Source organism: Perissodus microlepis, chromosome 12, assembly GCF_051167445.1.
Source record: "Perissodus microlepis isolate ML-2025 ecotype Zambia chromosome 12, ASM5116744v1, whole genome shotgun sequence".
NCBI lineage: Eukaryota > Metazoa > Chordata > Actinopteri > Cichliformes > Cichlidae > Perissodus > Perissodus microlepis.
The window spans coordinates 28,345,273-28,410,559 of NC_140472.1; the positions used below are offsets into that span (position 1 = coordinate 28,345,273).

The 65,287-nt window shown below is 39.5% G+C and overlaps 2 protein-coding genes and 1 long non-coding RNA gene across 4 annotated transcripts in view; all 3 read left to right on the forward strand.

Moving 5' to 3' along the window:
* Positions 1-10,079: 10,079 nt before the first annotated feature.
* jak2b (Janus kinase 2b) lies at positions 10,080-44,156 on the forward strand. The gene is made up of 24 exons (XM_084945566.1): positions 10,080-10,619; positions 13,393-13,629; positions 14,126-14,249; positions 14,357-14,474; positions 17,101-17,246; positions 18,330-18,621; positions 19,172-19,291; positions 19,454-19,611; positions 23,274-23,385; positions 23,734-23,920; positions 27,624-27,748; positions 27,957-28,088; positions 28,806-28,893; positions 29,859-29,986; positions 30,206-30,344; positions 30,542-30,693; positions 30,910-31,060; positions 31,601-31,737; positions 31,862-32,051; positions 32,303-32,427; positions 32,530-32,702; positions 32,822-32,939; positions 34,875-34,988; positions 42,153-44,156. Exons 2-24 carry the CDS (start codon positions 13,398-13,400, stop codon positions 42,258-42,260), a joined length of 3,369 nt encoding a protein of 1,122 aa, XP_084801692.1. The 5' UTR covers positions 10,080-10,619; positions 13,393-13,397; the 3' UTR covers positions 42,261-44,156.
* Positions 44,157-53,488: 9,332 nt separating this feature from the next.
* LOC146376505 (uncharacterized) lies at positions 53,489-60,313 on the forward strand. Its single transcript, XR_014801823.1, has 5 exons — positions 53,489-55,964; positions 56,866-56,971; positions 59,075-59,180; positions 59,336-59,391; positions 59,639-60,313. It is a non-coding gene; the product is annotated as an uncharacterized LOC146376505 (long non-coding RNA).
* A 2,454-nt stretch (positions 60,314-62,767) lies between these two features.
* LOC146376506 (monocarboxylate transporter 13) overlaps positions 62,768-65,287 on the forward strand; it is a 5,832-nt gene continuing 3,312 nt past the window's right edge. The window contains exons 1-3 of one of the 2 annotated variants that reach the window (XM_084946544.1): positions 62,768-62,876; positions 64,847-65,077; positions 65,153-65,287. The exon at positions 65,153-65,287 is cut by the window's right edge and continues 9 nt beyond it. In XM_084946544.1, the coding sequence (XP_084802670.1) occupies positions 64,876-65,077; positions 65,153-65,287 (337 nt within the window). In that variant the 5' untranslated portion in view covers positions 62,768-62,876; positions 64,847-64,875. The remainder of the gene's footprint in view (positions 62,877-64,846; positions 65,078-65,152) is intronic. The other variant, XM_084946545.1, reaches the window with a different exon arrangement.

Sequence of the window (65,287 nt, forward strand, 5' to 3'; positions counted from 1 at the left end):
ATTTACCGGTCGATCTACGTCCCTACCCTCACCTATGGCCACGAGCTGTGGGTAGTGGCCGAAAGAACAAGATCGCAGATACAAGCGGCGGAAATGAGCTTCCTCCGAAGGGTGGCTGGCCTCTCCCTTAGAGATAGGGTGAGAAGTTCAGCCATCCGGGAGGGGCTCAGAGTAGAGCTGCTGCTCCACATCGAAAGGAGCCAGCTGAGGTGGTTCGGGCATCTGACAAGGATGCCTCCTGGGCGCCTCCTGGGGTTGGTGTTCCGGGCATGTCCCACTGGGAGGAGGCCCCGGGGCAGATTATATCTCTCGGCTGGCCTGGGAACGCCTTGGTGTTCCCCTGGATAAGCTGGAGGAGGTGGCTGGGGAGAGGGAGGTCTGGGCTTCTCTGCTTAGGCTGCTGCCCCCGTGACCCGGCCCCAGATTAAGCAGATGAAGATGGATGGATGGATGGATGGTTGAGATCTATTTTTAGGTAAATCTCTTCATCAGTTTGGACTAAAAAGGTAAAAGTGCATGTTTCTTTTTTGGAAAAAAGACAGAAAAGGTAGAAGAAAGATGAGCAGAAAATGACTGCAGGCCTCTGCATTACCCTTATGCAGAGGCTCACTCAACCCAGTGAGTTAAACCAGCACCCTAAGTACATGTATTTTAAGCTCCTCGCTATTAATAAAGTACAATGAATGAATGACATAGGCAAGGCACAGTTACTATAAGAAAACAAGTTAACTGCAAACGTTGTCCAGAAATACATGGAGCTTTATGTCTGTACTGAATTTTGTCCTTCTGTGGGTCAGTTTCCTGAATAAGATGTCTGTTTTTTCATTCTTTAAAGGTCAAATTAGTATGCAGAGAAAAGGTAACATGTGTTACTGAGAACATTAAGGTCAGTTTCTCCAACTTTTTGTCGTCTGTGAAGTCCAATTGTCCCTTTCTCTTACAGTGATTTCTAATTTGTCTCAAAAAAGCTGAAAAGATATTAGTTGGTACTGAAGGAACATGTAGTTCCCTTACCTTATTTGCTAAATTGAGTGATGAATTGCAGTTAATAAGCTTTCCAATTGTAGCTGTGACTGTATGACAGGACATTTCTAGCAAAAACAACTGTTGCTTATCTCTCGGCAGAATTAGACTTCTCGAAGTGTCAGTTTTCATCTTTAGTTTAACAGATGTTTGGGGGGAGCTTTTGCACACTAGAGCTGAAAATGCTTGAAACTGCAAAGTTCAATCTGTTCAATAAAGCATCAACGTTAGTGAAAAATAAACAACAGACAAAATGGAAATGTAAGTACTACTTTGAGTAATTAGAAACTAAGAAGCTGACAGAATGTAGGAACAGGACCAGTTTATTTTTATGTGGGAAAGCGTCTGACTGTCTGGCTTGATGCTGTTCTCAAGTCTCCAACAACTCAATTTATTTTAGAGGACTTGGAAAAGAAAATGGCAGTGTGTGTGTGTGTGTGTGTGTGTGTGTGTGTGTGTGTGTGTGTGTGTGTGTGTGTGTGTTTGGCTGAGGGAAAAAGAGACGCAGGTGGTGGGTTACAGGCATGGGAGGCCTTTGGAGGCTCTGTGAAAACCACCGGGGACTGAGAGAAGAACATTTTTACCTCTGTTCTTTCAATTTTTCTGTCTTGTCATTGGGCTTCTCTGCTTTTTTTTCAGTTTCATATTCACTCTTTTGTATGTGCGTGTGTGTGAGTGTGAGTGTGTGTGTATGTGTGTGTGTGTGTGTAGGTGTGTGCATTCCTCAGTCTTCCACTCCATACAAGTTGTGTGTATTTATCCCCATCTAGTGGTAAGGCCTATTAAAAGCAACTTTCAATCATCTTGATGTCTGCAAAACAAATGTCCTAAAATCATTTAATTAATGTGACACATAGTCAGTTTTGACCTTATGTGGAAAAAAACTGCAAGATTTTTTTTAAAACTGAAACAATCAAGAAGTACACATCTGAGTTACTTGATACATCATCCAATAACACAGGGGTGTCCAACTCCAGTCCTCTAGAGCTACTGTCCTGCAGCTTTTAGATGCATCCCTACTCCAACACAGCTGAATCGAATGATTAGATTACCTCTTCAGCATGCCATCAAGTTTGGCAAAGGCCTGATAACAAGCCATTCATTTGATTAAGGTGTGTCTGAACGAGGGTGCATCTAAATGCTGTAGGACAGTAGCGCTCGAGGGCTGGAGTTGAACACCCCTGCATTAACAAATGTTGAGCAACCTGACAGTGAAGAAATGCTATTGAAACATGGCTCTGCTGTCATTGCAGACTGGCACACTACTGACATGTCAGAGAAATGCGTCAACACATACCACACCCTGCCAGCATAACATGGAAAACATTGGGTAATGTCTTTGACATTAAGAAAGCTGTAAATCTGATGATTCAGATCTCTGGCTTGAATGAAATGAAAAGGTCAGAGATCCACTTTCATTGTCTGATTAGCTTTTTCTAACTTAGTCCAGCCGCAAAATGCAAAAGTCAAAATTGTATGCCCTCTTTTATTTTATCCTTTTTCACTTTAAAAGTTTTAAACTGATATTTTTGTTATTACTTCAGATGAGAAAACATATTGATAACATTAAGGAAACTTGCATTTGCACTGATTGTGTGTCTAAAGTAAGAGGTCATTTGGCAACCTCTACCATTATATATTTGTGTGGATTAATCATTTTTATGCCAAGGTAGAGCTACGCCATTTGCTTTCTCACTCGGAGTAAAATTACAACGAAAATACAACTAATGCTTATTGAGAGACTGAAAATGAGAAATTCTATTAGTACTTTTTTATTCCTGATTGCACAAATGCACACAGTTTTTTATTGTTATTTTTTTATACAAATGATATTGAATATTCTAAATACAGCTGAATAATTTGTGATTATCATTTTTATTTTATTTTGTTTTGTTTTGTTTTGCTTTTAACCACTTTTTTTTTTTTTAAGAAAAATCCGACAAAGCAAAGAAAAGGGTGGTCAGGGGAAAACTCTAGTGCTTTAACATGGTAACCTGGTGGAGGTAGTACCAGCAGGAATTCAGGAAAGGAATGATTCAAGTCAGCTAATTTGGTTCTGTTCATGTCAGCCAAAAAATTCCAAGCAGCTTGAGGTGTAGGCTTCCAGCAAATTGCTAGTGAAACACGAAGGAAACGGTGCAAAAGTTGTCCTGTAGGTATATTTAGTACCTGAAGCTAACTTCGCATGTGATAATCATTACAATAACATTACAATGTGTGTTTTTACACTTAACACATAGTATAATAATATAGTGCTTATGTTATTAGGATGATAGGACACAACTGTGTCTTTAAACAACTTTATTCCACGTGTTTATTTCAGAGGAACACCAAAATTATGATATTTCCAACATGGTCAAGCAGTTATCTTTGGATCATGATTGCCCATTCATCATTCAACACAGCTACTGTGTTATATATTGTGTTTTTAAGCAGAAATTGTGTTATAATCTATTGTAAGAACTAAAAATGTATGATTGAGAATAAATATCAGAATTTCTATGAAGAAATGTTATTATTGGAGTGTAAATTAAATTGGAAGTATTTTTTTAAACTTCAAATGGCTGAGAATAGTGACTCTATAGTGTATTGGTTTACACAAGCAAAAGATCACTGGTTTATTTCTGGGAGGAGACACACTTCCCTCAGGTGTTGCGTCAGGAATGGCATCTGGTGTAAAACCTGCCAAACATGAGGAGCTACCAACATTGTGTAGATGTATCTATCAGGTGTGCTGTGCTGTTGTCCTGTATCATTTTACCTTTTATATCCCAACTCTTTTTCTGTGCATTAAGCTTTAACTAAAAACCAGGACTACAAAGCCGAAAGAGTAAAACTACAATGGGTAAAACTGTTTAGTATTTTGACCCCAGGTATTTAAAATTCTCTGCTTTCAGTATCTATTTCACTATTTCTTGCATGGTCACCTTCCCCCTGTCTCCCTGTCTCCCATTCACACATATGTATTCTGTCTTCCTTCTATTAACTTTAATTCCTCTTCTCTCCAGAGTATACCTCCACCTCTCCAGGCTCTCTTCCACCTGCTCCCCAATCTCACTACACGTGACAATATAGTCTGCAAACACCACAGTCCACGGAAACTCCTGCCTGACCTCATCTGTCGATTACGATCGGTCAGCTTTGGATGGTTGACCTCAGTATTGATGGTATAAGCGGGGCTGTTTAGTGACAGTAAGCTGATGATTTATCAGTCTTGTTATTGGAAAAATAATTTATTAGGTTATCTGGATATAATATAGACAGCTAATTAAAAAAAAAAAAGATCCAATGCACTGCAAAAAAAAAGAACAATGATACTGAAGCCTTTGCTGCTTTCATTAAATCTTCCTCTCTTTCCTCTCTTCCAAACTTCCCTTTCTTCCACTACTCCACCCTTGTTTTCTCTTGTCTTTCTCTCAGTTCCTCCACTTTGTCCTCCTTCCTCTTTATGCCTCTGGTGTTCTCATTTCCCCATGTCTCCTGCTCTCCCATTCTCTCATTTGTTTCCTCCCTCCACCTCGTCTCTCTCTGCCGAGGGCAAACCGGCTGTGATGCTGTTTTAGATCCACTGGTGTGTTGGAGCAAAACACACTCCTTTGTTCCGTGTGTGTGTGTGTGTGTGTGTGTGTGTGTGCGTGCGTGCGTGTGTGTGTACGTGCGTGAATATGTGTTTACCCAAACACCTGATATTTTTTGTGTGTGTGTATGTGTGTCAACTGATTGCCCCGGGACTGTCTTAATCCTTTCAATTCACTCAAGTGTGTATGGGTGTGTGTGTGTCAGGTGCAAACCTATGGGTTTTTATTAAGGGACATAAATGTCTGCCTCCCATAGATGTACGTATGTATATATGTCTGTCTGTCTCTCTGTCCTTATTTTAACTGTAAAACTACAAACCTGTTTCCGTACCCCTTTATCTAGCTGTCCCTTAGAATCACACAATAGGCCTATCCACTTTTTTACAAGCCTTCTCAACTCCATTAGCTTCACCATTCCAGCTGCATGGACAGCAAAGCTGTTTGTCAGGAAGTCCAGACTGAAATATCTGCTTGCCCGTAATTTTGTGCAGACCTTTGTGGTGCCCAGAGGACAAAGGTTAGTGCCATGACTTGATGAAGTGAGATGTTATTTTTGTACAGACATTTTGTAGATGAATCATAAAGTTTATGATTCACTGGCATGTCTTCCATAAAAAATCTTAAATAGAATGTTGTCATGCCATTTTAAGATTAAGATTTGTCACTGTAGAAAGACACAACAAACTTTTGTGTGGTGACTCAAACAAACATCAGTCAACGGCAAGGGATACAAGCAGCTTTTTAAAAAAGACACAACAATAGTAATCATTTATATATAATATATCTCCTTTGAGCCTGACAGAGTAAGTTTCGAACAAGAAAATCAATGATAATGATTTCTGTAAACCTTTAGACCTTTAGTTTACAGTGAAATAGTTTGAAAGTTAATTACATTTTTCAGCCTCAATGATACTATGCTTGGTTCTCATTAGCACATGTTTGCACATTAATTATTACAGCATAGTAAATTTGTCAACAATTCTTAAGAAAAAAGCCTTTCTGCAGATTGCTTCTGCAACCCCCTTTTATGGTCTTGAACAGTAGATCGTTAACCACACTTTTAGACAATGGTCTATTTACAACTTTGTGCCAGCAGTTTTTGGGAAGGGCCATTTTCCTGTCCCAGCAAAACAATGCACTTGTGCTGTAAATACGGAGTTTCCCTGCTGGGTGTGGATGATGTGGCTGGCTTGCAAGGAGCTCTGAGTTTAACGCCCTGCAACACCTTTAAGATCCAGTGAACTCACCAACCTTGCTAAAGTGACTGAACTACCAAGTGAGTACAGGTCCCATTTACATGTGGAACGTATCTTTTATGATTCTACTTTTTCACTACACAGTAATAGCACTACTGCTATCATCATTATTATTAGTAGTAGTAGTATCTTAACTAAGTTACAAAGTGTTTGACAGAAAGAAATGTATAATAAGGCTTAATACAAAACTTGTTACAGGTTAGTCTGCTTCATTGTTGTTAATCACACATGTGTACATGGAACGGCACATCCTATAGGTAGCCTAGATATGCTTATTTCAGTTAATTGGCATTTGTTCAAAAGCTATTGACTCATACATTTTATATAATGTAATCAGTGCAGCTACAGGTCCATTCTACTTTTGGTGTGTGGGTTATGTAGTTTTTCACCATGAGGGCTCATTCAGTTTGAAGATGCTGCCTTTCTGGGCTTCTGGAAATCTTGATGTTCACATTTCATCCAATAGAAACTGTCGAAACTGTGTGATACCAATTAAATCAATCATAGATGTATATAAATACCTTTAGAACATCAACAATTAGGGCTTCATTTTGCTTTAAAAAAAATAATTTCACTGATATTCACTTCATGAAAGATTTTAAGCCCTATTTTTCTTACTGGTCTCAACTAAACAATATTACATGTGCATGAATTGTAAAACTCCAATGAGTATTACAACCTGAAAAACAATAGTACATTCGTAATAACATTCAATAAAACAATGGTATTAATGATTGTATCAACATTCAGCATTTCAGAATAAACATAGTCAGTTAGCAATATGATTACTGGATTAACTCCAGCAATCTCTCCCAGATCAGTATACTGGACAATTAGCAAAAGCGCTCCATAAGGATTTGGTTTTGTGGTTTATATTCAGCCTTAAATGGCACCAGCAATTTGTATGACACTCATGTGAGCAGCTTCTTCCGCAGATAGAAAGTACTAGGTCTAGACAGTTTCCCCCTGCTGTCTTAAAGGGTGTGCTGACCAGCTGGCTCCTATCTTCACTTAGATCTTCAATACATCCCTCGAGCTATGCCAGCTACCATCCTGCTTTAAATATTTCACCATCATTCCAGTCCCCTTAATAAGTCCCCATCACAGGACTGAATGGCTACAGGCGTGTTGCTCTGATGTATGTGGTCATGAAGACCTTTGAACATCTGATGTTGAGATTATTAAGACCATTACATGATAACTGCTGGTTACCCTGTTATTTACTTACTGGGCAAATAGGTCTGTGTTGGTGTGATGATGCAATCATTATGGGAAGATAATACATCCTAGAACACCTTTAAGGACTTGTGCAAGGATCCTGTTTATAGATTTCAGCTTGGCATTCAAAGTGATGATGAAAATTATCCACCAAATGATCCAAACTCTCCCAGTTCAGTGCATCCCCTCTCCTCTGCCAGTGAGGCAACAGCTTCTTGTCCAACAGGAAAGAGCAGGTGAAGATGAAGAAAGTCACCTTTGCAGTTTGGACATTTAGAGCACATGCTCTTTTTCCTCTACACTAATGACTGCCCTGTACCAAAGACGCCACGTCCCAGTGGCCCCCAGGATTACAGGCCCGTGGCACTGACCTCCCACATCATGAAGACCCTGGAAAGGCTCATCCTGGACCAGCTGCGACCCATAGTAAGACCACACCTGGATCCCCTTCAGTTCGCTTATCAGCCTCGTCTTGGAACTGAGGACGCCATCATCTACCTGCTCAATCGTGTCTACACCCATCTGGACCAGCCGGCGAGCACTGTGAGGGTCATGTTTTTTGACTTTTCTAGTGCTTTCAATACCATCAGGCCGACCCTCCTGGGTGATAAGTTAGCAGCGATGCAGGTGGATGCTTCTCTGGTGTCCTGGATTGTTGATTACCTGACAGGAAGACCACAATATGTACGTCTCCCACAGTGTGTGTCTGACAAGGTGATCAGCAACACAGGGGCACCACAGGGGACTGTCCTCTCCCCCTTCCTCTTCACCCTCTACACCACAGACTTCAGCCACTGCACAGAGACCTGCCATCTTCAGAAGTTTTCTGATGACTCCGCGGTGGTTGGATGCATCAGCAGGGATGATGAGACAGAGTACCGGGCTGTGGTCGACTCCTTTGTCACGTGGTGTGAGCAGAATCATCTGCAGCTCAACGTGGCAAAGACCAAGGAACTGATCGTGGACTTCAGGAAGACCAGGAAACACTTGACCCCTGTTTCAATCCAGGGGGTCAGTGTTGACATTGTGGAGGACTATAAATACCTTGGAGTACACATTGACAATAAACTGGACTGGGCTAAAAACACCACAGCACTTTACAGGAAGGGCCAGAGTCGTCTCTATTTTTTGAGGCGACTGAGGTCCTTCAACATCTGCCAGAAAATGCTCAGGATTTTCTATGAGTCTGTTGTGGCCAGTGCGATCCTCTATGCTGTTGCATGCTGGGGGAGTAGGCTGAGGGTCGCAGATGCCAACAGACTTAATAAACTAATCCGTAAGGCCAGTAATGTTGTGGGGATGGAGCTGGACTCCCTCAAGGTGGTGTCGGAGAGGCGGATGCTGTCCAAGATAAAGACAATGTTGGATAACACCTCCCACCCACTCCATGACATGCTGGTCAGTCACAGGAGCACGTTCAGTGAGAGACTGAGATTACCGAAAAGCACCACTGAACGACACAGGAAATCTTTCCTGCCTGTGGCCATCTCCCTGTACAACGCATCCACTTAACACACTGGTTACTGCTACAACTACACATGTTTCTTTTCCAGCTATTTATTTATGAGTGACTTATGTATGTATATATATGTATATATTGTACTATTCTTAGTTAGCGTATTGTCTGTCTTGTCTTAATGTTGGTTTATAATGGAGCACTGTAACAAAAAATAATTTCCCCCAGGGATTAATAAAGTATTCTGATTCTGATTCTGATTCTATTATTTAGAGATATCTAAATCTACAAAGACAAAGTCAAACTCTTTCTGATCTTTTCTATATTACTCCAGCATCAACACTTTCTAAGCAGAGATTGCATCTGTATTGCTCTTACTCAGAATAATCCTGCTGCTTGCTGATTGTCATCTGTCTTCTCAGTCTACCTTCAAATACTCTGTCCTATAGTTTCATAGTGTGGCTCATCAAATTCATTCCTCTGTAGTCACTGCAGTGCTGGAGATCACCCTTGTTCTTGAAAATCAATACCATACTCAGAATTCCTCTCACTCTTCAAGATTGTGTTATACAATATGGTTAAAAAGTCTGCTGGCCTCTCATAGAGGTCTGGATACTTCCACAGGTATGTCATCATCAGCACCAGCTGTCTTTCTACTCTTTTCTACTGAATTGTCGACTGCCTGTCCTGTTCATAGATGCCGTTACTTTCTCATTCCTAATCCTCTGCATTCCCGGATTAACAATCATTTCTCCATTCATCCTCCTCTCTCTTACATTTTCTTTATTCATTAGCTCCTCTAATTACTCCTTTCATCTTCCCAGCACACTCTCATCACTTGTGACTATATTTCCATCTCTTTCCTTCAATCATCTTGAACTACTGAAAATCCTTTCCAGCTTGATCTTGATACAAGTCATTGTCTCATTCCTTAGTCTCCAGCCTCATATACAATTTACTACCAGCCTTTTCTTTGGCCACCTCTCTCTTTGCTGTACACCAATCCTCCCATTACTCCTGTCTACAGTCCTCATCTTCTCCTTTCCTGTTGTGCACATTTGGGTGAGTGTTGAATATGCCACACTAGTAGCGTTCAGAAATTGCTGCAGTATTATGTAATACTTATGAAAATCTGGGGAATTTGGGAGTCTCGAGGAAACAATTACCCCAGAGCTGCACATCCTTTCCAACTCGATCTTTACCTAACATATAAATACAAGTCCTTTTCTACTTCCTTAGTGTCCAGCCTCAGTTACAACTGACTACAAGCCTTGTCCATTGCCACCTCTCTCTCTTTGCTGTACACCAATCTTCCCAGTACTCCTGTTACATTACTCATCTCCTCCTTTCTTGTCGTGCAGATGTTTAGTAAGTATGGTAAATAAGTTAATGTTAAGCATAGCAAAGAGTTGTACATTTTAATTTTCAAGCCACTGCTTAATAAGTTTCGAATGTTACGCTGATGGTTCTCGTGTATGTTGTTACGTGTGACATTTTGAATTATGAATAACCACATACAAGTGGTAATTCGTTTCCGACAGTCCCTAAATGCAGCATTGGTATGATGGGAAAGGCTGGTTTGTTGACTCGCCCTGAGCTTTGGTTTCGCTGTAGCTACGGCTGGGAAAGTGGCTAGCAACCTTGTCAGTCGTTCACTAGTTAATGTCAATAATGTAGCCCTCGTCAAATGTTCTCGTACAAGGAGATGACGGTCTTTAAATGAATTTCGTGCTGTCGGGCAAGTCATACGCACGCGCGACGTTGTTTGAGTTAGCACTGGCTGAAGTTAGAAGATTGTGAAGATAACGACTGAAGTTCCTCCGGAGTGATATGAGTAGCGCTGGGCTGACCAGAGGTAGCCTAGCTTATGTGGCGAGTTAGCCAGCCGAGTGCGACGTGGAAAAAACAATATTTCCAAGTGGCTTTAGGCCATAAATGAATTATTATTTATTCGGACAGCTATCAAGAACCGGTCTTACAAAAACCGAAGCAGAAGTGTCTGGCAGTAGCTTTCCCATCCTGGCTGCACTGCTGGCCTAGGTAACTAGGAGAAAGCTACCTAGCTGCACGTCTGGCCCCTCAACCAAAGTAAGTGTTTACACTCGTAAATTGTTCATTGACATGGTTGTACGGTCCACTTTTAAATACTGGGGTTGCTAAATGCATTTATATACTTTATTTACATGATATCTAAGCTAATATGGGTGCGTGTCTTGGCTGTTAGCGCCAGCTTAATTAAACTAATGAAGCTATAGCTAACGGTAGCACACAAGATCATGGCCTTGGTGACTTTGTTCTGAAGCCAAGTTTATAAAATATCACTGGATATGCCCAGTCGCACTATCGATTTGTGACTTTGCTACCTGTCACATTTGGGTTAATGTACTACGCGTCCAGAAATTCTGTAGTATCATGTAATCCTAATAAAAGTTAGAGAAATTTAGGTGTCTTGAGGAAACAATTATTGCAGAACCTTGTCTTAAATTATAGGAGATGGTATATGTAGCCAAACCCCCTTTTGCTCAGTGTATCTGCACATCAGAATTTATTAAAGCTAATGTCATGGGTTTCCTCTTTCTCTCTGGGAAGTATCAAACTGCATTCAAAGTATTTTTCTTTTGCTTACAAACCAGTGTAGTTTTAAATTAAACATGTAAGTGGGGAAAAAAATAATTTATGCAGAAAAATGCTGCGCTTTCACTTTTTCTAGTTCCTTTTAATTTGAGCTTTTGTTTTAGGTTAGCTGTTGCAGTTTCTGTAAATGAAACTTTAACAAGCATGTATTGCTTTTTTTTTTTCTTGATGTTTTCTGAAATAAATCGTTAGTAGGTAGGTCTAACTGTAGTCAGCCTTGTTTTCCAGTTGCTCTTAAGCAAATTTTTTTAGTGTCAACAATAATGAAAATTACAGAATCAATGTCAAAACAAATAAGAATCTATAAATTCTTCCAAAAGAAAAAGTTAAACAGAATTTGTGTATAAAGTAGTGTCCACAATTTCAGCAATATGAACCTGAACTTAAGAGTTACTCCTGCTGTTTTTTTCCCCTGTTGTTCAGTTTAATTGCATCCGCTTTGATTCAGTGATGTCAAAAAGTGACGACAAAGGAAAGGGAGTTATTTATACTCCAGCATAGTTCCACTTATTTTGTTATAGCACTAGTCACTTGAGCAGAGCTAATTTCTGTCATTTCTTTGCTGTTAGACATTTATTAACAAATTTTATTTTAAATTGAAGCTGTTTAGTGTTTTCGTTGTCCAGTAAAATAAGGACAGGGCTGTGTTAATGGCCTATTTATATATCCTATTTAACCCACAATCAGAAGCTATTTATAGTAGGTTTTAATTTTGTAAGAAGTACCATAACACTCATAATTCAGCTCTCAATTTGATTAGGACAAGAGCAGTAGGGGTTTGCGGATTAGCAGCTGTTTGAAAGACGATTTCCTTATGTTGCTTTGTTGTGGCAAAGTGCAAATTGTACTCATTTTAGAGCTTTAATATCTACAGTCTTTACTATTTAAGTGTAAGTAATTGACAAAAAAATGACTTCTACGTGTAAAGGCAGCCATTTGTTGAATTAGATATACAGCTTTTATAATCTTTCTGCCCTGACAATGGTTCCTCTGTACTTCAGCTTTATGCAACACGTTTGATAACAGTTTATGTAAAAGTTCATTCCATGTACCCTAATCAGAATATTGAATTTATCACAGAGTGCTTTAAAAAGGAGACGAAAAAGAAGAACTCTGTATCATTCTGTATGCTGACATGTCGCATTAAACTGATTCTGATTCTGTCTGATATCTTTTTTTCCAAGCGAAGAGCCAAAAGAGGTCGTGTCAGTATGCTTATGCTCGTTTAATGAGAAAACAGGACAAAAATTTTCATCAGTGCTTCCAGCCACCATTGGTATTCCTCCCGATTCCTGACTTTGACCTCCTTTGTGTGACTGTCTTTTTAAGCCTTTAAGTTTTAGTAAGATTACCATGTTTAGTGAAAAATGTTGTTTAGTGATAAAATTAATGACATAAAATCCAAAAATAGTATCTCCTGATTCTTATAATGATGTCCCCTACATCAGCCATAACATTTTATCATAGTTTATGCCAGTCACTGTGAAACATTATTTCAGAATATCTTTGAAAATTTTCAGGTTTTAGTCAGCGTCACAGATGTCGCATTACTGTTTTTATTAGATTATCAAGTAATATTTTAAAAACTGCTGATACTGGTCAGTGTTCTCCTTTTGTGCTACTTTTGTGCATCATTTGTTACAGTAGACTATAAAACTTTCCTGCGCCACTGGGTTGGTATGTCTGGGAAAGCTCAGTTGTTGGTTTACGTCATATCTGACCAATTTAAAAACAACAACAACAACAACATTGGTTTCACTGGTAGTTCTCCTTTCTTAAATGTGAAGTCCCTCAGAGGTTTGTACTGGGTTCGTTTTTTTGTTTTGCTACCTGTAGGTCACATTAGTCAAATAGCATTTAGTTTTGCTACCATGCTGATGACAGACAGCTCTTTCTCCCAGTAAAATCCACTGATCCAACTATCCTCTCTAACCTTATTTTCTGTCAAATGTTAACAGACTTTTTTTTTTCATTTTATTCTTTTAATGTCTAGATTTTTATGTCAATTTTAAGTTATTTATTACAATGGAATCACACTATCCTAGTAATTCTTTTACGTACACTTGTGTTTGCTTTGTCAGTTTTAATTTATGGTTAAATGGTTTTTATATGCATCTTTTATATATATCTTTTTTTTATGTTTCTGGGAAACATTTTGTAATGCTGGTTTTGATGGGTTCTATACTAATCAACTTTACTACTATTATTATTTTTATTATTACTGAAGGTTGTATGTTGTTGATGGCCTCCCTGCCAGCCATGGACACTGTGACAGACACATGTCCAGTGGCGCACCAAAATGGGACTGCCCATCGGGAATCCGCAGACACAAGACCAGCTGCTGTTGTTCTAAGGCTTCATTTATATCACACCAACCAGGGAGTGGCCAACGGCAGCTTTCTAAGCTACCCACCTGGGGACTATGTAGCTGAAGAGCTGTGCATAGATGCGGCAAAGGCATGCAGTGAGTACTCACGCTGTGCAAGTCTCCATAAAGAACCCCCATTCATGTTTTTTTCTGTAACTTGGAGCATAGATCCCAAGATAAGGTTATCAAGAGGCCACAGTAAAACATAATAACAGAAAAATTGGTAGTTTGTTCGCTCATTTCCATGCTGTGTTTAAACTTTGCCTTTACTGTCTTTAATGATAAGAAAAAATAAAGTTGCTTAGCTTTGTACTGTGTTCTTTTTCCTTTTTAAGAGGTAAAATTCATCAACAGTATGGCTTTGCAGAGTGGGACTACACTCACCTGCGCATTGTGCATCTGATGATAAAACAAACACAAATGACATTTTAGACAATCTTATTGACCTTTTTCACTTTCTACTCTATGTATCCTGAGGCATAGTCCTCAGAGCTCCCTCTAAATAAAGCATTCAGTTGTTGTTAGTTACCTAATTGAATATAATCCAAGCTTACAGAACATAATGTGCCCTCTCATTCTTTCGTCACTGTAGGTATATCACCACTTTATTGCAGCCTTTTTGGTCTTTTCCGAGAGCAGGATCACTTGTGGTTTTCACCCAACCACATCTTCCAGCTTGATGAGACTGCATCTGAAGATGTGTTTTTCAGAATACGGTAGCATACCTTATTTTGCCTCTGCAATTTCTCTTGTGTCTTTTTGAGATTTAAAATGAAAACGTCTTAATGACTCTCTACATTTTCTTTCTAACCTGTTTCCACAGGTACTACTTCCCTGGTTGGTATAGTGGTGGGGCATCCAGGGCTTATCGATACGGAGTCACAAAAGGGTCAGAAAGCCCCGTCATTGATGACTTTGTAATGTCGTACCTCTTCTTTCAGGTAAATGCTCTCACCTAAACCCCAAATAGGTTAGAAGTTGATTGTTTTTATACAGGTTAATTTAACAAAAATATTCAAGAGCAGCATTTATTACCAGAAATGTAGAGAAAGTGTTAAAAAATAGCAGCTTTTATCCTTGAAGTGCAGAACTATGAGTTTGGTAGGTCAACATAGGTCACATGTTTAAATGATTTTTTTTTTCCTCATTACTCAGGGATACATATAAAGATATGAATAAGAAACTAAGATATTGGTATATTTTATTCTATTCTCTCTGATCTGGCAACTTCAGTGTATCTCATTATCTCCCTCACACGAAAGAGAGAGATGTGACTGTAGTATTAGCATTTGTATACAGTAATTTACCCCTCTGCATCTATGAAACCTAACGTGAAAGCAAGTTCCTTACTTGCATTACACAGATATTTCTCTTCTGTCACTGTCCAGAAATGTAACTGGCATTTAAGGCCTATTAATTAAGTCAGTAATACAAAGAAAAATCCTCTTATTGAAAGGTACAGTTAGGCTACCAGTAAGGATCAATAACAAAACCAGTACCTGCTACTGTATGTTTTTGCTGGAAATTCACAGGTTTATTTAAATATTACTCTGCATTGGATACTTGCATTTGTTTTGCTTTGCTTAAAATGAAATTGTGTTATATACAGTTCATTTTTTTTAACATTACACAAATGAAAAATATCTATTTAGGAAAGAAAGTGACAAGTGCAGTAAACTTTATCAGAAGAGTCCTCGACACTGTACAGCCAGTTAAAACAATTTTTTAAAAAAATGTAATGTATAGTGACCACAATGTAATAGAAATATTTCCAGGGTAGGTGAATGGTTATAGTTTAAGCCTACAATGTGGCTGAAGTTGAACTCTGCATGAATTTAGGATTATGTGGAATTATGGCGATGGAAGTCTGTCGTGGTGGCCCGGCAAAACCCTAAGAGGGAGAGATGAAGTACCACCCAAGAGGTCATTTAAATATGTTAGTGTGTTTGCAGCCGTTAAAGCTATTCTATATGCTTGCATTCATTTATAGGATATGTTAAACTCTTTGTGGTCTAGTCAGCTTACAGTCTGTGCTTCTGACAAGAAAGTTGATAATTTGTAAAAGGGCAAGACCAAAATGAGGGGGCATTGTTGAATTTTAGAATTTGCTGTCATTTTAATAAACCCTTTTTTCAGTGTTGGGTGTAATAACAAAAACATTTTTCCAGTTTTATTGAAGACACAATAACAATAGCTTGTAATTGGTGCCCAATGCCATATGTTAAAAAAAGGGTTGAACGTAGTTTTGCTCTTGTTTAGTGTTCACACTGGCTTCTTATTGCAGTCAAAACAAGAGCTGCAAATATGATGCCAGAGGGCCTCACGGGAAGCTCATTCATTGGTCAGTTGTGGTAAAGAGCCACCCTGCATAATCAGTGTTTGATCCAGTCACTGCAAGCAACCTATGTTGTACCTAACTTTTCTCTAAACTGTTAGGGTCAGAAGGTGACAGAGAAATATTTGTACATAGGGAAAAAAAAACAAGGCAAAGAGAATGGGAGGAAGAACCTTGACATGAGGCTGTGATCAATAAAAATATAAATTTGAATTAATTTTAAATTTATTGTTGCACATTACTGAACACTGATAGCACTGCCTGCTTTGGATTAACACCATAACTGAGCTTACAAAAAATGAGGCAATTGTTTGTAAGCCTGGTTGTGATTGTATGGTCCATACCCATTTTTAAATATCAGTCTTTTGTGTGCTTTGATAGGAGCATATCCTGAGATTGTTGGTTTAATTAAAAACTGTCACACTTGCTTAGAGCTGTGCGATATGACCAAAATCTCATATCCCGATATAAGACATCTAGCATCCGATAACGATATAAATCACAAAAATGTAACATTTTCTGTAAATTCTGTGAATCTCGGGCAGCTCGACTTGCATGAATTGTTTCCAGCTGGGCGTCGTGGACCTGGAGTCGAGTGTTTTAACATGCATGAAACGATACATTTTTAGACATAAGTTGTAACGGCCGCCGTTTTCTTTGTGAGTATTTATTACACGTGTGCTGCAGGGAAAAGCCTGTTCTAACGTTTGAGTCTAAGCTTTATTTTTTTAGCACCTGACGGCTCTTTTTTGCTTTTCATCTGTAAATAATCTGCATACTCTTTCACGTGATTCAGTTTATTTTGAAAAGTCTCAACAGGATCTTGAGCTTTATTGTGAAAGGTTTATGTAGAAAATAAACAAGCAGACACGCGATGGTTTTACCGTCGTTAAGAAAACAGGCGCTTGTCTGTCCATCGTGTGGTTATATTAAATATAAGAGAGAGAGAGAGAGAACTTTAAGAAATTAATATAGCCACTACAGTGACCATCAAAACGATGAAACAAATATTGCCGTAAACAGTTTATTTTGCGACACCACGAAACAAACGATAGCGTAAAATGAAACGATAGACGTTTTTATATTGTTCTATCGAACAGCCCTACACTTGGTATACAGAAATTACTTAAGTTGAGTTACGGTAGACTTGAAAATATGGACAGACAGCAGTACACTCACCTGAACGTTAGCAGATACAACTAACAATGATTGGTATTTTTCTCTCATCGCAGTGGAGGAATGACTATCTGAATGGCTTGGTGAAGTTTTCCAACTCCCATGAGACACAAGAAGAGTGCCTTGGTTTGGCTGTACTTGACATGACAAGATCAGCCAAAGAAAAGCAGCTGTCGCCTCTTGATATATATCACTCTATAAGGTACTTAGAGTTGCTTTTATGGGTTTTATCTGTTTCACTGCTACTAATTGATTTCACTCATGTTGTGCATCAATAATGCTGACTTGCCTTAACAAAAACAGCTGTGAAAGAAATTTGGCAAATTTGCACCAGGTGAACATAATTACTGAGGCACCTATAGACTTAACCTCCTAGGACCTGGTGTTCACATATGTGGACCACACATTTTGGGTTATTTAGACCAAAATACTCAATTTTGCTCTACAAGGGCCTGATATTCACTTACGAGGACATTATACTGCTACTGTTCTATCGAAATTTTAAACGAATATCCTCATATGTGGCTCTTATTTTTCTTAAAAACAAAAATAAGGTAAAAAAAAAAAAACAACAACTGGTAATTCTTTGTTTTTACATTCATCGGGCCCCAATATGCCCAAATATCAAAGAGAAATTAAAAATGCATGTCATGGAAGACTTCAGGTCTTAGGAGGTTAAACATACAGGAGCTACTCAGCTATGAAAGTCCATACCATGAAGCTCCTGGCGCAGAGTTTTTGCTGAGGTTTGGAACTCTGCATTTATGGAGTCAGCAGAGCATCTGTGACTTTTACAGCACCTCAGCACTCACTGACCTCACTCTATAGCTTTACGCTGTCTGCCACATTGTGACTGAGTTGTCATGATTTCTGAATGCTTCCACTTTGCAATAATTTTACATAAGGTTGATTATGGAATGTTTAAGAACTGACTTATTGCGATGGTGACATCCTAGTAAAGTACCAAATGGGAAATCAGCGAACTCTTTAGAACCATCTATTTGTTTACAAATGTTTGTAAAGCCAGACTGAATGGCTAGATGCTTGATCAAGTGAATATTTTGTGGTCATAATATTATGTGGTGTTGGCCAAAACCTTTGTCCATTTAGTGTATTTGAACTTGAAACATCAAAGAACAACTCTTTAAATTTGTGTTGCTATCTTTTATTTTATAATTTTGTACAAAATATGTGGAAGTGCAGAGCTTTTTTTTGTGAGACATTTAAAGGATTCATAATACTTGGCATATCACGCTGACATGAGAATTTACCGAATCTCTTTTAGCTACAAGTCCTTCTTGCCAAAGGACATGCGAGCTCAGATCCAGGACTGCAACTTCTTGACACGTAAACGCATCCGCTTCCGCTTCAAGCGCTTCATCCAGCAGTTCAGCCAGTGTCGGACTACAGTTCGTGACCTTAAGCTTAAATACCTCATCAGCATGGAGTCTCTGGAGAAGTCCTTCTATACAGAGACCTTCCAGGTCAAGGAGCCATCAGGCGTCCAGCGCATCATCCTGGTGGCGGCAGATACTGGCATACAGTGGTGTCGGGAGTTGAGTAAGGACTCGGAACAGGTTGGTACAATGAGTACTGTGTTACAGTGTATATTTTGGAAGATAAAGAAACTGACGTTTCACTGGAACACCTTTTGATAGTCTTTGACGTAACAAAAAAGTGTTTAGATCCTTAGAAAACCGATTTAAACTATCAAACCCCCCCACCACCACCACCACCACCACCACCTTTTGCGTGACTGATAGAAACGAAGCTTATAGCTGTGCTAATTTTGACCACACAATAAACTAAAACTTGAGTTCAACAAGCTTTATGACACAACTACGTGCATAAGGACCTCAGGAGGAGAGCAGTATTATGGTAGGTATAGTGCGAAAGCTTTCTTTTGTATAAGAAAGGCACGTTTTGAAATCACAGGAACCATGTGCATCCATTCCGCGTAGAGTGGGCATACATTCAGACTGCAGCAATTTTTGGACCTTTCACTCCACCTAGGTATCAGTCAGTGCAGCACATGCTGCTTTCTTTGTAAAAGGGCCTTAATGCAGCATTGAATTGTTATTGTAGTAATTGTTTCTTTTAAGTTCCTATGTTACACTGTTTTGCCAGGAGCTACAGACCTTGTGTGATTTCCCTGATGTCACCAACATCAGCATCAAACAGGCCAACAAAGACGGCACTGCAGAGAGTCGGGTGGTTACCATTAACAAGCAAGATGGCAAGAATCTGGTAATTTCATCTTATAAATCTATTTCTTTGTAGACTCTCACCACAGCCATCACCTAAGTGTCTACTCATGCCTTTTAATATACCGATAAATTCACATTTCTTTGTTGGTTTGTGTGACACAATCAACGGATGTGGTCTGTTACATTTTTCTTGATATTTTAGGAACTGGAATTCCCCAGCCTGCTTGACGCCCTCTCTTTTGTGTCCCTCGTTGATGGCTACTATCGACTGACCACAGATGCACATCATTACCTTTGTAAAGAAGTGGCTCCCCCTAGGCTGGTTGAGGCCATATCTTCTCATTGCCACGGTCCAATCACGTATGTAAAATATTATATAGTAACATCGACATGTGTAAGAACTTCCCCCTTAAAAAAATCCAGCTTGAATGATGTAAAACATGATGTATTTGATGTTTTATTCATTTATATAGGTGAATAAAATTTCCCACTCGCCTTGTGGGCGGTCTTTATCCTTCAAGCTTGGGTCCTCTACTAGAGGCCTTGGAGCTTGAAGGTCCTGTGCAGTGTCTTTGTTGTTCCTAGGATCGCGCTCTTCTGGACAGAGATCTCTGAAGTTTTCCTGGGATCTAGATGTAGGGATATAGCTACATCTATCACTATGGCCTTGTTCCTCTGCTTGTCCAGTTGGTTAGTCATCACCAGTTTGTCTGTCTCTATCTGGAATTCCCACAGGATCTTAGTTCGGTTATTCTCAACCACCCTATTTTGACGTTGGGACTTCCAGGCCATACTCTGCTCCGATTTTCCTGTATACTATGCCAGCCACTTGGTTATGGCGTTCCATGTATGCCCTGCCTGCTAGCATCTTGCAACTTGGTGCAGCAGACTATGGATCTTGTGATCAGGTCTAATTCCTGTGCTGCCACGATTAGTGCCTTTATGTAGTCTTTCAGTCAGCTTTGTCCATCCATTAGTAGATATCAGCTTCCACTTCCATCTGGCGGTGATACATGCTGTGTAGGGTTCTCTCTTTCCATGATGTTTTCTGTTCTTGCTTGGGTTTCTGCTGCCTGAGGTATTCACTAAGCATGTGAGCAGTTGTAGCCATCTTCCAGATGAACTCATGGATGCTATTTCATGCTTGATCGTGGTTCTGACACTCACTGGTCCTCGGCCACCTTCCCTCCATGCATGAAACCTTCCATGAATAGTAACAAGCTTTCTTGTCTTGATGTCAGTGGCTTCCATCTCCTACTTTGCCCAGCTTATTATCCAAGCAGGGTATCTGATCACCAGCTGGGCGTAGGTATTGATTGCCTAGATCTTGTTCTTCCTGTTCATCCTCAAGACTTGCTTTAAACCTTTGCACATATTTGGCGATTGATGCGACTACACTTCTTCAGCCTGAATGGCATTCAAATGTTGCTGTAGATCCTAGTGGTGTTGATCAGTGAATTGATGTCTTGTTTGCTCTTGGCATACAGCTTGATGTCATCCATGCAGAGGAGGTGGCTGACATTTAAACCATTTCATAGATTATAGCCTGAGTGAGTTAATGTGAATGATCTCACTGAGGACTTTTAGGGCTATGCAGCAGTGGGGACTGTGTGTGTGTATTTAATAAGATTATTTCTTTATGTTTAAGTCAAGGCTGTAAGACCTCAAAATTCTTGAAAGCAAAGTTTTGAAGTTCTTCAAAAGTTTTAATGATACACTGCACACTAGGGCTGGGCGATATATCGAGTTTTTCAAAAATATCGATATATTTTTATACGAGATATAAGATGTGACAATATCCTTTATATCGATATATACGTTATAATTATAGTTGTGGAGCCATAAGTTTGCCTCTCTTTTGTCCACTTTTGTCTGTACGCAACGTTACTCCGCCTCGCCTCTCCTTCACGGAACACAACTCCCCCTCCTCCCCTATAGCTTCACCTGCAGGCAGCGACAAGATGAACACAGCAAATCTCCGTTAACGAGTTACTGTGCATCGCTCCGTGCGTGGGGCTGGACGGCGTCAACGTGCTAACGAGCTAACCACGCTAACGCCATGCAGCCCACAGGGGCTGCACAGCCTAAAATCCTTTCATTTTCTCAAAAGTTGACAGCGCGCCTTTTGTATGAATTCTGGTTGTGCTTGATGACCGCGAACCGATTTTATGTGGAACACAGCGCTAAGCAATCTGTCAAAAAATGTTTTAGTACAACTTTGGTAAGCTACGGAGCTGCACCGCTTGATGGATTGTCGGAGCATTACGGCTACCGAGGAGCCTCGCGGAGTGATATGCACTGTGCTTCAACGTAATATTACCGTATTGTGTGTGTATAAGGACCATAAATGGCACCTGAAACGGATTTCAAACTCCAGGCTGTCAGTCACGCAGTAGAAGTTGGGAACAGAGCAGCTGTGAAATCTTTGTTATTATGCTCAGCGTCTGTTAGTTTACATTTTGACTGCACAATTGTGAGCTTTTTGTTATGGACAAAAACAACATAGTTTTCTTTTATTTATGGAGCATTATTATTTAATAAATGCTCATAATTTATTTTTGAGTAGTTTTTTTCATGTACATCTATGCTGTATGTTAATAAAAGTGCCTGTGTGACATCTGGGACACAGCTTTGACTAAGAACTCTCTTTTTGTTCTTACTTTATGGCTTTAAAAAAATATCGAGATATATATCTTATATCGCCATCCAGCTAAAAAATATCGAGATATGAATTTTGGGTCATATCGCCCAGCCCTGCTGCACACCACAGGCTGCTCGAAAGAAAGTGCCTAATGATTCAATTAAAAAGTGGTTCTTTTCTGAGTTGTCTGTTATGTGTGAACAGAATAGTAGTTTACCCCTTGTGTTACTGGCCTTTATGTTTGAGTGATTCATAGGTCAGTGTTAAGTGGCCTAACAAACAAAAAAAACATTCCTCTGAAATTGTTAGATACAAAGACAACACTGTCAATGAGTGAAAAAGCAGCCAATGTTCAAAGAAATCTTTAAAACACTTTCAGAATCTTTGAGACCACTTCTGGCTCCTTAGAAACACAATATTCAGAAATAAGGGGTGGCTGCAAGATTTTTGCACAGTACTGTATTTTGTAGATATGGGTGATCAAAGAAGTAAAACCACTTAATATCATCTTATGGGGAACTGTCCTTGTCAGTTTATTTTTTAAATCAGACTGACAGAACAGCCAGTCTAAAACAAAAAGACAAACCTATATATTATTCTTTGTTTCTACCAAAACTGCTCCTCTCCTTTCAGCTCAACAAGTGTTTTCTCAGTTAATTCTTTACATGTATAATCTTTAAACATTACCACTTTCACCAGTCTACAATGTTTCAGAGTCGGTCATCAAACTCAGAGCATATGCTACCCTGAGCATGTGTAAGTTAAACACTTGCACATTAGCAAAGCTGTTTCCCAGTCTAGATTTACATTATGCTGTTAGTGAGAAAGGCAAACAAGTGTGTGTGTGTGTGTGTGTGTGTGTGTGTGTGTGTGTGTGTGAGTGTGTGTTTGACTATAACAGATGGATGGATAATTTCATGAATATTGATATTTTTGTCATCTTTTTTTTTAATTTTCTGACACCGCAGGTTTTTGGCTGATGCTAAATTGTCAGTTTAAGAGCAAATGGTAATAGCTGTATATTTGCATGTGTGTGAAAGAGAGTGTGAGATAATGCCTAGATGTTTAAATATGATTATTTCTGCAATTTGAGCCTGCATTGTGCTTTTATTGGAAGTGTGTTTGTTTTAGGTTAAACTAAACTAAAACAAACACTTAGGTGTTTTAGACTCATAAATAAATATGGGTATTTAAAATGTTTATACTATTGTGTTCCTATTTAATGTTTAGTAATGTGGCCAAAATGTATACAGATTCCCTTGGCAGTTGGTGTTTATATATCCCACTTGTACTGTATCCCAAATATGATGTCAATAAAGGCTTTCTAACTGGTAATACTGCATTTTCCTCCATCAATTTTATTTTGTTGTTTTTCTTGTAGAATGGAGTTTGCAGTTAACTGGCTTCAGAAGTCTGGAAACAAACGGGGACTGTACATTTTGAGATGTAGCCCGAAAGATTTCAACAAATACTTTTTGACTTTCCCCGTTGAGGTAGGTGACACTCAGTTGTGGTCTTTCATTTAATTTTTTTGTTTTTGTTTGTGTGTATTGCCCAAATGTGACATAAGAGTCCATGAGTGGGTTTGGTCTGGCAAGTTGGCTGGCTAGATTTTTAGTTTCTAGGTAAGTAACTTTCATACATTCTATATTTATCTTTTAGATTAACTTTTGTCATGTTATCACATTTGTTGTTGAAATGCACCAGTATGTGTTTATTAATACCTACTAATTCTTTCTGGTATTGTATTATTGTGATGTCTTTCATGATTAAAGGATTCTCAGTTTACATTAAATTCATCATTAAAATAGTTAATTTGGTGTCCTCTTTGCGTTTGCCAGGTGTATGATGCTATAGAACACAAGCACTGCCAGATCACCAGGTCTGCAAGTGGAGAGTTCAACCTCAGTGGAACCAAAAGAAACTTCAGCAGTCTGCAAGATCTGCTCAGCTGCTACCAGAAGGAAACAGTGCGCTCAGACAGCATCATTTTCCAATTCAGCAAGTGCTGCCCTCCTAAATCCAAAGGTAAAACTAACAGAATCTGGATTTGTCCAATTTAGGTGCATGTTAGCAGAGCACAGATGGTAGATATTACATCAGAAGGATTTTGTGCAGTCTGTAAACTCCACAAATTTTGATGAATGGAAAATGTACTGTATCCTGACAGGATAATGACTCTATCTCTTCGCATTTGTTTATAAGTTAACACGCTAGTTCTTTCTAACCAATGGAAATTTAAATAAATTTAACAAATGTATTGGGCAGGGATGGTCAGGCTGGTGCCTGTGGTCATTGATGACATTTGTTTTGTTTTGTTTTTTTCAATTCAGTACACAACTAGCCTTGGTAGTGTGTGTGAAACTGTATAGTTTGTCATTAGTAGATTCTATTTTGTGACTTGGTGGAGTGTTTCTCCCATTTAAAATGCAACTTTCAGATGAACAGAATCAACGTTCTGGGATTTATTTAGCTGGCCGGTTGAGCATGAATCAAGACATTATATTGGCTTGTTACAAGTTAGTTAAGACAAAGGATTCAAAAGAAACATTCAAGTGTTATGTCTGTGAAGGTTCTCAGTCATCCAGGTCATCGTAGTCAAAGGAGCTTGCAAAGAAAAGTGTCTGGACTTCTTTAAGTTACTTGAAGACGTTTCACCTCTCATCCGAGAAGCTTCTTCAGTTCTAAGGTCAAATGGTGGAGAGTCCCAGATATAAACCTAGTGGGAGTATCCCCCCACAGAGGGACAAAAGGACCCCCTGATGATCCTCTAATCGCCTGAGCCAAGGTGTGAAACTGGGTGTGGGTCCCAATCAGCCAGAGTTTCGGGTGTGTTCATTGTGAAACCTGGCCCCACCTTATCATGCGAATTCCTGAGGTCAGATGGCCCAGGATGTGAGTGGGCGTTAAGGCGTCTGGGAAGGGATCTCAAAACTGGATTATAGATGGCAGAGAGTTGGTGTCGTAAACCCCCGCCTCTGTTCAAAGATGGTCGCTCACAGTGGACATAGATGGCTTCTTTCACTCCTCTTTCAAACCATCTGTCCTCTCTGTCCAAAATGTGAACATTGGCATCCTCGAAAGAGTGTCCTTTATCCTTAAGATGCAGATGGACTGCTGAGTCTTGTCCTGTGGAGGTGGCTCTTCTGTGTTGTGCCATGCGCTTGTGAAGTGGCTGTTTGGTCTCTCCAATGTAGAGGTCTGGGCATTCCTCGCTGCACTGTACCGCATACACCACATTGTTAAGTCTGTGTTTTGGCGTTTTGTCTTTCGGGTGAACCAGTTTTTGTCTGAGCGTGTTGCTGGGTCTGAAATGCACCGGGATGTCATGCTTGGAGAAAACTCTCCTAAGTTTTTCTGATACACCGGCTACATAGGGGATGACAATGTGGAAAGGAAGGCTCTTGGCTCTTTCAAAGGAAGAGTACCCAGCCACTGGTACAGGTACAGGTAGACCCAGCCACTGGTACAGGTAGACCTCTACATTGGAGAGACCAAACAGCCACTTCACAAGCGCATGGCACAACACAGAAGAGCCACCTCCACAGGACAAGACTCAGCAGTCCATCTGCATCTTAAGGATAAAGGACACTCTTTCGAGGATGCCAATGTTCACATTTTGGACAGAGAGGACAGATGGTTTGAAAGAGGAGTGAAAGAAGCCATCTATGTCCACTGTGAGCGACCATCTTTGAACAGAGGCGGGGGTTTACGACACCAACTCTCTGCCATCTATAATCCAGTTTTGAGATCCCTTCCCAGACGCCTTAACGCCCACTCACATCCTGGGCCATCTGACCTCAGGAATTCGCATGATAAGGTGGGGCCAGGTTTCACAATGAACACACCCGAAACTCTGGCTGATTGGGACCCACACCCAGTTTCACACCTTGGCTCAGGCGATTAGAGGATCATCAGGGGGTCCTTTTGTCCCTCTGTGGGGGGATACTCCCACTAGGTTTATATCTGGGACTCTCCACCATTTGACCTTAGAACTGAAGAAGCTTCTCGGATGAGAGGTGAAACGTCTTCAAGTAACTTAAAGAAGTCCAGACGCTTTTCTTTGCAAGCTCCTTTGACCATTCAAGTGTTATACACCTTTTTAAGTATGTATACTTAAGATGTTTACATAAAAAAAAAAAGTATGTAAAGAAAACAATCTTTGGCTCGTCTGTGTTACACATCAGTAGCATACACTATATTGTGTATTCGGTAAAAAGTAAAAGCTGCACTGTTTGAGGTGTGCTCGTTGCAGCACAGGTACAACATTAACTATCAAAGGTGACTGTTTTTGTTTCTTGTTTTTCATTTCCAGTTTATGTTGCACTGCTTGTGTTTTTAGTACTGTTCGGAGTTTAAATGGCAGGTGTTTGCAGAGATGTCACAGTCCACACAAACTAGAGGTGATCATGGGAATCTGCTGGCAACCAAAGCAAGCACAATGAGGTTTTTGATGCAGCACCCACTTTCTGACTGACTTCACCGCCACTTGTAAACTGGTTGGGGAGGACACTTTTTTTTTTCCTAGTGACTACAAGTTTCCACGAGGTTGCTGGTGTCTAGGCCGTAAATCTTGATTTCATAGTCTTAGCTTTTGCTTCTGTATTTGTCATTAGTTGTGTGTGAAAACCCAAAACTTTATATTTAATGTAGAGCAGTTGAAAACAACTGCCCCATGTAAACTATTCTGTTGTATGTTTTTGTGGAGTACCAAATGAAATGTCCATGTCCCTTTGCCATGCATTTTGAAAAGCTGTAAATGAGGTTTTGTGTGTTCTTTATTCTGTAAAGGTCACAAAAGTACTAAATTTGATTTTCTAGCAATCACTAATACTACAGAAGAAAAATGCACGAAACACAAACTACCAGGCAGGATGACTCAAAGGTGCCTCGGTCTTTGTCTGCTTTCATAATTCTACCACAAGTCTTTTTCCCAGAAACTGATGAAGAAACACATAGCATGGAACTTCTCGAGTCTTTGTCATCAGTTCCCGTGCTTCTCTCTCAGTTGGATTGTTACATTTTATTGCAGGATACTTAGTAAATAGTTTCTTAATAATAATACATTTTATTTGAGGGTGCCTTTCTAAAACCCAAGGTCACCTTACAAATAGAAAAAGACGTCAATAAAACAGTAGATTAAAATAGATTCTAATAAATTAAAATACAAAAAAAGCAAAATACAACCACAAACAAAATTAAAAAAACAAAAAAAAACAAACACGATTTGACAGCAAGTAAAATCTGTATTAAAGCGAGTAAACCAGTTTAAACAAGTAGGTTTTGAGTTGTGACTTGACTAAGGAAAGGGAATCTATATTTCTTAAGGCTGAAGGAGGTGAGTTTCACAGCCGAGGAGCAGAGTGACTGAAAGCTCTGTGCCCCATAGAGATAAGGTGAGCAGAAGGAACAACAAGTTGAGTGGCAGATGAAGATCTGAGAGAGCGGGAAACAGTGGTAATATGAAGCAGATCATAAAGATAAGGAGGGGCAAGGTTATGAATACACCTAAAACGTAAGTGAAAGTATGCAGACCGGGTTATGTAATTAATGTGAGACTGAAATGAGAGAGTACTGTCAAGTATAACACCCAAACTCTTTACCTGCGTGGAAGGAAGGATGGGGGAATTTTCAATATTAATGGAGAAACTGTGAGATTTGGTTAAGGTAGAGGCTGTGCCAACGAGTAAAACTTGAAAGTACGATTGTTTTCTTTTCTTTCCAATAACAGAAAAGTCGTGCCTCGTCGTGTGCAGGAGCAACAAAGGTTCAGAAGTGCCACTGTCCCCATCACTACATCGACACAACATCAGTCAAATGGTGTTTCACAAGATCAGGAAAGAAGATCTGGAATTTGTAAGCTTGGTTTACATGTTCAGAGCTTTAATATGTCTGTATGCCCTCATTTATCCAGTCATTCTTTACATGAATGTTTCTAATGTTCAGCATTATTATGTTATAGTATTGAATTGCTATACCTTTATAGGATACCCTCCATATTTTCACCGATAAGTTAAATGTGCTGGTGTTATGAGTTTTTATACAATGATGATCTTTCTCTTAGATGGAGAGTCTCGGTCAAGGGACTTTTACGAAGATCTTTAAAGGGGTTCGAAAGGAGCTGAGAGACTATGGAGAGCACCAAACAGAAGTAGTCATGAAAGTGCTGGACCAGGCCCACAGGAACTTCTCTGAGGTCTGTGGCTTTTTGTGCATGTTTTACTTGCAGAGGCGTTGATTTTTGTAAATTTGTGTGATTGCCCAGATTTTCTATTATATTTACGTCAGGGGGCATAACAAAGGCTTTGACACTAGTACTGGTAGTTAGTTGAATTCATTTTGTGGTGTGCTTTAGATCATCAGCCTAAACACTGGAACTTTACACCACCGCTCTTGAGTCCCTTTACTGGCATATTTGAATGAATTCTTTAACAGTGGAAATTTCAAGCAGGAGCCATGTGACTTCTTTTCATAAGCTCTTCCTGCCTTATAAAAGCATCATTTGGCTCTATTTTTGTGACTGTTTGCTGGGGAGGGTATCCATTTTTAATTTTTTTTATTTTGTTGCCTTGAGTCACTTGTTTTTGGGGGGGGGGGGGGTTTAGAAAGGGGCAGAAGTGCATTATTGTAAAGGAAAGACAAAAAAACAAGATCACCATTGCATAACAGGATCCGCAAAAATGAATTTTATCTCAATCATCCTGGTTTCATAATCATTGGAAGCCCTAAATTTAATTTGATTATTCATTGCACAGCCTTAGAGTAGGAGGTATTCTTGGACTAATATTGGAGCTGATCTTAGGTTTTGTCAGACAAATATAGCTAAAACACTGACGTAATATAGTTTTGTTTGGGGGTATTTTTTCCGTCAGTAAACAAATATGTATTTTCTTTTTTTTTTCTTGTCCTGCAGTCGTTCTTTGAAGCCGCCAGCATGATGAGCCAGTTGTCTCACGTACACCTTATTCTAAACTACGGCGTTTGTGTCTGTGGAGAAGAGAGTAAGTTGTCTCAGTACCTATTTATTTGGCAAACAATTGAGCCATGTCATTAAGCCTAATGTGCCAACTATGCACCATGCTTTACCACAATCTTGACCGGCTGAACTTGGCTGTTCATACATCCTTGAGAAAGGTAGTCCCAGAAATCCATATGCAACGGGGTCAGTTGCCAAAATTCCCACATCTTACACATGATCTTGTCGCTCGACTTTAACGTTAATACTAATTAGTACTTACAACCAAGTACTGATTAGTAGTACTAGTAATACTAACACAGAACTTTTTAACGCCAAAACCCAGTTTTTGCTGAGCTAAGAAATCAGTAAATATTTCAATGTAAACTAAGGTTTTGTTGGTTGTGTAAATCTTCAAGAGTCAACATGTTTATTTAACAGCCAGAAGTCCACTGTGAAGGTTTTAAGTGAAAGTGGTTGTGGAGATGGGGAGTACATTTGGACCTGGTTGGACTTTGGCCTAAAGGAAAGCTACCCTCATAGCTTTCATAAGCTATGACGTCAATAAACACTTGACCAGTGGCTTTGTGGTGTCAATCGCCAGCTGTTTCTGAGTACAGCATGATGGTCATTTTCTAAATGATGGTCGTTTAGAAAATGTTAACAAGCCGCTGCCGTATGACTGCAATGTCGCTGAGTTTTTAAACCAGATCTGTTTACTTGTTATGTTAAGATGACAACTGGAAAAAAGATTGAGGCTTTAAGACGAGGACACACTGACTGATAAATGACAGCCACTCTTTATATATACTCAGTGGGTATATATTAAAAACATGTATCTAAACTGATTGTAATGTAAAACCGAGCTGTAGCCCATCTGAGATTCTGTTAGAAACATTCAGTTCCTGAATTTGGTTTTTGTAATAAATCTATAAATTGCTGTACTGTACAAACCATAATTTCCACATCTTTAAGTCATTGTATTTATTTTTTTTAAAAACTTCTCTCCAGACATCATGGTTCAGGAGTATGTGAAATTCGGCTCACTGGACACCTACTTGAAGAAAAACAAGAACTCGATTAACCTTCTGTGGAAGCTTGAAGTGGCGAAGCAGCTGGCCTGGGCCATGAACTTCCTGGTATGAAAATATGTGCCGCTTCATTTTAGGTCATGTCATTGCTAAAATATTGATAAATATAGATTTCTTTGTTGCTTACAGCTGTTTAGTACTGAAAACATTTTTTTTAAAAAGAAGTGAAACTTTAAAACTAAAGTACATTATAAAAATAAATGTAAGAACATAGGAAGTGTTTTGTTAATAAGAAAGTGTGATATCTTCTCTTTTCTGTTCCTGTAGGAAGAAAAACATCTTGTTCATGGGAATGTGTGTGCAAAAAATGTTCTCCTGATCAGAGAAGAGGATCGGAGGGCTGGGAACCCACCTTTCATCAAACTAAGTGATCCTGGTATCAGCATCACTGTCCTGCCCAAAGAAAGTGAGTTTGTCCATTGTGCCGAAGATCAGCAGGGGGCAGTAGATAGCTAGTTAATATATTAATGTAACTGCAGTGAGCTTTATTACTTTTTTGTTACAAAAACAGAGCTAAAATGAGTTATTTGCTGTCTTGTTCTGCAAGCATTTGGTAAGTGAAGAGCTAAAAGTGGAAGGTCAAATGTTTTTGTCTGTAATCAGTTCTCATTGAGAGGATCCCTTGGGTGCCCCCTGAATGTATTGAGGACCCTGCCAAACTGAGTCTGGCTGCTGACAAGTGGAGTTTTGGCACTACACTGTGGGAAATCTGCAGTGGTGGCGATAAACCTTTAGCAACACTAGACAACTCCAAGGTAAAGCTGAGTGCCAACATGTAAAAAAAAAAAAAAAAAAAAAAAAAAAATATATATATATATATATATATATATATATATATATATATATATATATATATATATATATATATATATATATTAGTTTCCATATAAATGCATGCTAATTTAAGAGTTGCTTTAAGCCACTCCATCTGCATCTGCACACCGGCATTAATCCCCATTTTTCTGTCCCAGAAAACCCTGTTTTACATGGATCACCACCAGCTTCCTGCACCAAAGTGGACTGAACTGGCTAATCTGATTTCTAGCTGCATGGACTATGAGCCCACATTCAGGCCTACGTTTCGTGCCGTTATCCGTGACCTCCACAGCCTCTTCACACCAGGTTGGTAGACGCCTCAAAAACTAAACTGAAGTTGTAAAAACATAACCAGAAACATGAATGTAGTATCTTCTGGGTCACAACATTAAAAAAAAATAATGTGGAAGTGCCTTAAATCTGGATTCTAGCTGAAGGCCACCAGATGGATATAGCTGTGGATGCAAAAAATAAAACAAACTTCCGGTTTCATAGAAGTGGGTCATATTGAATGAAAAATTAAGTCTCTTTTTAAATCTTGGTCATCCGTAGTATTTGCCCTGGGGTCGGTCTGCCTGCAGTTTCACTGTCAGACTCACCCCTCCACTTCACAGCTGGTTTTTACATGATCCTGATGACAAAAAAAGAGGTTTCACAAACCAAAGGTGACGTCACAGTAGGTTAGATATGTGGGTAGATAGGTATTTTCGCAAACAGCTTAAATCCATTCGTGTAAGCAACCAAGTGTCCGTTATCCCTCAACTATGATTCATGCCTGGGGAGGCCAGACAAGTCCAATGTCATTTCCATCCAGACACAAGAGTTTTCTCCTTTCTTTCTTCCCAGACTATGAATTGATCGTGGACAGTGACATCCTGCCAAATAGGACAGTGGGCTCTGCGTGGGCATCTGGTGGGTTTGACAATCAGGATCCAGCTCAGTTTGAAGAGAGACACCTCATATTCTTACAGCAGCTGGGCAAGGTATGATAAATGTGGAGGTTGAGGTATTTTTGAACAAAATGTGCATTCAAAAAGGATACAGTACAATTAAAAATCAAACTATGAATAAACAACGACGGCTCAATTATTTGTTCTTCTGTTCAAGGGAAACTTTGGCAGTGTGGAGATGTGTCGATATGACCCACTGCAGGACAACACCGGAGAGGTCGTGGCCGTGAAGAAACTTCAGCACAGCACCGCAGAGCACATGCGAGACTTTGAGCGGGAGATCGAGATCCTAAAATCTCTTCAGCATGAGAACATTGTCAAGTACAAGGGTGTTTGCTACAGTGCAGGTACTTTTGATCAACGTCTCTGTAGCTTTGTTTTTCTCTTACAGAAACAAAGTAAGCAGGCTGTTTTACATTTTCATTAACTAAATGCATGGTACAAACATTTTCTACTTTTTTATCTTATGTGGGAATGGAAAAAATAATTCTACATACATATTTCTTAGTATCCTCCCCCCCAGTGTGGCTTCATTATGTCCTCCTACAATTCGGTTACAGATGAGCATTTTGTATTTTGGAAATTTTCCTTCCTTCAGGTCGACGAAACCTCCGTCTCATCATGGAATATCTTCCCTTTGGAAGTCTGCGAGATTACCTCATAAAAAACCGAGAGCGAATCGAGCATCAGAAGCTCGTCCATTACACTTCTCAGATCTGCAAGGTACTGCAGACATGGCCAGTTTGTCCCTTGTTTGTTCGTTTTTCTGACCACTTAAACTAGTGATAAAATATAATTGTTTGTTTTTGTTACATCTTTGCATAGGGTATGGAGTACCTATCAAGTAAGCGGTATATCCATAGAGACTTGGCAACACGAAATATCCTAGTGGAGAGCGAACTCAGAGTAAAAATCGGGGATTTCGGCCTCACCAAAGTTCTGCCTCAGGACAAAGACTACTACATGGTGAAAGATCCTGGAGAGAGCCCCATATTCTGGTCAGAATATGTTTGTTTTTTTAGAATTTAACTGTGATCCTTCTTCTCTATTTTTAGTTTAGTGTAGCTTTATAAATTAACTTCAGAGAAATGGAGTGACCTGGTGTGCTGCTTCACAGGTATGCCCCCGAGTCTTTGACTGAAAGCAAGTTCTCTGTGGCGTCGGATGTCTGGAGCTTTGGAGTTGTACTTTATGAGCTCTTCACCCACAGTGACAAGAACTGCAGTCCTCCTGCAGTAAGTAATACATCATACATACAGTGCATTTCAAGTTTTTATGTGTGTATAGAAAGAAAAAAAGTAACTTTAGAGTTTTAAGAGCACATCTCTGTGTGCATTACCAAAATGCACTCATTGCACCCTGACATCTAACAAACAGATCAACATTCCAATTTTAGCAGGCAGTATTGCCTTTTGTCTTTTGGGCATTGCATAGTGGTTTTTGTATTCTAGTTAATAGTGGAGTAGCGTTGTGACCTGACTCACACCTGGACAATCCTTGAGTCACACCCTTCAGGTTAACTTCATAGCTTGTAGGAACATCGGTTAAAAAAGGTTCTCATGTTGAAAAAGGAGTGTGTGGAAATCGCCTCAAAATCTTTGTGAATTCAGATTTTCTTTCAGACCTAACAGAAATGAGCTAGTCTGCTGTTTTGAAGTAACAGGTACAACACAATACATAAGATGGTATTCAGAACGCACACATATCAAATATGTGTTTTTGTTTTTTTGTGGGTTTTTTTGTAATTTTACACCTGACCAAACTAAACATTAGTTTTCAAGGAGTTTTCATGCGCCTGGAAAAATAGAGCAGTCATATTTAATCCCCTTCAAAAATGCATAGGGCAGAGTTTCAGGTTTATATCTGTGTTTAAATAAAGTTTTAGTTTAAAAATCATTTATAATCATTCATGGAGGTTTGTTTTCTTTTATGCCAATATATTCCAAGTGAAGCCCTAGTAAGCTATATAAGAGTTACTACTAGTAGGTGTCCAAGGGAGAAAGAGTATGCTGATAGTGGCCCCGTCAACAATCTGAAACAGATTGGAAGACATTTAAAAAAAAAAAAAAAAAAATGCAAAAATTAACCCCATCAAGTGGTCTTTTTCTCTCCACCTATACAGCAAAAAACCCCAAACAAAATTCATACTCTGCAGTGATTCATACTATGTAAAAAAACAAACAAAACAAAAAAAAAAAAACCCAAATGAATCATAACATTTGAACCCTGACAACAACTGAAAGGTTATCTGACTGCTCCAGGAAAAAAAGAGGCTCTTTTTCAAATCAAATCAATTTATTTATATAGCACCTTTCACAGGATAAAAACCACAAAGTGCTTCACAGTAATATAAAAACAGAAATACATAAAATACGTCAATAATCAAACATACAGCACAAATCTAATTAAAAGCCCATCTAAATAAATGAGTCCTAAGCTGCTTTTTAAAAGAATAAATACAATCAAGGCAATGTAATAATGGAGGGAGAGCATTCCACAACCTGGGGGCCACCACTCTAAAAGATCTATCACCTCTGGTCTTAAAACGAGTCCGTGGGACTACCAACAGCCTTTGATTAGATGATCTCAGGCTGCGAGAGGGAGCGTGGGGTTCTAAAAGATCAGAAATGTAGGCAGGGGCATCACAATTCAAATCTTTAAAAGTCAGCACCAAGATTTTAAAATGAATTCTAAAAAATACTGGGAGCCAGTGTAATGAACTGGTGTAATGTGCTCTCTTTTTCGTGTCTTAGTTAAAAGCCTTGCAGCAGCATTCTTTTTGTTTCTCCCTCCGGAGACAGACACTCTACCTAGAACATAAATGCACGTTCTAGGTAGAGTGTCTGTTTCCAGAGAGTCCGAGATAGGATTTTTTTTTTTTTTTTTTTTTTTGGGGGGGGGGACATTATTTTATTAAAATGAATCATTAAAATTATTAGACGTTGAAGTGTTTTTTTATATTTTAGTTATACTTTGTTGATTCACTAAGTGACTTTATATTTTGTAAAGGAGAGGCTGGTTCCAGTCATGCCTTGTCTTAGATTAGATTTCAGTTTGCTTTATCTGTAAGGATATTCTTGTGCTTTCTCAAGAGCTTAAGTTTTATTTAGCTTAAGTCATATGGTGAAAGTCAAGCTATTTGAAACGTTTTTTCCTTTCCTCCTGCTCAGGTTTTCATGGCCATGATGGGGAATGACAAGCAAGGGCAGCTGATTGTCTATCACCTCATTGAGCTCCTCAAATCAGGCAGCAGGCTGCCTCAACCCCTGGGATGTCCTACAGAGGTATCATCGTGCTCTGCTGTTTGTTCTTTTGTTTTGGGGTTGTTTGTTTTTCTTGTCAAGTTATCAGTCCTAACAAATTTTGACCACAACATAGACAAACTGATTGGACGGCTTTATTCCCAAGTAGTTGCTTAGTTACACATCAAGCAATTGTATCTTTAAATTGAAGTCATGCTTTTCTCTGCCACTCTATTAGGTACTCCCTGCCTAGTACTGGGTTGTATGCCCTTTTGCCTTCATGATTGGCCTAATTCTTCCTAATTCTTGCAGTAAACTCACAGTCATGTTAGGGGAATGAGTTTGACATCGTTAGAACTCTGTAACGTGGTCTTATCATGCTCTGAGCTACTATTACAAAATGGGTACTAGAGCAGGGCGATATGACCAAAAATATTTATCACGATATACTAGAGCTGGGCGATATAAGATTTTTTCATATCACGATATGTTTTTTTGATTTCAGGCGATAACGATATATATCACGATATAAGCCAAATAACTATATTTGTAAGATTTAAATGTGCCGTTGCTCACAAGTAAAATGTGAAATAATCAGCAGCTTGTTTTGATTTAAATATTTATTTCCCATAATAAGTTCAACAGGGTAGATGTACTTAAGGAACATGAGACTTTCAGATAAATAAAGGCAAATATTGCAAACTACACAAAAGGCAATTATTAATTCTAAAAATAAATCTTAGTTTGTTTTACAGAAGAACAGACAAAATTGACTAACTTTTGTCAATATCAAATAAACTGAGAACTAAAAGGAAATTCTCAATCTCTCCTTGTTGTATAGCTTAGCTTTTCAAACAGTTTTAACAGTTACTTTAGTCTGACAAAAGCCGAATGACGAATTGGCGCTTTCAGTCAGAAAGCGATTTATTGTATTTCCAGACTTGCTTTCGGCACAATTTACAGTTTACAATTTACTACTCTGTTTTTTGTCAGACTTGAAATAGCCGAAATACCTGCACACTACGGAACTTCTATGGCTCTTCCGTTCGACAGTCTCTCCGGCATTGGAACCATCATCGGTTTTCTCTTCGGTAACCTTCGGTCACGTTCTTGGTTAATTTTTCTCTAGTCGGCACACTCATTTCCTCCATTACCCGGGCGGCACGGCGGCTGCTTCCCAAACAAATACACATGTGTGGCTTGGCACTTGTGCTGTACGTAATAAGTCACCTGACGTGATGCTGCGGCTGTGATTGGTTCAGCTCTGCGCTAGTTAATTTGGATTGGCTGTTCTTCTTTTTTCCTTTTTTTTTTTTTTTTTTTTTGAAGAGGACAAGCGAGATGAGGCTTATCACAATAGTTTAACTTTTCTATCGAGAAAAAGTTATTTCGCAATACATATCGTTATCGTTCTATCGCCCAGCTCTACGATATACGTTCAAGGTTCAAGGTTCTTTATTTGTCACGTGCATAGTTATACAAGTATAACACACAGTGAAATGTAGCGTGACATGCTCCTCGACATGTGCAAAAATGGGGGGGGGGGGGTAGAGGAAGAACATTTTATATATATATATATATATATATATACACACACACACACACACACACTGGGTGAATGTGCAGTAGTAGCAGCAAGCAGGTGAATTCTGTACATTAATATGAATAGACATCTGACTATTTTACAGAATAGACAATATAAACATATTTAAAATTAAAGGAATTTGGAATGTACATTGTGCCTTGGTTTAGAGTGTCTGGAAGAGAGTCCTGTCTCAGTCAATTGACTATGTGCACGTTAGCATATGCTACTTCCGGTGCGGAAACTCCTGTGGGGAGCTTTGTTTCCGGTGTCCTATTCGTGCCTGGTTTACGGTCCAAAACAAGTTAAGCAAATGAATGAATCAAGTGGCGATTTACATTTCTATAGATGTCTTGGGCATTTACCCAATATATCTGTAAATGATGTTCATTGACTTGTCGATATTTTTTCCCCGCGCCTCAGGGCAAAAGAGAAAATGGATTCAAATGTTATATTTCTCAGCTGTCCCTTGTTTATCGCGGGTGTTATGTTCTAAAAATAACCAGCGATAGGTGAACTCAAGTAGGCAATTTTATTTTTTGACGGTGCAAAACATTTCGTGGACATCGTGGACATACAGTACTGCACTTCAGAGTCACACTGCTAGCGATCGATGTAGCGATTGTGTACTGTACAGGAGAGACGGCACGGAGGAGATCGTTTGCAGCGATCAGGGCGCATGACACAATGTGATGTAAAAAAAAAAAAAAAAAGCATGCAAACTTGCACTAAAAAATCTGCGAAACAGCGAGGTGAAAGGTGAACCGCGAGGGACCACTGTAATTTTTAAGGTAAGTCACAACATACCCTTCGTACATACTAATGTATAAAAACCCTTACCAGCAATCATTCATTTTTTGTGTGGCTTTTTTCACAGTTTGTTAACATGCTGTGTAGGTGTGTACTTGGCTAGCTGATCTCGACATAATGGGGGAAACATCTGGTTTGACTATTCTTCACCTGTAGTTTGAATGCTGAACATTTGCCTGTTTAAATCATAAGACCAGTCACTATACAGAGATGTGCTTCTGAATGTGGACGATGTGTCTTCTGCATGCAGTAATGCAGTTCTGCTTGTGTTGAGTGATGTAAACAACTGATCGATCTAAACTCTTTAAACGTCAAAATTGATCATTAGATTTTTTTATGACACAACAGTGGTGAGTGTTCCCACCTTCTGCTCTTTGTAACTTAACGCGATCTTTCCGTTTTCGAGTTTTGGACATGATTTTGGAGTATATCTTCGCAGTAGCGATTGACCGCAAAGTAAAGCTACTGGAAATGTACAACCCCACATCCGGTCTCAAACCAGGAAGTTAGCATTTTCTCGTGCACAGGGTCAATTATAGATGATGTGAGAGGGCGGGTGTGTGTGTGTTTAGGGCCCGGATGGCTTGGGGTTAGAAGCTCCTCTTGAGTCTCTCTGTCCTTGCCCGGATGATGCGGAACCTTCTACCAGATTCCAGAAGTTGGAACAGTTTGTTGCCAGGATGGGACGGGTCCTTCAGTATCTGCGCTGCTCTAGTCCGGCATCTCCTGGTGTAGGTGTCCTGAAGCGGGGGGAGAGCAATCCTGCAGCAGCGTTCTGCTGTACGGATCACTCTCTGGAGAGCTTTTTGGTCCTTCACACAGCTGTTCCCAAACCACGATGTCATGTTCTGTGTGAGGATGCTCTCCACAGCGCCTGTATAGAAAATCCTGAGGATCTTTGAAGAGACCCTGAACTTCCTCAGTTGTCGTAGGTGATACAGGCGCTGCCTAGCCTTTTTGGTCTGGACCTGAATGTGGGCAGCCCATGTCAGGTCTGAGGAGATGTGGACACCAAGATATTTGAAGGACTGCACCCTCTCCACTGGAGCTCCATTGATGATAATGGGCTTGTAGTCTCTGTGCTGACCCCTTCTGAAGTCCACCACCAGCTCCTTGGTCTTGCCGACGTTCAGCTGGAGGTGGTTGTCCTGGCACCATGATGCCAGATTCTTCACTTCATCCATGTAGGCCGCCTCATCGTTGTTGGAGATGGCACCCAACACCACTGTGTCGTCAGCAAACTTCACAATGGTGTTGGAGCCATGGGTGGCCACACAGTCTGAAGTGTAGAGGGAGTAGAGCAGTGGCGAGAGGACACATCCCTGAGGTGCTCCTGTGTTGATGGTGATGCTGTTAGAGACGCATCTACCCACCCTCACCACCTGAGTTCTGCCAGTGAGGAAGTCCAACACCCATGCACATAGACGGCTGTTAAGTCCCAGATCCCTGAGCTTTGTGAACAGTCTGCAGGGCACTATTGTGTTAAACGCTGAACTGTAATCAACAAACAGCATTCGCACATAGTTACCCTGTTTCTTGTCCGCGTGGCTGAGGGTGGTGTGCAGGACGTGGGCGATGGCATCCTCTGTGGATCTGTTGGATCGGTAGGCGAACTGCAGCGGATCTGTGGTGTCTGGGATGGAGGAGGAGATGATGTTCTTCAGCAGCCTCTCAAACACCTTCATTACTACCGAGGTCAGTGCAACTGGCCGGTAATCATTCAGGGATGAGGGTTTGCTGTTCTTGGGCACAGGGATAATGGTGGATCTTTTGAAGCATGTGGGGACCACAGACTTCGCCAGGGACTCGTTGAAGATGTAAGTGAACACACCTGCTAGCTGGTCAGCACAGCAGCGCAGCAGACGGCTGGTGATGCCGTCTGGCCCTGCCGCTTTCCTTGTGTTCACTCTCCTCAATGCCGCTCGGACGTCATGCTCCGCGATGCTGGTCACCGGTCTCTCGCTGATGACGTCACTGTCCTCGGTATTCAGGCGGTAGATAGCATTAGCCGCCTGGCTAACCTCTAAACGGGCGTAGAACTGATTCAGCTCGTTGGTGAATGCAGAGTCGGCGTTGATCGGCGCAGTGTCCCTGGCTTTGTAGTCCATAATGGTGCGTAGTCCGTGCCACATACTCTGTGTGTCGCCCTGGTGGAAGCGGGACTCCACACGCTCCCGGTACCGGCGTTTGGCATCTCTCACCGCACGCCGTATGAGGCCGCTTTGTAGGCGCTCATATCGCCAGTGGCGAGACCCGCGTTGTAGGAGGCGGTCCTGGCGTTTACTGCAGTGCGGATCGATCTGTCCATCCACGGTTTCTGGTTTGGGAATGTGGTGACTCTCGCAGTGGGGATAATCTCCTCCGCTAGCATATTGACGAAGCATACTGCTACTTCCGTAAACTCGTTGATGTCGACTGCGCATGCTCTGAACATGTCCCAGTCGACGTCGTTGAGTGCGTCCTGTAGCGTAGCTTCTGATTGGGCAGTCCACCGTTTTACCTCCCTCGTGGTTACGTCTTCCCTCCGTATGTTTTGTTTATACTGGGGAATGAGGAAGATGGCGTTGTGGTCAGACTTTCCAAAAGTCGGGTGTGAGACAGCTTTGTAGCCCTGCTTGTATGGCGTGTAGCAGTGATCCAAAATTCGATCCCCTCTCGTTGGACACGAGACATGCTGGTAAAAGTTTGGCATGACTTGTCTGAGGTTCGCTTTATTAAAGTCTCCTGCTACAATGAGGGCTGCGCCCGGGTCCTTGTTTTGAAGCGAGCTCAGCACATCATGTAATTCGGACAAAGCCATACCTGTGTCCGCTTGGGGTGGGATGTAGACCACCGTGGCGATGACCGAGGTGAACTCACGGGGCAGATAGAAAGGGCGGCACTTAATGCTCAGGAACTCCAGATGTGGCGAGCAGCCGCTGGAGAGAGTAGAAATGCTCCTGGCATCACACCACTTTCTGTTTACCATGAAACACACTCCTCCACCTTTGGTTTTGTTCGACTCTGCCGTTCTGTCCGCGCGGAGCACAAAGAATGAATCCGACGGAGTTACGGCACGGTCCGGTACGGTGGGGGTCAGCCATGTCTCCGTGAAGCACAGAATGTTGCAGTCCCTCATGTCACGTTGGAAGGTAACCCTTGCTCTTAGGTCATCGAGCTTGTTCTCCATGGATTGTACGTTGGCCAGTAGGATACTGGGCAGTGGTGCGCGATGCGCCTGCTGTCTCAGTCTGTTCCTAATGCCAGCGCGGTTCCCCCGGCGCTTCTTTGTTCTGCGCCTTGGATGAGCGGCCCGTCCTTTGTTGTTCTCCGCGCCGCGTAGAATCTCTGGCCGCCAGGAAGGGTCAGGTTTAAAAGTGTCCAAGATTAGATGTGCAACCTTGTCACCGATGTTTACAAGTGATCCGCTGTCGTATACTATAAGACTAGAGGATTTTGGGATGTAAACCAGAGCAAAAAATAAGTAAAAAACAAGAAAAGTGGATAGTCGGAGCGGAGCGGTCAGGAAGGCGTCTGGACGTGGCCGCGCCACCTTGGACCAAATTTGAAAATTTGCGATAACGATATAACTGACGATATAATTGACTCTAGACAAAATACTTTACAACTCCACAACTTTATCAGTGCAAAAAACCCCATCAATGTATTTTCACTTAAACAAGCAGCTGTTTTTTTTATGTGCATTAAAGTTATATAAAAATGTAACAGTGCAAATTCCTGGCTGACAGTTTAGCCAAAAGGCATTTCCAGTGGAAACTGGCCGACATATCCTCAGCATAACCATGTATAATATCCACAAAACTTAAAAAGAGGTTATACACACACACAATATGGTAATATTATGTTGAAGCACAATACGTATCACTCCGCGAGGCTCCTGCCTACGATAGCCGTAATGCTCCGACAATCCATCAAGCGGTGCGGGTTCGTAGCTTAGCAAAGTCGTACTAAATCATTTGACAGATTTTCGAGCGCCGTCTACCACATAAAATCGTTTCGAGGTCAGTAAACACAACCAGAATTCATACATAAGGCACACGGGATTATAAGGGGCACTGTCGATTTTCAGAAAAATCAAAGGATTGATTTTAAGTGTGCAGTATTTTCCAAACAACACGGTAATAACGACGGCCCGCTAGCATGCTCTACCAAAAATAGTGCTTTGTTGTGTATCTGACGGACGAAAGCTAAATCAGTTCCACACCACTGAAGTTGCAGCATTTTTACAAACCAATTCTGGTTCATCCGTTTCATTCAACAATCCACTTTCGCTCTTCTCATTCTGCGTCACCGCCATGTGCGTATGTAAACAAAGGCACTGCGCATGCGCGTTTTACCCATATTCTATCACGATATTTCATTTTCCTATCGTTGCCCAAAATTACACCGGTATTACCGTGAACGGTATGATATAGCCCAGCACTAATGGGTACACTGTGGTTGTGGCTGTGAATGTTATAACTTGAGTACAAAGCAGCATAGGAGTTTGAAATTGATCCCATAGATGTGCCTACTAGGAGGCTGAGGGAAGCACTGATGACTACCAGTGGTTTCTGCAGGTGTGTGACAATCCCAGCCTGTCTGGCATCAACAGCTGTGCCACATTCACAGTCACTTAAATCATCTTTTTCCCAAGTTGCCCATTGAGAATAGTTTAGACATTCAAGAGTTTTGTTGTTAGTCATCAGGAAAATCAACAGAAATCCTTCTGAGGATTGTTATGACTCTGTTTCCATACAGGAATCAAATCACTACCAGTAGTTTTTTTGTTTGTTTGTTTATTTGTTAATTGTTCGTGTCCTACTCTTTTTCAGATACATGAAATCATGGAGGAGTGCTGGGACAAAGACCCTGGTTTGCGCCCTTCTTTCAAGGAGCTGGCCCTGCGCATCGACCTGTTCAGGGACAGTAAAGCATTTTAAATTCACCCAAAGTGCCCTGCTCCTCTTCACCCGAGATGCTCTTAATGTTATTGCCCTACTTGTGGCAAAGGGACAAAGCCCAAAGTGAGGTCCTTCCCCTGATGGATCCCAGCATGTGGCAGAGCAGCTTGCAAATGGAAGAGTTGAGGTTTGGAACGAGAGCCTGCTTATAAACTAGTGCCTTTTAAGCAAGGTGCCCCATGTTGGCCCACAGCACAGTGGAAATGGAGGAGGAGCTTGGACGGTTTGAAAGTGGAAGGTGATGTTCCTGAATTCTGAATCTGTTTGGTCAAATTTGTAACAGAAAAGTTTTGAGGTGTTAGACTGTGAGTAGACTGTTGCCAGGCCTAAAGCTATAGATGCTTGTGGCGAACAAGTTCTTTGTGTGCAAGCGTGTGTTTGTGTGAGAGTGAGTGCCTGTTGTGTCTATACAAACAGCTAGCAGGGCTAGCTCTTGCCATTTCTTGTCCTTGTCCAACCAGAGAAATAGACAAAAGCTGTTTTTCTATCTATGTTTGTATATACCTACAGTATATTTGTGTATATATGTCCAGTAAAATTTTATAATTTTGTAAAATTAAACTAAATATTATATTTGAACTGCCATGTTATTGTAAATGAAGTATGTGCAAAAATTATTTTAAGAATTGTTTTGTTTGCAATGTAAGAGGTTGTGTGAAAATTAAACGGTATAATTCAACTGTGAATATGTTACGCAGATTTTTTTTGTGTTCAGTTCCTTTTAACGCCATTTTTCAGCATAAAGTATTGTGCTGTTAATAGGGCCAGTTATTAGATAGTGGCAAATGAGAACCTTCCAAGCAACAGCAAAAAATAAATGACTGAAGATTCACAAACATTTACACCAGTGTCTTTGTCTTGATGCACACTCAATAGCCCAGGTAAGAAAGTCACATAAAGCTGATTCTGGGAAGAAGTCGCTTGGAAATGTTGCTCTCACTTAAAATGCTGCCTTGAGATAAAGGGATCATCTGGGATTGGTGTCAAGGTGATTAGTGGATGTATTCCCCAAAGTCTTTGATTCCCTCTGTGCTGTTACAGATTGTTCTCTTAAGATGTGCTTCACATGGCTCTCTAGATTACTCTGCTGCTACTCATACAGTACTTTGTTCTGATTTTGTGACACCAGCAAAAAGAGAGAATAGGTCAAAAATCCAGAAATATCAACTTCTTTGGAGTCAAATAGTGATTGTTTTTGTTTTTTGTTTTAATATAAAGATCACATTCTTTATTTTACTGCTGTTTTCATTTTTTTCTCCTGGTGTAAGTTGACGTCCATTGGCTGCTGATTCAAACTGCTAAAAGCTATAAATAGACTTTGTGGAAAAGGTCACACCGATCTCTTTACAAAGGAACCTTGCATGTAACTTTCCACGGTAAATATGAATCGCTCTTTACATGTCTAATTGCTTTTTACTTGCTAATTCAAAAGCAACAGATAATACAACGTATATGGAAATTGATATTTTATTTTGAAATCCGGATGACGACGTTTGAGCTGTGACTTCATACTCGCTAATGATGGTAGGCGGACTTATGTGTTTAAAGCGGACATTAAAGGTTGTGAGCTGTCGTGGTTTTGATAACTGTGAAGAAATCTTTAAAGTTAAATGGCACACATCCCTACTGTAACCTCTTTCTGTCCTCTCAGTCACCACAAACGTCCAAATAAGAGCGCACTTTTAATTCCGAGGAGAGCTGGATTTCACAGCGCAGATGCGACTTCACCACAGTACATAAACAGGTGTTGTGCCCAAAAGTGATTGTCTGCCAGAAACTGATTGCCGTCCGCGGGAGCGCGCGCAGCTGCTTAAAGCTGCAGCGCCCGGATTACTTGCGTTGCCAGCTACTTCCGTGCAACTGATATAACGGGGGGGGGGGGGGGCAAACAAACACATTTATGCCTTTGTTATTAGGCAAAGGTATGCATTTATGGAACTTTAACGTTTCTTGTAACTGAATTATGATGCTTCTCAGAACGTTGCTTTCAGTGTGTAGCGCAGTCACGAATGACTACACGCATCACGATGGAATAATTAATGCCTACAGGTTTAGTATGTCTACTCTCGTTGTTCATATTTGTTATAAGACTGTCGAATAGTAGTTAAAACAATAAAGACCTATTGTGCCAGTATCACCATGACTCTTTCTTGTTTGTTCAGAATAACGACTGAGAACATGGCATTTTAGCGCTACCAAGAAGTGATTGTGGCCTATAACTTGTCACTGAAACAATATTTCGGCTTCAAACTTGTTGGATATATTCCAGAAGGGTCACATGTGATATATTATATCCCAAAAACTCTCCAAGAACTGCTGAATAACTTTTAAAAGAACGTTAATACCGATAATATGCCATTTTCAGCCTTTCAAAAAGTGATTGTGGCCTATATCTTGTCACTGAAACAATATTTCTGCATCAAACTTGTTGGGTATCATCCAAAAGGATCATATGTGGCACATCATATCCCAAACGGTCTCTAGGAAATCCTTAATAACCTTTAAGGGAACAATAGAACTGATAATATGCAATTTCCAACCTGCAAAAAATGGATGGCCGCCTATATCTTGTCACTGAAACAATATTCCTGCTTCAGACTTGCTGGAAGTCATTCAGATGGGTCATATGTCAAATATTATATCTCCACCAGTCATGCCATTTTCAGCCTGCCAAAAAGTGATTGTGGCCTATATCTTGTCACTGAAACAATATTTCTGCATCAAACTTGTTGGGTATCATCCAAAAGGATCATATGTGGCACATTATATCTCAAACAGTCTCTAAGGGCTGCTGAATAACTTTTACAGGAACATTAATACCCATAATATGACATTTTCAACCTGCCAAAAAGTGATTGCTTGTCACTGAAACAATGTTTCCGCTTCAAAATTGTTGGATATCATCCAGAAGGGTTGCATGTGACATATTATATCCCAAACACTCTCCAAGAACTGCTGAATAACTTTTAAAGGAACAATAATACCCATAGTCAAAGGAGCTTGCAAAGAAAAGCGTCTGGACTTCTTTAAGTTACTTGAAGACGTTTCACCTCTCATCCGAGAAGCTTCTTCAGTTCTAAGGTCAAATGGTGGAGAGTCCCAGATATAAACCTAGTGGGAGTATCCCCCCACAGAGGGACAAAAGGACCCCCTGATGATCCTCTAATCGCCTGAGCCAAGGTGTGAAACTGGCCCAGGATGTGAGTGGGCGTTAAGGCGTCTGTTTTGAGATCCCTTCCCAGGCATCAGTTTTGAGATCCCTTCCCAGGCGTTAAGGCGTCTGGGAATGGATCTCAAAACCAGTTTTGAGATCCCTTCCCAGACGCCTTAACGCCCACTCACATCCTGGGCCATCTGACCTCAGGAATTCGCATGATAAGGTGGGGCCAGGTTTCACAATGAACACACCCGAAACTCTGGCTGATTGGGACCCACACCCAGTTTCACACCTTGGCTCAGGCGATTAGAGGATCATCAGGGGGTCCTTTTGTCCCTCTGTGGGGGGATACTCCCACTAGGTTTATATCTGGGACTCTCCACCATTTGACCTTAGAACTGAAGAAGCTTCTCGGATGAGAGGTGAAACGTCTTCAAGTAACTTAAAGAAGTCCAGACGCTTTTCTTTGCAAGCTCCTTTGACTACGATGACCTGGATGACTGAGAACCTTCAGACAATAATACCCATAATATGCCATTTTCAGCCTGCCAAAAAGTGATTGTGGCCTATATCTTGTCACTGAAACAATGTTTCTGCTTCAAACTAGGCGGATGTCATTCAGAAGGGTCATATGTCAAATATTACATCTCAAACAGTCCCTTAGAACTGCTGGATAACCTTTAAAGGAACATTAACATTGATAATATGCCATTTTCAGCCTGCCAAAAAGTGATTGTGGCCTATATCTTGTCACTGAAACAATGTTTCTGCTTCAAACTTGGTGGATGTCATTCAGAAGGGTCCTATGTGACATATTATATCTCAAACAGTCTATTAGAACTGCTGAAAAACTTTTAAAATAACATTAATACCGATAATATGTCATTTTCGACCTGCCAAAAAGTGATTGTGGACTATATCTTGTCAGCAAAACAATATTTATTACGCACATAATGACATGACATTTCTTTTTAAAAATAAAAATAAACAACTTTTAGATTGTATACATTGTCTTATCTAAATATAAGGATAATTTCACGTTTTGGAAGGTTTTCATTCATTCTTTCATAAAATATTTCTGATGTTTTAGAATATTACTTTTTCTTTTCCCTTTAAAAAATGTTTTTCTGATTTAAATTTACTCAACATCCTGTTGTTTTGCTTAGAGCTCAATTGGTAGGCCTAAAGTGCTTCAATTAGCCGAGTGAAAGCAAAGCGTTACAGAGTCATGGACCCCACTCTTTATTCCGATATCCTGTCGTTTAAAACCAATGGAATCTTGCCTAGTGGGTTTTCCACCACACAAAAGTGCAATTTTCGTCGAAAGGCAAAGAACTTTGAGGTTCAAGGTGAGTTTGTCGAATGTTTTATGTAATTTTTTAGCTTTCCACTGTTTGCCAAATTTGAGTTTAATTAACAGCTGCGCACAACAGCGAACAAAAGTAGGGCATCCTAGTTACGTCTCTTGAGGAATACATAATATTTGTCCTAAAACATGTATAGTGTGTGTTCTAATTCCCAAGTGACCAACATCATCGCCATCACCGCCATTACGAGGTGTGACGGTGTTGTAACTAGTACTGACTAGCTTTGGAAGTTCGTAGTGTTTACAACTTAATTCTGTTTGAAAAATTTAAATGGTGATTTTGTTAATGACACCAACAACATATTACTGTTGTCTTGTAATTTTTCTAAAATGAAAAACATAATTTGACAAAAAGGAATAATTTCGAAAAAAGGGAATTTATATCGTGAGGTCACGTGTTCTGTTCGCGTGTTGTTTTTTATTTTGCTGTGCTAATAATACACGTGTCAGCAATACAACAGTCGCTCCCCCTTAATGAAGTTTTTAATTTCAAGTAAACAGAAAAATGCCCTGCTTTTGATTTTTAAATGCGTGCATTGGCTCATAACTGTAATTCATAATGAACTATGGTGTGTTATTCAGGAAATATTTATAATTAACCATTAACTCTTTGGTGTGGTACATTGATATTGTGGAAATAATTCTATTTACAAATACACATCATGTGTTTTTGACCATGTTACAGTACTGTAATAATTCCACATTTATGACTATATTATAGCTGATTAAAACTACTCATGTATTTCTTTTATTTCTTACAGATGGCGAGTTGTACTACATAAGGTACAAAGGCACAAATCACTGCATTAAGGCAAAAGTGCTGTGTGGGCCCAGCAAAGCCAATGAAGTTTTCCTTGATTTTCATGCCAGCAGTGGTGGTTCGCACTGTGGCCAGAAAAAAACAAGAGAAGCAATCTCAAAAAGATTTTATTGGCCTGGAATGTCAGAGGACATAAATTTATGGGTCTGTATACAACTTGATTATACATGCATATTGTTTGTCTCGCAAAATGTCCTTTATTGTCTTAAATTTCAAGTTAACAAGTGTACTAGTTAGCTGTCGATGTCTTATACGTTTTGTATCAGAAAAAAATTAAAAGTCTTTTTATTGAGATTTATATGATTTAAATTATTATACTGATTATATTATAATAATATTATTTTATTTATTTTGCCCTCCTTTCAGGTGACTCAATGTGTGGCATGCCAGGTCAGCAGTGTCATCATTAAAAAGGAGGTGGAGTACACACCGATACAGGTAAACATTTTAGGTGTATTTTTTCCTGTAAATGGTTTGTGACATAATACATAAATAAAAAACATTGATTAAAATTCAAATTACTATATTGAAAATAAGGCATTGCTAATGATTTCTGTGTTTAATAGGTCAACCAGCCATTTGAGCTTATTGGAATGGATTTAATTGGTCCACTAAAAATGACTTCAAATAACAACCAGTACATATGTGTACTTATTGACTACTTGACAAAATGGCCCCAGGCATATCCGTTGAAGTCCAAAAGCACTGAAGAGGTAGCAAAATGCATTCTGAAGTTCTTTTACCAGTTTGAAGCACCGAAGCGCATTCTAACGGACCAGGGGAAGGAGTTTGTGAATGAAGTAAGTAAGAAACACCTAAAATCCATTACTCAGTTAGAATTAAATTAACTGTCTAACAAAGTGTCATCTTGTTTTACTAGTGTAATGTGGTTATTTCTTTCTGAATTCAGATCAACCGAAATGTTTGCAAAATCCTAAACATTCAAAGGAGTCTCTGTGCCCCATACCACCCACAGACAAATGGGTTGGTAGAAAGGATGAATGGGACCACACAGAGGTATAATGTTATTTACGCATTTCATATGTTTATATTTTTAATTTGGTTTTCCTTCATATCCCAATAACTGCTTTGTTATTTAATTTTGTAGAGCACTTTCCAAGTTGGTAAATGAAAAGCCAGAGGAATGGGACAAACATTTGGATCCTGTCATGTTCGGCCTGAGAACCAAGCGCCATATGACCACTAAGTACTTACCCTTTTTTTTAATGTTTGGTAGAGAGGCGAGGTACCCTACTCAAATCCCAGATGAATACAGAGTAAGTTATTTTAAATAACATTGTTGGATTAAATACATAAGACTTTAAATGTCTTTTCTTGAATTTTTTTTTTGATTGTCATATAATAACACATCCCTTTTCTACATCTTACAGGTGGACAGCAGTGTGGAGGACATTTTGTCTGTTGAAGAGGCAACAGAAGAAATTTTTAAGCTGGATGAAGTCCTTCAGACTGCTATTTCCAATAGCAAAAAAACACAGTCAAAATATCAAAACAAAAATAAAGGCAGACCTAGTCCGAGTTTTACAGTCGGCATGAAAGTGTGGAGGATGAACACGAGGAGCCAGCAGAGGAAAGGGGGCAAGTTAGATCGCAATTACCTCGGCCCCTACACAATTGCTGCAATAGCAGGAAAAAGTGTGGATCTTTTGGACAGCAAAGGTGTGACAATACCAAAAATTAACATTGATCATTTAATGGTGTTCACAGAGGAACAGCCAAGAATTCCACATAAGTTGTCTAATGCTTCTTCTTCTGAGCCATCCACCACTACCACATCCACAGTCGGGCCCCCAACCACCACGTCAGCCTCTGAACCATCCACCACCACGTCAGCCTCTGAACCATCCACCACCACGTCAGCCTCTGAACCATCCACCACCACGTCCAGTTCTGAACCATCCACCACCACATCCACCTCTGAAACATCCACCACCACGTCAGCCTCTGAACCATCCACCACCACGTCAGCCTCTGAACCATCCACCACCACGTCAGCCTCTGAAACATCCACCACCACGTCAGCCTCTGAACCATCTAACACCACGTCCACACCTGAAATTTCCACCACCATGTCCACACCTGGGTCAGACACCAATGCATTGTCCAGTGCCGCTCTGGGCATGATGCATGCCTCCACTGCCTCTGTAAAATCTACAGTAGACCCCTCGATCATCAAGAGTATGTTTATTCATTTTAAGAAGTGCTAAAATTATTGGCGTTTTTGGAATAGCATTTACTGACTACGTAGTCTTTAACTGTTGATGCAGAATGTTTACGAGTTGTGGGCTCATGTATTCAAAAGTTCTGTCTATCTTTTAGTCGTAAAACAAGATTAATGAACAGTAACATACAGCTGAATAGCCCTGAGGATGTGTTCCTTAAACCTGGAACACTAATTTGCAGTTAGGTAATACTGTCAATACTTTTGCATTAGTCTAAATCCCAAATCATTCTGAAATATTCATAAAATATTTAAGTTAATGTGCAAACTGACATGTAATAACCTAAGGAACACTAAAACTCATCTAATATTATCTTCTTATCATGTCTAAAAATAGTCAGCTGAATTATTTTACAACAATTTAGAGTTGTTGTTGTTGTTGTTTTTTGTGTTGTATTTTTGTTTTTTTGTTTTTTTTGGGGGGGGGGATTTTTTTGTTCTATGGTCCATCCAGATACATTATTTTTTGTAAACACTTCACAGATGTGACAGATGCGTGGGAGGGAAATAAGACGTATGTACTCCTGTCAAAAATCGGACCATACAAGATATTCTTTGATGACATTTACAATACAGCTCCCCAAAGGGAACTAGAAAGTGAGGTAAAGTGACATTTCTTTCTTTTTGTTTTTATGCTTACTGTTTCCAACAAAAAATGTTTGTAGCATAACTAACTTTATTTAATGTATTTAAAAATTTAAAGCAATTATTGTGAATCTCTTGTTGTAATTCCAGGTTATTAATGCTTATCTGACTGTCTTGGTAAGCAAATTCAACCAAGACAGTGCTGAAAGAGCATTTGTGGTTGACACCTATGAAATGACACGGGTATGGAAGCGGAATAAGCCAAAAATTAAGGTATTAAACAATATTCTGTCATTAAGTTGTCCTTAAAAGCTTTGCAATATGTATTATCAGTGAGGTGGGTCTATTTAACTTGGTTTTTTAATGTGTTACAGATTGACCCACTCTTCTACAAGTATATTTTGGGAGTTGTCAATGAAGGGCATCACTGGATGCTGGTGATAATAATTTTTTCATACTTCATGGTCATTTGTGTATAGACTAGTGGGTGACCAATTAAAGGAACAATATAAATACATTTTAAAACATTCTCCAAATTGGACAATTGGAGAATCATTTGCAATTAAGAATTTTCAATTCAATTCAATTCAATTTTATTTATATAGCGCCAAATCACAACAAAAGTCGCCTCAAGGCGCGTCATAGATACAGAGAAAAACCCAACAATCATATGACCCCTTATGAGCAAGCACTTTGGCGACAGTGGGAAGGAAAAACTCCCTTTTAACAGGAAGAAACCTCCGGCAGAACCAGGCTCAGGGAGGGGCGGCCATCTGCTGCGACCGGTTGGGGTGAGAGAAGGAAGACAGGATAAAAGACATGCTGTGGAAGAGAGACAGAGGTTAATAACAGATATGATTCAATGCAGAGAGGTCTATTAATACATAGTGAGTGAGAAAGGTGACTGGAAAGGAAAAACTCAATGCATCATGGGAATCCCCCGGCAGCCTACGTCTATTGCAGCATAACTAAGGGAGGATTCAGGGTCACCTGGTCCAGCCCTAACTATATGCTTTAGCAAAAAGGAAAGTTTTAAGCCTAATCTTAAAAGTAGAGATAGTTTCTGTCTCCCGAATCCAAACTGGAAGCTGGTTCCACAGAAGAGGGGCCTGAAAACTGAAGGCTCTGCCTCCCATTCTACTTTTAAATACTCTAGGAACAACAAGTAGGCCTGCAGAGCGAGAGCGAAGTGCTCTAATAGGGTGATATGGTACTACAAGGTCATTAAGATAAGATGGGGCCTGATTATTTAAGACCTTGTATGTGAGGAGCAGGATTTTGAATTCAATTCTGGACTTAACAGGAAGCCAATGAAGGGAAGCCAAAACAGGAGAAATATGCTATCTCCTTCTAGTCCCTGTCAGTACTCTTGCTGCAGCATTTTGGATTAGCTGAAGGCTTTTCAGTGAGTTTTTTGGACATCCTGATAATAATGAATTACAGTAGTCCAGCCTGGAAGTAATAAATGCATGAACTAGTTTTTCAGCGTCACTCTGAGACAGGATATTTCTAATTTTAGAGATGTTGCGCAAATGGAAGAAAGCAGTCTTACATATTTGTTTAATATGTGCGTTGAAGGACATGTCCTGGTCAAAAATGACTCCAAGGTTCCTCACAGCGTTACTGGAGGCCAAGGTAATGCCATCCAGAGTATGAATCTGGTTAGATACCATATTTCTAAGATTTTCAGGGCCGAGTACAATAACCTCAGTTTTATCTGAATTAAGAAGCAGAAAGTTAGCGGCCATCCAGGTCTTTATGTCTTTAAGACATTCCTGCAGTTTAACTAATTGGTGTGTGTTATCTGGCTTCATGGACAGATAGAGCTGGGTGTCATCTGCATAGCAGTGAAAATGTATGCTATGTCTTCTAATGATGCTGCCTAAGGGAAGCATGTATAATGTAAACAGAATTGGTCCTAGCACTGAACCCTGTGGAACTCCATAATTAACCTCAGTGTGTGAAGAGGACTCTCCATTTACATGCACAAATTGGAGTCTATTAGATAGATATGATACAAACCACTGCAGTGCAGTACCTGTAATACCTACAGCATGTTCTAATCGCTCTAATAGGATATTATGGTCAACAGTATCGAACGCTGCACTGAGGTCTAGCAGGACAAGCACAGAGATGAGTCCACTGTCAGAGGCCATAAGAAGATCATTTGTAACCTTCACTAAAGCTGTTTCTGTGCTGTGATGAGCTCTGAAACCTGACTGAAACTCTTCAAATAAACCATTCCTCTGCAGATGATCTGTTAGCTGTTTGACAACTACTCTTTCAAGGATTTTTGATATGAAAGGAAGGTTGGAGATTGGCCTATAATTAGCTAAGACTGCTGGGTCTAGAGATGGCTTTTTGAGTAAAGGTTTAACTACAGCCAGCTTGAAGGCCTGTGGTACATAGCCGATTATTAGAGATAGGTTGATCATATTTAAGATCGAAGAATTAATTAATGGCAGGACTTCTTTGAGCAGTTTTGTAGGAATGGGGTCTAAAAGACACGTTGATGGTTTGGAGGAAGTAATTATTGAAGTTAACTCAGAAAGATCAATTGGAGAAAAAGAGTCTAACTTAACATCAATGGTACTAAGAGTAGCTGTAGATAATATTACATCTGTGGGATGATTACTGGTAATTTTTTCTCTAATGATAAAAATTTTATTTGTGAAGAAGTTCATGAAGTCATTACTAGTTAACGTTAAAGGGATGGTTGGCTCAACAGAGCTCTGACTGTTTGTCAGCCTGGCTACAGTGCTGAAGAGAAACCTGGGGTTGTTCTTATTTTCTTCAATCAGTGATGAATAGTAAGATGTTCTGGCTTTGCGGAGGGCTTTCTTATAAAGCAGCAAACTATTTCTCCAGGCTAAATGATGATCCTCTAAATTTGTGACACACCATTTCCTCTCCAGATTACGAGTCATCTGCTTTAGGGTACGTGTTTGAGAATTATACCACGGAGTCAGGTACTTCTGATTAGAGACCTTAGTTTTCACTGGAGCTACAGTATCCAGAGTCGTACGTAGTGAGGAGGTGAAATTATTAACAAGATAATCGACCTCTGTTGGGGTAGCGTTCAGATAGCTGCTCTGCTCTGTGTTGGTACAGGGCATTGAAGATGATAACAGTGGGTGGATTATATTCTTAAACTTAGTTACAGCGCTTTCAGAAAGACATCTACTTTGATAAAATCTACTCTCCACCGCTGTGTAATCAATTATTGTAAATGTAAATGTTATCAGGAAATGATCAGACAGGAGAGGGTTTTCAGGAAACACTGTTAAATGTTCAGTTTCTATGCCATATGTTAAAACAAGATCTAGAGTGTGATTAAAGTGGTGGGTGGGTTCTTTTACATTTTGAGAGAAGCCAATTGAGTCTAATAACAGACTAAATGCCATGTTGAGGCTGTCATTTTTAGCATCTACATGGATGTTAAAATCACCCACAATAATTATTTTATTTGAGCTCAGAACTAAATTAGATATAAAGTCTGAGAAATCAGACAGAAACTCTGTGTAAGGCCCAGGTGGACGATAGATGATAACAAGTAAGACTGGTTTCTGAGTTTCACAGCTGGGGTGGACAATGTTAAGCATCAGGCTTTCAAATGAATTAAAAGTCTGTCTTGGTCTTTCATTAATTAATAGGCTGGTGTGAAAAATTGCTGCCACACCGCCCCCTCGGCCTGTGCTTCGAGGTTTCTGGTAGTTAGAATGACTCGGGGGTGTTGATTCATTTAGACTAACATAATCATCCTGCTGCAACCAGGTTTCTGTAAGGCAGAGTAAATCAATTTGTTGATCAATTATTAAGTCATGTACTAACAGAGACTTGGAGGAGAGAGACCTAATATTTAATAATCCACATTTCACTGTTTTACTCTTTGGTTCAGATGTGGATACTGTACTGTTCTTTCTTTGTAATTGTTTATGTTTAAGTTGTTTGTTGCTGGTTTTTAGTTTGTTTTTTGTCTTTTTGGAAGCTGACACAGTCTCTATGGAGATGGGTTTTTGGGGGGGTAGCAGGAGGAGAGAAGCTGCAGAGAGGCGTGTAAGACTGCAACTCTGCTTCCTGGTCCCAACTCTGGATAGTCATATTTTGGGGGGTTTAATAAATTTGTCCATATTTCTAGAAATGAGAGCTGCTCCATCCAAAGTGGGATGGATGCCGTCTCTCCTAACAAGACCAGGTTTCCTCCAGAAGGTTTGCCAATTATCTATGAAGCCCACGTCGTTTCTGGGACACCACTCAGACAGCCAGCAATTTAAGGAGAACATGCGGCTAAACATGTCACTCCTGGTCTGATTGGGGAGGGGACCAGAGAAAACTACAGAGTCCGACATTGTTTTAGCAAAGTTGCACATCGATCCAATATTGATTTTAGTGACCTCCGATTGGCGTAACCGGGTGTCATTACTGCCGACGTGAATTATGATTTTACTGAATTTACGTTTACCCTTAGCCAGCAGTTTTAAATTTCCTTCAATGTTGCCTGCTCTGGCCCCTGGAAGACAATTGACTATGGTTGCCGGTGTCTCTAGCTTCACATGTCTGAGAACAGAATCACCAATTACCAGAGTTTGACCCCCGGCGGGTGTGTCACCGAGTGGGGAAAAACGGTTAGACACATGAACGGGTTGGTGGTGTACCTGGGGCTTCTGTTTAGGACTATGCTTCCTCCTCACCGTGACCCAGCCGCCCTCTTTCCCCAGCTGCTTGGGGTCTGCCGGGGAACAGCTAGCGGGGCCTACGCTATCTTCGGCTGCACCAGCTACAGGGGCCTGGCTAGCTACGGGTGAATGAAGGGTGCGAAGCCGAGTCTCCAATTCAGTAATCCTGGCCTCCAGAGCTGCAAATATGCTACATTTGTTACAGATATCATTACTGCTAAAGGAGGCCGAGGAGTAACTAAACATCTGACACAATGAGCAAGAAAGTGCAGGAGGGACAGGTGAAGTAGCCATGGTTCTAACGAGTCGGCTACGAGCTAAGCTAAGCTAGCGAAACAGTACAGAGACAGTGAGTGAATACTTTGGCTATAAATTAGGTAGTGAGTACACAGAGAGTGTGCTTCGGATGAAGCACGTGAAGATTATACTATGAAAGAAGATTGTATTTAAAAGTTGTTAATTAAATTGCTAAGCAAATAAGCTACTCAGAAACGCCACTGTGTTTGAGCAGGAACAGGAAGTGATACTCTACCGCAGAGCGAGCGAACACCAAGTGACAGCGCCACAAGAAGAGAGACAATGTATAAGAGCATATTACTAAGACATTGTATGTCTTTTTAAAATTCATTTCTCACCCATCTTGATCTTATGTTCAAGCATAAATTAAGTAGTGCATTCAGTGTGCCTTGCGAGACACAAGTACATCGTCAATTTTATTTATTTGTAACTCTAGTGCTTCAACATTTAGGTGATCAAACCTGCAGAAAGGAGAAGCGTGTTTCTCGATCCACTTGGTGAAAGCAAAAGGAGAGTCAAACAATGCCAGGACATTTCAAGGTAAATTTGTCTCTGCATATATGTTAACACAATGTAAATCCAGTAGATGAAAAACATCTAAAACTCAGAAAGTGACATTATAAGTTACCTTGAAATTGTAGTAGTTGCAATGATCTTTAAAATAATCTGTCTAATGCATCCTCATCTCACATTTTGGAGCTGCTGGATGTTGCCAAATATACACAAGCTGACACATTCCGTTTATTTTTAAGTCTTTGATGTAGAAGTTATACGCTCAAAGACAATCATTTTTTAAAATATATTTTAAAAAGTATGAATTCCAAGCATATTACTTTATTGTATTCAACAATCTTGTTGAAATATCACAAATCTCTCAATTAGAAAACTCAACTTTTTCTTTTTCAGAGGACTGCACCTTTTGTGTATACAGTATTTTAAAATGAGTTATGTAATTACGTTTGTAAGTTATGCCTCATTTAATCAAAAACACATTTTGTTGGGATCCTGGGTCTATCGACCAATTGTTTTGAGTTGTCTTGTGTCCCTGTGATTTTGTATTATGGCTTATGTTCAAAGCTCACTTTGTAACCCTGAGTTTATTCTATAGAGAAAAGTGTCATATTTTGGGGTTGTTGGATTATGTTTGGTTCCCAGATTATTTAGTAATTTCCTCCTGTGTAGCTGTCCTCTGTGTATCCCACTGTATGACTGTTCATGTAGTTAGGTAAGTTCTTGTGCCTTGTTTACCCAACTGTAGCACAGTTTCCACCTTCTGGTCAACAACACTGGTGTTTTGTTTTTCTAATTTGGCCAAGATGTCCGCTGGATGTCCTTCCCCTGGCTTGTACCAGTACCCCACACGCACCTTACATGTCTAGGTTTAACATGTAAATCGTTTATACAGAACAACTTATTAATCCTTACTACATATGTCTTTCAGGTTTTTCATGAGACACAGAGGGCTTAATGCATCAAGATGGGCATGTGACACACTGCCTCATCCTATTCAACAGGATGCAACTTCATGTGGTGCCTACGTATTGAAGGTATGTGTAAGAGCATGACTGAAATAAACATAATGAATAAAAGGCATGCAGAATCTGCAGCAATAAAGACCAGCTCTTGGACCACAAATTATGATAAATTATATGATCAAATATACATATTTTTCACAATTACTTAGATTAATTTCCATATGTTAGTGGCAATGAGGTTAACTTCATAACTACTTACATGGTGTAAGAGTAAACGTTTATAAGATTTCAGCTTTCAATATTTTATGTTCTAAGTATCCATGGACTTCAAATTTCTTTTAGAAATTCCTCAATTCTTGGAGCAAGATGCTCTATTGCCATCCCTGGTTGTAAATGGTCAGTTATGTTGTGTTTATGTAGTCCCTCTACCAGCTGTAGCAGTCAATGCATTCTCTGGTATGCATCAGCTAGACAATTTGTCCCGGGGAACTGCCACTCACTAAATTAATTGTTTTTTTGCAACCATTCTGTTGTGAGATGTTTGTGTGAAAATCTCAGTAGATCATTAGTTCCACAAATGCTCAGCCTAATGCTAAGCTCTAATTCAATTCAGTCTACTTTTTTCCCATGCTGATGCTCAATGACAACCTCCGAAGTTCATTTTGACCTTGTCTACATGCCGCAATGCATGTCTGCCATGTGATTGGCACGTGATTAGGTATTTCTCTTTACGAGCAGCCTTTTAGGTGTAACTAATAAATTGTCCAGTAAGTGTATATGCATATGTCAGCTACGATGTCTGAACATTTAGCATAACGCTTTGTCTTTGACTTAGAATTAATCTTGTATTTTCGATTTGTCATATTATATAAAAAATATGTTAAGTCTTGTGTTAGTAAGTAAGTAGTCAGTTAGGAATTACTTGATTGATTGATTGATTGATTAATACTTTATTTATCCCGAAGGAAACTACTTGAGTGTTATGTTAGTTAATGTTATCATCTATAGCCCATTGTGTAAGCCAGTTCTTGTCATTTAGTTAATATGACATGTATTTCTTGTCTGTGTGTTTCATGTTGTCAAGCCTCCCTTGTTGGTTCGTGTCATGTCTGCATGTTGTTATACTTGCTGTTTTACTTTGACAGTCCTGTGCTTCTTTCTTCTTAGTGCTTAATTTTACTCTTCTACATTGATGTCATAATTTTCATTTCATTAAGCTGTTTCCCTATATGTTTCCAATTTCCATGATCACCTCCTGTCTGTATCTCAGACCTTTTTCTTCCTTTGTTTTGCTGTCAAGTCATCTGTGTATTTTACCTTCACGTCTCATCACAATACTCATTGTAGTCATCATAGATAAGATAACATAAGATAGGATAGGATAAGACTTTATTGATCACACAATGGTGAAAGTTTTGTGTTACCTCAGATCAAGTAGGTAGGTATCAGAAGGAAAATACAAAAATACCAATAAATACAAACAAATATAAAATACACTTTATACAATGGTAGCATACAAAGTATGTGCTTATGGATGTGCTTGTGGAAATATCCAAGACATAAACTATATAGCTTAACATAACTATTCTACCATTACTGTTCCTGTGAAGTAATAGATATCTATATGTATAGACATGTACATGAACACACACGTAGACAATAAATATACATATGTATACATACATATATACCTGCACACCTCCATAAACAGAGAAGGTGCATTTTGCATTAATTTTGACCATGGATGTCCACAAAGTCCAGTGAATTATGACATCGTCATTGAGGAGTTATAGAGTTTAACTGCTGTTGGGATGAATGATCTGCGAAAGCACTCCTTCCTGCAGCAAGGATGTTTCAGGAAGGAGCTGTGATAGTTGTCTAAATTGGTTTATATTTAGCATAGTTTCATAACAGTTTTCATAATTATTTTCCCACTTTAGTTGTTACTCCTGTTCCATCTTTGCTTGAGTTTTGTCATGTTTACCTGCCTTAATAAAATCACTTGCTTTTGGTTCTAGTCTCTGCTCTGTCTCTTCCAGTGTCTCCATTTGTGTCCTCTTTCTTGTTCAACACAAGCACTTACTATGATTTTCTAAAAATAAATATGATTCCAATCTTTGGAATAGCAAATGTTACTTCAAATAATGACTGCATTGTTATATATTTTATTCACAGTTTGCAGAGTGCATCTTAAAAGATGTTCCAGTAGAGTTTGAGAACTCTGCTTCAAGTATTGCAAGTCTGAGACAACAGATTGCAATATGTCTTCTTGATAATACAGGTATCATTACAAATATAAATTAAATAGTAAACTACAAACTGTTATATTGAACATGTTTTTAACATTGTTCTTTTATTGCTATAATCTTATTATGTAGTCATGCAAACAGAGTTCATTATTATTAAAATTAAAGTAATTGCTTCTTGTTGTTGAAGATGACCTGACTGACCTATGCCACTATTGTGGGAACCACGATGGTGACAACGAATGGGTAAATGCTTATGTTTTACATGTCCATAGCCCATTCAGTCTAAAAAGATGATAAAAAAAAATCACGAAACAAAAATATAATTTTAAAAATGTTACAAACTATGTGAATACATCATCTGACTTATTGTAGTTGTAATGAATGGTGGACTGCTTTATGATCTGAGTATTTTGCAAAATTGTTATTTAAATACTTCTTTGTATAACACTATTAACATAATACTTGTGTTTCCTTGTTTTGTCTAATTCAGATTGGCTGTGACATTTGCCCACGGTGGTACCACAGGGGCTGTGCAAAGAAGCCCCGCAAGAGCACAGACAACAAATTTGTCTGTGAAGCATGCTGGTCAGACAGTTAGGTTCTCTGGGAATTTTACTAAGGCTTTGAAATGTGTGTTTTGTATCGTTGTCTCCAATAATATTAATTCGTTGTTTATTTATTTATTTATTCATTCATTCATTTATGTTTGTGTTGCTGTGTGTGCTTCTGTATTGTTAACAACATTAAAATTCAGCTTTGATTTGAATTAGTTTGTAGGATTATTCAATTATTTCCTGTTTCCTAACATGTTAACATTATAGTTACTGTGGGAAAAGAATTAATATATATGTTGTTTCATGGTTTACTGGTGTTCAGCTTCCACTATACCCCCTGTTTCTGGTATATTTGTTTGTTTATTGAAATTGGTGGTTTCTTCTTTAATTGGATGTTATTGTTATTGTTTTTTGGTTTTCGTTTTAATTAATAAGTGCTGTATTGGAATGACATTTTTTTACCTTTTGTTTTCTCTTTCCTATTACTTATTGTTCCTAATTTGTTTATGCAGATCTCCTCCCAGCTGTTTCCATTTGGTGTTATATTTGGTGTTATATTTGAAATTTGACATTTTATGCGCTGTCCAATAAAGACTTTATTTATATTTTCAGCAGAATGTGTCACATATGATCCTTCTGAATGACATCAGTCAAGTTTGAAGTAGAAATATTGTTTCAGTGACAAGTTATGGTCCACAATCACTTTTTGGCAGGCTGAAAATGGCATATTATGGGTATTATTGTTCCTTTAAAAGTTATTCAGCAGTTCTAAGGGACTGGTGGAGATATAATATTTGACATATGACCCATCTGAATGACTTCCAGCAAGTCTGAAGCAGGAATATTGTTTCAGTGACAAGATATAGGCGGCAATCACTTTTTGGCAGGTTGGAAATTGCATATTATCAGTTCTATTGTTCCCTTAAAGGTTATTAAGGATTTCCTAGAGACTGTTTGGGATATGATGTGCCACATATGATCCTTTTGGATGATACCCAACAAGTTTGATGCAGAAATATTGTTTCAGTGACAAGATATAGGCCACAATCACTTTTTGGCAGGCTGAAAATGGCATATTATCAATGTTAATGTTCCTTTAAAGGTTATCCAGCAGTTCTAAGGGACTGTTTGAGATGTAATATTTGACATATGACCCTTCTGAATGACATCCGCCTAGTTTGAAGCAGAAATATTGTTTCAGTGACAAGATATAGTCCACAATCACTTTTTGGCAGGCTGAAAATGGCATATTATCGGTATTAATGTTCTTTTAAAAGTTATTCAGCAGTTCTTGGAGAGTGTTTGGGATATAATATGTCACATGTAACCCTTCTGGATGACATCCACCAAGTTTGAAGCAGAAATATTGTTTCAGTGACAAGTTATGGTCCACAATCACTTTTTGGCAGGCTGAAAATGGCATATTATGGGTATTAATGTTCCTTTAAAAGTTATTCAGCAGTTCTAAGGGACTGGTGGAGATATAATATTTGACATATGACCCATCTGAATGACTTCCAGCAAGTCTGAAGCAGGAATATTGTTTCAGTGACAAGATATAGGCGGCAATCACTTTTTGGCAGGTTGGAAATTGCATATTATCAGTTCTATTGTTCCCTTAAAGGTTATTAAGGATTTCCTAGAGACTGTTTGGGATATGATGTGCCACATATGATCCTTTTGGATGATACCCAACAAGTTTGATGCAGAAATATTGTTTCAGTGACAAGATATAGGCCACAATCACTTTTTGGCAGGCTGAAAATGGCATATTATCAATGTTAATGTTCCTTTAAAGGTTATCCAGCAGTTCTAAGGGACTGTTTGAGATGTAATATTTGACATATGACCCTTCTGAATGACATCCGCCTAGTTTGATGTGCCACATATGATCCTTTTGGATGATACCCAACAAGTTTGATGCAGAAATATTGTTTCAGTGACAAGATATAGGCCACAATCACTTTTTGGCAGGCTGAAAATGGCATATTATCAGTATTAATGTTCTTTTAAAAGTTATTCAGCAGTTCTTGGAGAGTGTTTGGGATATAATATGTCACATGTAACCCTTCTGGATGACATCCACCAAGTTTGAAGCAGAAATAGTATTTCAGTGACAAGTTATAGTCCACAATCACTTTTTGGCAGGTCGAAAATGGCATATTATGGGTATTAATGGTCCTTTAAAAGTTATTCAACAGTTCTAATAGACTGTTTGAGATATAATATGTCACATAGGACCCTTCTGAATGACATCCACCAAGTTTGAAGCAGAAACATTGTTTCAGTGACAAGATATAGGCCACAATCACTTTTTGGCAGGCTGAAAATGGCATATTATCAATGTTAATGTTCCTTTAAAGGTTATCCAGCAGTTCTAAGGGACTGCTTGAGATGTAATATTTGACATATGACCCTTCTGAATGACATCCGCCTAGTTTGAAGCAGAAATATTGTTTCAGTGACAAGATATAGTCCACAATCACTTTTTGGCAGGCTGAAAATGGCATATTATCGGTATTAATGTTCTTTTAAAAGTTATTCAGCAGTTCTTGGAGAGTTTTTGGGATATAATATATCACATGTGACCCTTCTGGAATATATCCAACAAGTTTGAAGCCGAAATATTGTTTCAGTGACAAGTTATAGGCCACAATCACTTCTTGGTAGCGCTAAAATGCCATGTTCTCAGTCGTTATTCTGAACAAACAAGAAAGAGTCATGGTGATACTGGCACAATAGGTCTTTATTGTTTTAACTACTATTCGACAGTCTTATAACAAATATGAACAACGAGAGTAGACATACTAAACCTGTAGGCATTAATTATTCCATCGTGATGCGTGTAGTCATTCGTGACTGCGCTACACACTGAAAGCAACGTTCTGAGAAGCGTCATAATTCAGTTACAAGAAACGTTAAAGTTCCATAAATGCATACCTTTGCCTAATAACAAAGGCATAAATGTGTTTGTTTGCCCCCCCCCCCCCCGTTATATCAGTTGCACGGAAGTAGCTGGCAACGCAAGTAATCCGGGCGCTGCAGCTTTAAGCAGCTGCGCGCGCTCCCGCGGACGGCAATCAGTTTCTGGCAGACAATCACTTTTGGGCACAACACCTGTATGTTAGCAGCAGATATTCCGAGAAGACCCGGGGAAGGACGTTAGCTTGGCAGGTGATTTTCCACTTTTTTCTGTTTAAAACTCAATACCTTTAACGTGAAGGAGACGTAGTGAGTGTACCAGCCTTGTAGACAATAAGACAAATGATGCTGATCGAACATTATTTTAAATGTTTAGTCCGCTCATTGGGAGCTAAGCTTGTGAAACCGGGCTGCAAATGGTAGAAATAAATATTTTAAAAAAACAACAACAATAGGGATGATACAAGTTTTTGTATAATAAAATGTAATTAATTAACCCCGTAATACATGCTTAATCAGACAAACCTTTCTTTTGCCAATAAAAGAAACAAGTACTGAGTACCAGGGGCGTGTCCAGGACTTTTCAAGTGGGGCGGCACCCACAGAAAAGTATTTAGAGCATTTAAATACCTCTAAAAAGACTCTTTAACAAGCGTGAGGCATATAAACTTATAATAATTTGAAATGTAAGATAAGCATATTCCCAAAACAAAAACATGAGCATGTTCCTGTCTGTGTACGTTTTATAGAATAATTATTTGCAGTTATTATAGCCACAGCTTTTACAAGAACACTGTAATGTATATTTAATAAAATTAATATGCACAATATTCTCACTCTCGGATTTTCCTCCTCAGATAAAGATGATGCAATTAAATGTAACAAAAGTTTTAATATGCAAGACTTAAATATATGGAAGCCCGTTTCCGCCACTAAATAAAAACAAAACAGCTAGTATCCATAACTCGAAATTTCGAGTTACTTTTCTCAAAATTTCGAGTTAGCTCTGCCAATCAAAAATATACGTGAATGAGGTCGCTTTCTTGTTACCCGGAAGCATATGGCGCAGCGGACCTTGCACTCAAAAACGGATCCCAACAAATTGGCGCTTTCGCGAGTACGTTTGCTGATAGTAACACCATGTGATTCAGCTAATAACACAGGGATTTCATCATTTGTGAAGCCAGGCTGAAAACACTCAGCAATCTGTGCATTCACGACTGGATGTAATACCGGTAGCTTAGCTGTAGCATTTGTAGCTGAGGGCTTCAGCTTCCGGGTAACAAGGAAATGACGTCATTCACGTAGATTACTGATTGGCAGCGCTAACTCGAAATTTCGAGTTGCTTTTCTCAAAATTTTGAGTTAATAAATCGAAATTTCGAGTTAATATGTCGAAATTTCGAGAAAGTAACTTGAAATTTCGAGAAAATAACTCGGAATTTTGAGAAAATAACTCGGAATTTCGAGAAAATAACTCGAAATTTTGAGTTATGGATCCTTTTTTTTTTTTTTTTTTTAGTGGCGGAAACGGGCTTCCATATAAATACCCTCCTCCACATACCATTAATATTTAATATAAAATGAGCTCAAATTTCAACAGCACAAAGTGCTATCAGTTTTAAAAATATAAGTTTAAATAAATATCATATCAAACTCAGAAAAACCTCTGCTTTGAAGATGGACTTTTTTTGTTTTCTGTGAAGCATAATCTGCATCGAGTCACCCTTTTTTTATCCACATCTCCGCATCAGCATACAGGTAAGGAGGTTCATTTATGTCAGCAGCAGACTCTCCAGTTTGAAGGTTGTCCTGTTTGTTTGCTTTAACAAGCAGATTCCTCATCTGAATACGCCACTGTGCCAAGATTATCTTGATAAACTGGAAAATCACAAGTGAAGCACAACACGTCACCAACTGCTATTTCTCTAACAAAATACATTAAAAAAACAAGCAGAAAAGTCCTTCACAGCAACAGTTTCTGCATGATACCTGCTTTTTACCTTAAAATGTTGGAATTCTTTTTCTTAAGTAAAAGTCATAATCCAACTTAATACATAGTAGCCTACAGCGAGAAGAGACAAGAGCTTTCAGAGAGGGTTGTGCCACCCCATACACTCCCTTTAGACACACCCCTGTGTAGTCACTCATACAGTTGTATAGTTTTTCACTTCTGAGAAGTTTCTGATCACCGCCGTAACTGGAGATTTTTTCATCTGCAGGACAAAAGCCTGCAGAAAAATTTTAAAAGATGAAGTCCAGAAAAGTTGAACCCCCCGACGGCGGGTATGGCTGGTTGGTGGTCATGTCAGCCTTCTTCACCATGGGCCTTACTGCTGCTGTTCTCAAAAACTTTGGACACTTCTTCATTGAAATCCAGAATCACTTCGGAGTACAGGCCAGCACCACCTCTTGGGTGACCTCCACAACAATTGCTATGCTTCATCTAGGAGGTAAATAAGTGGTTTTCAATCTGTTGTTTTTAAACCAAAGGAGTTTTCGTAGAGCCATTGTTATTCTCTCTGCAGCTCCAGCAGCCAGTGCGATGACCTTACAGTTTTCTCAGAGAGTAGTCATCATGCTTGGAGGCTTGCTGGCTACCTTAGGAATGGTGCTGGCTTCACTGGACCTCAGTTTGCCCTGGCTCTACCTCACCATGGGCA

Excerpts from the sequence above, each read along its gene's own strand:
- jak2b (XM_084945566.1), top strand. The coding sequence starts at position 13,398 with ATGTTGTTGATGGCCTCCCTGCCAGCCATGGACACTGTGACAGACACA. Across the intron at positions 23,386-23,733 it reads TTTTGACTTTCCCCGTTGAG|GTGTATGATGCTATAGAACA; the intron begins GTAGGTGACACT and ends TGCGTTTGCCAG. Across the intron at positions 30,345-30,541 it reads CACTGTCCTGCCCAAAGAAA|TTCTCATTGAGAGGATCCCT; the intron begins GTGAGTTTGTCC and ends GTCTGTAATCAG.